We start from the raw sequence: 63,326 nt of genomic DNA on the forward strand, positions 1-63,326 counted from the left end.
TTCATCGCTGCCGCAACGCCTCCCGCCAAGCGCGTCCAGGCATGTTTCAGTGCCACGTGTCGTCGTGCGTGCGTGTGTGTGTGTGCTTGTTTTGCCCACGCTTGTCAAAGCGCGGCAGCCGGGGAGAGGAGCTCTCCAACTGGGAGGCGAGGAGGTCTGACCGGCGCCGGCCTGGCGGACGCGCCCGTCACGCCTGAACATGTTCAAGCGTCGCCGTATCGGATGACTCTTCCCAAGCCGTTCCCTCTTGCCCTCGACTCCGTGGGTATAAAGGGGGCTGCCCCGGACGCCAACGAGAGCCTTCGATTCCTTCCTTCGAGTAACGTGGTCGCCCTGACCGGCTGCTCTTTTGCGATGCCAGAATAAACTAGTTGTTCTGTTGCCAGTCGACTCTTCCTTTGCCGGGACCTTCGGATGTTTCCAGCTTTGCCCCAGGCCGCCAGGCCAACGCTACCCTTGGGGCTTGAAACCCAAATGCAACAACGCCCCAGACAAGATCGCACGGTCGAGTCCAGCAGCCGAAAGAAGTCGCTTCGTCATTTGCCATGCCTGCGAAGATTAGGGGACGACGACCGCCAGCTCGCTGCCGTATTCCGGGAATGAGGCCACATTGGTTCCCATAGCTTAGTCACGCGTCCATTGGGGATTAGCTGCCGCTCGATCCCTGCGGCGGCCCCTCCGCTTCGCCAAGAGTCAAAACAGTGCAGTCGCATTCGGTGCTGTCAGGTGATCGGCGCTCCCTGCGGCGGCTTTCCGCGGGCCTTCGCTCCCCTTACTTGGTTCCCGGAATCCACCTGGGCGACGCTCTCGGTACTCGAACATGGGAGCGATTCTTATCGCGTGGCTCGGAACCAGACCGAAGAAGCTTAGTGCTGGTTTCCAGCAGGTGAGCCTTGCTGACGACGCTGCCAGCACAGACGGGCGGGCGCCCGAATGTAACACTGCGTTCGCAAATGACAGTGCGGGCACACGAACTGCTTTCCACAGCTCGCGGACAATAACAAAGCGATTGCAGCCTCATAGGCACCGCTTTCGCAGTATGTTTCCCGCTCGCTGTGAAGCTTGTTTCAAGTGCTCCTCAAGTCTTGCTGCATATTCTGGCTGCGTGCTGAACCTAGCGCCGAGGTGTCGGTATTCCGTTGCCATCTCGATGACGTCACCGTTAGGTAAGTGGACTGGCTGCTCGGTGTCCGACGGAGCTGAGAAACACAACACTGCCGAATTCTTTGCGCTGAAGTTCAGTTCAAGTGGTGCCATGGCTTCAGCACATACGTTGATGAGTGCCTGGAGCTCCGCATTTGTCTCTATCATTAACACTACATCATCGGCAAAGACTAGGCCTGGCAAGATCCATCGGTCCTTCACACCACCGCTGATGTATATAGCTTAGCGTGAACCCCAACTGCGCATCCAAGAGCTTGCGCTCCACCACTGCAGCGTACAACATATACAGAAGAGGGGACAACGGGCAGCCCTGCCTCAACCCCTTCTCTACCACCACTGGCTCCGAGCTGACGCCGCACACTAGCTGCGGCCACTACTGTGCAGCGTGCATAAAGGCGACGAAGCACGCCGACCCAGGTGGGGGACATTTCCAATGACTCGAGGCGTTGCATTAGAGGCTCATGTGGTACGCTGTCATACGCCTTCGCGACGTCCATAAAACAGCACGTCAGTCCACGAGCTTCCTCAATACAATCTCAATACATTGGGAGAGGACAAAAATATTATCTTCCAGCCGCCGGTCTCGACGAAAACCATTTTGAAGCTCCATCAGATGCCAATTGTGCTCCGCCCAGCCACTAATCCAAACTTTTAACACCTGCGTAAACACTGCACATTACGCTTGTCACTGTCAGAGGCCGGTAGTCCCGCAGAAGGCCGCTGTCCCAACCCCTCTTGGGAATCAGTATCACTCTTGCACGGAGCCAGTCTGCTGGTACCGGTGCGCCTTCCAGAATGTCACCGAAGATACTCGCCATTTGTTTTCTTGAGTGGGGCTCCGAGGCTCTTGACGAGGCCAGCAGGGATGCCATCTAAACAGCAGGCTGTGCGCGCGCTGATTTTGACAGTGGCTCTGTCTATCGCTCCACTGGAAACCGTCCACTGTTTGTCACCCGGAGGTGTGAGGGTATTTCCACGCCTTCGAAGACGTATGGCAAGACGTCAGTTGCGTATAGTTACCTCATGTGGTCTGTCAGTACGCGGTAGAGATCGCCCGTCTTTCCTGTTTCTTCATCTCTGATCAGCGGGTCTGGTGTTCTGCTGTCCATAGACGCTACGTACGACCAAAATTAGACCGCTGCTTTTTTACCAGCGGACTTAATCTCTCCGAACGTCTGCCGATCTGCCTCGATAATCTTACGCTGCGTTATGGCTTGCATCTCGTGCTTGCGTTCGAGGTAAATGCCCCAGGCTGCAAGTGCCTCATCTGTGGTCAGCATCTTAAAAGCATAGCGGTGATGGCGGTTTGCGAGCCTTCGCTCTTTATAGGCAACTTTCACCTCATCATCCAACCACCTTTTTCTGGAACGTCCCCCTCTCGAACGGGCCAGAGCCCTATCCCTTGCCATGATGCTACGCACTTCAGCCACGTATTGGTCGTATGCCGCGTACTCTTCGCGGGCCAGGCTTGCTTCGAATTCTTCTACAACAGCCTCGCACGTCTTCATGTGCAGGAAGCGCTTGGGAGACCGACAGCGATCTTGTGGTGGACTGCGCCTCGCGGAGGTTGTAAAGTCAAGTCGTATGCCAGGCGCCTGCTAACAAGAGCATATAGTCTATGCTGGTGCGACTCCCCCGAGCACACCACGTGAACGCACCTTGGCAGTCCGCCCGCAGATTAGTGACCTCCAGTGAAAGGTCTTGAGCCAGCGTCTGCAGGAGCTCCCCACTGCGATCGGTGTACCTGTCCAGCTCTTGGATGTGTCCGTTGAAGTCGCCGAGCACAATCATTTCCTTGCCGAGAGCCCAGCGCTTTCTATCCGCTTTGATGCACTGAATGATACTCAAATTTGCTTGATATTGGCGTTAGTGGCGTCATCTGTTGTTTGCATAGGAAAGCGCCACGACGCGAACGGCGCCGAGGTCAGCATTACAAGCTGCGCAGGTCAGTTGATTGCGCCACTGCCGCCCTTTGCGACAGTCCGCCTCTGGCGGCTTTCAGTTCGTCGATCTCAGCGCAGACGATTACAGACTTGCATCATTCGCGGTTGAATCAAGTAAACATCGGGCCTCTTCGATTATCCGCCTCTGGCAGCCCGCGGGCTGCCAGAGCGCGCCGCCAGGCGCTCGATTTTCTCCGGCTGCTCCGCGCACTTCCGGTGGCTGCCCAGAACACGTTCGTTTTTCTCTGGCTGGGTGGTTTCGGGCAGCCAGCGGGCAGCCAGACTCGCCAGGATCGTTGTAAAACTTGCTACGAGACAAAGTTACCACAATGTGCAAGCTCTGGGCTCAGTTTTACTGCAAACAAGCTAAGGGTTGATGCGAGAAAAACTTTTGAAGTCTTCACGATAAAGATGCGCGATACTGTATGCGCTGAGAATTGCGGCGATTCTGTAGTGCTATGCCATGGATGAGGAAACAACGCTTAGTGCGAGCGCTTGCTACGCTCGTCTACAAGCCGAATCTATACACATCCTGCCGACGTCTCTTACTGTGAAGAAAGGACACGTAGTAAAAAAGGAAGCTGAGAGAGCTAAACGAGCGATGGAATAATAATAATTGGTTTTTTGGGGGGAAAGGAAATGGCGCAGTATCTGTATCATATATCATTGGACACCTGAACCGCGCCGTCAAGGAAGGGATAAAGGATAGCAAGGAAGGGATAAAGAAGGGATAGCGATGGAAACTCCCGAAATGCGAGAAGAGAGGCTTGAAAAGCGACGACGCAAGGCGGCGCGGAGAAGGTGCGACAAGAACAACAGGAGAAACGATTCGGTCTCATCCACGACTACTGCTTCGTCATCTGCGGAAACAGCTTTCGCTTTCTATATCCTGGCTTAGATGAGTTAAGCCACTGCCAATTTTTCTACAGATGTACCACACACTGCACATGTGCCATCATCTTGCTTAAATTTTTTGTAGCTTCGCGTTCTAGACACCCTGATCTAGCTTCAAACAGTAGGGCACTGCCGCTATAGTTATCATAGAACGATTCCTTCCTGATCTGCGTTTTAAATTTAGGCATATTTCTAGACTCTGCTTCTTTTACATTGAATAAATCCAGTTTTTACCTTCTGTGTTTTTACCTGTCATTTAAAGCTCTATTTCGCCGGATGGATGGATGAATACGGCTGAGCCCTTTAAATCGGGCGGTGGCTCAACCCACCTAGCCATGACTTGTGAAATTTTACTCCTGTCTTGCTTTTAGTCACCAATCGTATAACTTGTGCTTAGTTACTTTTACCCACTTAAAATCTACTTTCCCTTCACTATCCTTAAACCCCAATGCCTTGGGTAAATGCCGTTGTATCGTTGACAGCGCCCCTAGCGGCACGCTGAACATAAGCCGCGCTCTCCCGCTTCTGTCTTTGCAAGCCGTGGTAATAACGTTGGCGGCAGGCGGCGCGCGCGGCGCCAAAGGACAACGCGCGCTTCTCTCAGAGTTGGGGTCGGAGGAGGAGGAGGCGACACGCGAAGCAGTGACGGCAGTGAGTCGCTGCAGAGAGTGTTCGCTCGCGATATGTAATCTCAGTAGTGCTGCTGCTGTGTGATGTTTGTCAATACGGCATCATGTGCCCGTTGAAGACAGGATGAAGGCTACGCGGCTACGCTGCGCGTGGTCATTGCTGGCATGCGGCTACCTCATCGTCGGCGCCAGGCGTAAGTAAAGCTCAGTTTCTGCTTGCAGCGCTTTCTACTGCGGGTGGTAGGTAAAGGGGAGCAAGGCATTAGCACACTTCTCTCATTCGGTATTATTTCTTTTTTCATCGCGTTTTGTAACTCTCATGCCGAGTGCGCGCGGCATAAACAGCACAAAACCTTCGAGGGGCTGGTGTTGCAGAGGAGGAGAGGGGATCGCTACATTTGTATGTGTCTAGCGTGAGCTTTCCGTGGGTCCAGCCTTGCGACGTGTTTTGACTCCTGCGGCGTTCCTCGTCGCGCCGCGAGTGGAGCGGCGTTGTAATGCACAGTGCGCTCTGCAGGCACCAGCATGAGCCCGCCTCGATGGCACCACAGGCGACGGGGGAAAAAAAATGAAAAGAAAGCTATCGATTCCGAGCCGCACCGCCTCTACATCGCGTTTGACCTCCTCTTGGTCTCGCCGTTCAGATATGATGGCCCATTCCCCTCACGCTTTTCCACCACCGCCTGAATGAAAGTCTCGCCTCTGCCTTCCCGTCTATCTGCTGTTTTCTATGGGCAGCGCCTTTAATGTTCGCTTGTCTGGCCGAGGCCAGTGGCAGACAATGACTGCTCGTCCCTGCGTGTGGCATGCACGCGCTGACCGTGTATACTTATCGGCCACAGCGCGCAGCTGTTGTGTATACGCTAGTGGCCGATTCATGTGGCGAGGCTCCATTAACGATCGGGCTCGCGGCGGTGCGCTGGCCCGAGTCGATGACACCTGTTTTTCTGCGTAATTCTGCCGACGTCCCGTGCGGCACTACGGTGACGTGTGTGCATTCTCTTGCGATGAAAACACGGCCGCATAAAGAAGCCCGACGCGTTAATTTCGAGGTGGTTGCACCGTGTGTCCAAGCAGAGCGAATCATCCGACCGCAGTTTAGCACAGCGAGCCTGCCCGCTACAGTCGCGCATTAGTGCCGTAGACGGAAGCCCGGAAACCGCCGCGGCCGCCAGCGGCTTCGTTGGTTCGCGACACGCTCGGTCGTCACCGTAGCTTGTCGCGCTTCACGAGCGCTCGACGCCGGGCTGTCACGCTTGGCCAAGTGTTCCACAGCGTTTGTTCATCACCGTATCGGTTCAAGGCGGGATGTGACGCGTCTGTTTTCCCAGCGACGACTTGCAATAGTCAGGGCTGTATGCAAATTCTGCTGTGCGCACACATGCCGTTCTCGGCCTTCGAGAACTAACTGGCCGTCCACTCGAAAACCGCTCTGTGACTTCAGTGGCGGTATCAGAGCTTGCCATGTTGCATCCACCTCTGACTTGTTTGCATGGGAAAGCATTTGTGTTGCTCATTTGGCCTCGCACGTGCATTTAGCGACTGCTTCCTCCACGCCTGGGTTGGTACATTACGCAGTGTGGTACACGTACTACATAGAACATGACAGTTGTTTTCGGCTCACAGTTTTGCACCTTGTCGTTCCGTTGAAGCCTGTCTGCTGCCTCCCAAAACATTCATGCGGGTGGTAACTGTGGTCTAATGCATAGGCATGCACAGGTCTCTCCATAAGAGGGGACTGATGTTCATAGTAGTGCCTCTTCGAGTCTTCTGGGTAGTAGGGAACAACAGGGGACAAAATTTGCACCCTCCTTGCCTCCCTCTGTGCGTGCCGATGGTCTAGTTGAGATTTGAGGCACTGTATCCAGATGCTTCAGTGTGACCAGGCTTCATGATTGGTCTTAATTTTCAGACTTCAGTTGTGCAACAATTTTGGCTGTCTTGCTCTTTATCTTCTGCAGATGTGCCATTGTCAAAGAACCAGTTTGTGTACTTCATGTGGTGCTTCTGTGACCATCTAGCCGTAGCCACTCACTTGTTCTCTTGGTGCATAATGTCAGGTTGTCTGAAAGCAAGTCACTTCAGACATCCTTGCAATTGTGGCTTCAAATAAAGAGTTAGGTGGATTAATATGCTTCACAAATTTCTTCTGCAAGCTTTAGGCAAAACGTAGGAAAGGTTTGATTGTGGAGAGCAGTGCAGCCTTCTGACAGAAAAGTGTGGGGTAGATAGTTGGACCTTGATGCAGGTTATTTTTTCCTGTTGGTCTGTGACCTCAAAATTGTAATTGAAAAATGGTTTTTGCAGAAAAGAAATTGCGCAGTGTCTGTCTCACATATCGGCGACACCTGAAGGGTGCCATAAGGGAAGGGATAAAGGTGGGACTAAGAGAAGAAAGGAAGAAAGAGGTGCTGTGGTGGAGGTCTCGGGAATAATTTCGACCACCTGGGGATCTTTAACGGTGCACTGACATCGCACAACACATGGGTGTCTTTGCATTGTGCCGTTGTGGTGGCTCAGTGGTTAGAACGCTCGGCTACTGATCCGGGGTGCCTGGGTTCGAACCCGACCACGCCGGCAGCGTTTCAAAATATTAATTGTGGAGGTGTTTTGTGGCCACCAGAGCTACTTCACGGGAGGTCACGAAACGGACAGCTGATTATTGTTGACCGTGATGTGTGGCCGTTTCTTCTTGCTCAGAAAGAAAATACAAAAATTGCTGGTGACTAAAAGATATGCACTGTCGTTAGATGAGCACTGTTGTTTTTGGGAAGTTTTGATGCTGAACAACTTGAAAAAGCAAGTTATAATGCCTTTTAAAGTATATATATGGATATTTTAGACCACACCAAATTAATTCTATTTTTCTTCAAAGCTGTGAATCCTTTCTGAAGAAATCATCACACTTAGCCCACGGAATTGCCTGATGTGAACCTAGAGGGCCCCGGTTTTATGCTGTATTCGGCTCGTTAGTAGTCTATTTATCACAACAGATGAAATGCGCCAGGCAGTGTCTGTGAAGATGCTGATCTAGAAAACTTCCAATTCATGAGAAGAAAACATATCTTTAATATTTATTGCAGCTCTCTTCATGTGTTCCACCTACTATGGATGTTAGCCAGGCTTAAAACAATTGCCGTAATTTGAGTGGTGTGAGAAATACTGCACATTTCGAGAGAACACCTGGTGTTCCTTCCAGGAAACGTGCTATTTGTGAGCTGTGTCAAGTACCTAGGGTTTTTCCTTTTGGAAAGCTCATGGACACACGATATAGTTATCTTAATTACTCTTATATTGGTGTATACTTCATATAGGCCAACTCTTTAATTTCAGTAAGCAGAAAAGAGAGAAAAAATAGAATGTCATATTGGTTGCCCAACGGAAGCTCCAACCCAGCAATGGGTAAATAAAACAGCTGGAACAGCACACCACATACTGGAGCTGCAGCAGCACCACAATAAACTCATTACTGGAAAAGCGCTCCCACTGCTTTTGCCAGTATGCTTTTTTCCGAGGCATGGAAATCACATCCTGTCACTCAGTTTTTTTTTACATGACTGGGTGTAAGAGCGTGTCTCTCTTAAACGCTGCCAAATATGGTCACCCACATTCAGTAGGCACAACTCACCGGCAGCTGAGCGACACTGAAAATTTTCTTTTTTATGAGAGTACCTCAGAAGTGCGCAGTTGACGTGGTATGTCTTCGTCCTTATATTATATTGGCCTTATCTGAGAACCCTTTGTCTGGTGTGCTTAAAAGAGAAGGGGGTGTGCACAACCTTTGCATAGTAGCAGAGGCAGCAACTGTCGTAGTCTGTGAAGGCTCAAAGGCAGTCAGAATGCAAAGCTTTCCTCAGTAACATCACTGGCATCATTCTCTTCCTTTTCCAAGTTCATAGATTGGCTCGCACCTCACCTTGGCTGTGATTTGCATACTGGTCGACTGCAGAGATTGAAGAGCGCAATATTGAAAAGAAGTTCAACCTATACGCAAGTAGATACAGTGTGTAGGGAGATGTAAGCAGGCGTGTAAGCATGCAGCAGTGCATGAAAGCCCTCCCCTTTGTATCACATCAGGAATCACTCGCGTACTGTGGCTGGGCAGAAATAAGCATCCTTGCAACACTACCAAAGCTGCGATGAGTGCACAGGGGATATTATGACACTGCAATATGTAGTGCCAGTACAAAATAGGCATATGGGATTGTCTGATTTAAAGTGCGCATGTGCAAAATTTCTATTTTATATTGAGCCTTAATGTTTGCTTGCGTTACATACGTAATTTCCCAGATTGCTGTGCATGACTCTTTTGCATGCATTAAAACATTGCTTCCAAAATGGTGGTCCCCTTCCAAGCAGAACCCCTCGCCTCGGACTGAATTCGTCATTATATTGCCGTTTTAGTACGTTCACTAGCCGTAAATGGGCCACTGAGATTTCACTTCGTCCCATCAATAATAAAAGAGATGAGTGACAAGTATGCTTTATTTTTAAGAGTGTTAGCTCTTACTCATCACGTTTCGAGGTTTCATGGGGTCTGCTATCACCCTTGATCACAGCACCATCTGTGGCAGCAACTACTCATCACGTTTCGAGATTTCGTGAGGTGTCCTACCACCCTGAGATCAAAGCGCCATCTGTGGCGGCAACTAGAAAGCAGCGCATCTCTCATTGAGACTTGTAGTGCCATCTACAATAGAACTGTAGAAACAGCCACCTGCCGCATGCCAATGATGACGTCACGGTCCAATATGGTGGATAGAGGTGGAACTACGCGAGTACGACGTCAGGGGACGAAATGGCGGCATATTTTCGGTTTCTCGAATCCAAGATGGTGACCATTAAAATTGGTTGTGCCCTCTCATTCCTTTCTCCCCCCCCCCCCCCCCCCCCTCACCAAAAAAATATCTTAAACCGGGTAGGAAAACTGTCCTGTTACGTGACCGCTATAGATGTATACATTCGTTCCGCTATATATACTCCAACAGGTACCCATCCGGGGGCAGTTGTATACCGTATTTGGTAGGCAAATAAAACCCTATGGTTTGTGGTATAGAAATAAAGCCACAGTTAAATATTCGGTAAACATTGTATACATGCAATTACTAATTGAAGCGTTACCATATCGCACTGTGAGCCGAATTCTATGCCCATCTTGACCACCCAAACAAAGCAAATTTCGTTTGGTACGTATCTTGAGGGGGTGTAACTTGACAATCGGTAGACGTGTGCATGCGTCATAATTTCTCTGATAGATGACGCTAGGATCGCACCGCTAGGCGGGGTGCGTGCACGCGTAGCCGAGCTTTCTTCGTCTAGTAAACCAAACAGCTAACGCTCGTTACTTCAGCGTCTTCCAGAGGGTGGCGGCCTTTTTTTTTTATTTAGAGCGACGATTCTGCCAGGTTTAGTCCGAAGAGGAGCGTCGGTTTGTTGGCAAGAATGGTTCCCGTTCTAACAACCGGATGGCGGCATCGTGCAGAACTTAACGGTTCTTCGTTTGCATATGCTGAACTAAAAATGCAAATGTGACAAAACATGCAACATCCCACAAAATGCTTGTGTTTAGCATACATAAGCATGCATACATATGCCTGTGGTATGTAGAGAGTGTAGGTTTACACTCTTCTCTAACCTTATCTGTGTATGCCGCAAGCAGACGACAAGTCGCGGAGGAACACATTTGACACGGTCTCCTGATTGGCTGAGGAGGTCTCTACCTTCCATAGTGCTGCAAGGAACTTATGAGATGGAGTATGGTCAAGCACTTGCATCGCTGCTGTAATGGTTATGATTAGAAATGTGAGAGTGGCAGCAACTGTGACTCAGTAAAGGTTATTCCAGCTTATAGTTTTGGACCTATAGGCACAGGGTCTTGGGGGCGTGACACCCTCAGCTCAGACATTCTTAGCAACAAAGAAATGAGGCGGTGTGAATTGATGCCTGTATAAAGCAAGCGCGTTTGCTGTGAGAGTTGTAGTCAGAGGTGACAAGGCCACCACGAATCAAATCAGTACTGCAATAGCGATTATGTTACACTCAAAAAGCTCGGTGAAGGTGAGGAAATATTGTTTGCAACATGAATGTCGGTCGCTCTTTGAAAAAGGCTTCATTTTGCTACATTAAACGATATAAGAATGAGGTGGCTGTTAGTGAGAGTAGCTACTGGCATTGTGGAAGCTGGAATGATGATTGGCTCAAATATTTGGTGTCTGTTATGCTAGGCTATCGTATTAGAAGATAAAAATATAGTTTGTATAGGTGATTTGTATGTCAGTGGGAGTTCATTCTAAGCTTTACCACCTTTTGATACAGCCTTGCACTGGATCCCTGCTTGGTTGGATGAATTTTCTTCTTGTGTTGTTGGAGTTTTTTTCATAAAGTTATGCAGGTGACCTGGCGTGTGTTGATTCTCCAGAGAACATTTGTATTGCAGAGCAAATTGGTCTCACTAGCGCGCTCTTTCTGGCCTCTTCTATGTCTCGACAGGTGTCATATATAGTGGTGAACTCATTCATGGCCAGTACAACAGCCACAGGCTCAGATTGATGCCACGCAAGCTGCAGCCTGGCAGCGGCTTTCTAATGAGGCAACGGGCACCTGTGCATGACTCATGCATGAGCGTGGGCTACATTGCAGATGCACCCCATGGCACAAAGCCTGCTGAAAAGATGCTAGAGCACTGACTCACATGGCGTGCACCGTTGATGGAAGGGAGATTAAAGCCGAAGCAATTATTGCTGGTGCGCTGTTTGGTTTACGTGATTGCAGCCTGGCTTGAAAGTGGTGGAGAGGGAAAATGGATCTGAGTTGTCGCGCACACTGTAGATGACATTGCGTTGCATTGCTGTAGCTGCTGTTTGTCTCAGGACATGTGTGGGAGGAAAAAGTGCACGAAGTAAATTTAATGGTTTGACAGGTACAAAATGACTGATAATCACAAACATAAGAGGTCTGAATTTGACTCGTAAATTTATCATTAACTAAGCCATGTTATACCTTGCTGTGACTATTGTTCTGTGTTTTTTCCCTCTCGGAGGGAAAGGCAGAATATTGAAATAAGCATTTTGAGGTGACTGTGTTGTGCAGTGGTACCATTTATCTAAATTGAAATGTTAATATATGGCTACTACTAATTGGGACTGAAAGGGTTATTGGTTGCCACCTCTTCTGCAATGTAAGCAGTAAAATATATAGTGGAAAACGCAGTGGAAAAGGTTTAGAAAATTGGGCCGATGAGCATAGCTTACTTGACTTCATGCGGTGACTCCATATGCTTGCTAGATGTCGTAAATTTCATAGGAGTGACATGGCAGCTGTGAATGTGCATGAATATTGGTTCTTTGTCACAGGCTGCATATGATCATTGTTCAGAATGCATAGGGTATGGAACATGACTGTACGTAAATTAACCCCCTAGTGGACTTGGATGAGCCAGGCTCATCATAAGCCAACTGTCAGTTTTGGCTCATGACGAGTCCAGCTCCTCATGTGCTTTCTGGCATTCCGATTACGGTTTAAGACAACTAGGGCTCGTCCAAAGCATTTTTTGGGTTGCTGAGAGATGGCAGCAGGGGTACTGAAGGTCTGATTGCTTTTTGCTTGGCCTGGACGGTGAAACTTGACAGTGCACAAATGAACATGGCTGAGTACGAGAGCGGCGATGCGACCGACTCGAGCGATACTGATGATTACAGTTCGTTTCATTCCTTAAGTGAGGACGGCGATAGCGAGCACCTTCCTTGCAGTGAAACAGAAAGATAAAAAGGACACAGTGGCGAGCAGCCGTGAGTGGTGCAAAATTAATTTGATAAACTCCCTTCCCGCACCTCCTTGTGCGGGAAAGCTCATGCAAGAAAGCACTGTTTGCGATTCCATGCTTTGAGCGTTGGAACACTCGTGAAAGCCTGGAATAGGAAGATCCGAGTGATTTTGTAAATGTGACAAACATTTCGTCACTTTTAAAGTTATTATTTTGGAAGCTGTTCCTGTATGCTTTGTTGCACTTATATACCTGATTTCCACATTGGAAATATGCGTAATAAAGATTGCTACATTAAAGAAAAACAATTTTTACCATGTTTTTTATGCTTTACACCAACCAACTTACCAATTCCTTCAACAAAAAATTGATTGTTCTGGTATCATTTCTTGAAAAAAATGTGTTTGCAAGGGTGTTAAGACAATTTCATTGTCTCTATGTTTTTCATTCTTATCTTTTGTATGCTCAAAATAGAAATTTTTTGTTGAAGTATAAGACAAAAGATTAGCTTCATTAGAGTAATATTGAAGGAGTACCTTTTGCAACAGCTCCATATCATCAATTAAAGCAGTTTGTTTCACTTCTTTATAAATGAGCTTTGTGCCTGCCACAGACAAGTCTGATGAGGCTGGAAAGTCCCGGGACCTTTCTCTAGTTATCTGTGTCCCAGGGATTTGTGCAAGATTTCACTTTATCTGCAATGCATATATGAGATAAGATTGATGGAGTACTTGATGCAGGCTTTCTTTTCCCTGTTTCTTTTTCTCTCAGAGAACGATTGGCAGAAATCACAAAACTCCTGTGATTGCTTGGTTTTATGCTTGGCTATTTCTGGTCATTTTGTGAGTAATTTTGCTATTGGCTGCATAGCTTTTTGTTTTTTTGCTGAACCTCCACCACGAATTATCGAGCGTTTTGTTTCAGCTTGCACTGTGTTTATTTACCTTGTCCAAGATAATCAGCTGGCATGAGTCATGCTTCTGTTTATCACTGACACCTTGGTTCTCGTTGCTGTCGGGGCAACAAAGTGGCATGGGATGCTAAGAAGAAATGCAGCCCTTGTTGTTGCTCCGGTGTATCACAGCTGCATCCCTTTCTTGTGTAGCATTTCCTCATGGTGGTTGTGGGCATCAGGAAAGCATGGCTTCCTGTCCTGAAGGTGTGTTCTGTTGTGCCTGTGGGTGCAGTGTCTAAATGACTGCTTTTTGCACTTGGACCATTGGCCGCGTGCCATTGTCACTGTTGTCAGTCTGGACGTCGTGCGGTGGCCAGGTTCGATCTATTCTGTTTCAGCTGTCCATCAATTTTTGTGCACACAACTTCGAATTACCGATGAATGACTTGTGGTTTCTCTCATCATTTCTTTTTTTGTATTGCCGTGGCTCTGTGATCTTTAGAAAATAGTGGAGAGACATGGCGAATTCGTGGGAAGTCTTTCTGAAGTGGTGACGTCAATGATGTCAGTCCAGTCTTTTGTAGCAGTTATGATGAATGAGTCATAGTAGCTCTCATTACACGACATTGCTGACTGTGACCTTGTACTAATGACTGACAGCGATAAGCTGTTTCTTCAGAGCACTGTTGTTGCAAAACATTTTGTGGGAGAAACATTTCATGTCACTAATTTTATTGTCGCTGCCCACCATTTTATTTGTCCCTTTCAAGACTCTCTGGGCAAGTGTGAACGTGTTGGGAAATGGTATCGGAGTATTGACACATGGGTGGGGGGGTCCTGATTCGTATTGCATTCTCAAGTGGAAAGATTATTAAAATGCTCTGTGCTCACATGATCAACATACCACTATCAAAATCATCACTTTGCCATCACTGATGTAGCTTAAGAGTGGTGAATCGTTGTTTTTGAGCAGTTTTGTTTGCTTCACTGTCACTGAAGCTTTGTTGTTGTTGCACACTCATCACCAGTCGTCCTTTTGGTGCTTGGGCACTTTTTGAGCCTGGTTGTGCTCCTTGCTGCCACTTAAGAGAGTGGCACAGTTCTGTTTGCTATCCCTATTTTAGTGCAGGTGCTCAATTTTCAGTTATGCGCGGTGTTCGTGAGGCAGTAATATTTTTGAGCCCCCTTGTCCACTTGCTATGTATGCGTGTGTTCACACTAGCACGCAGTTGCATATTGCACCACAAAAATGCCAGTGCTAATTCATTTTTTTCCTGCAGTGGAATCTAGCAGCCAACTAAGTGGAATTTTGCACTGTTCTGTGTATTGTTTAGTCATTTAACTGCTTTTTTTACTATCTTGTTGAGTGAGTGTTTGTATTGTTTGTGTGCTTACTACAATCACTTTCTCGTCACTTAGCGCGCTAGCAGGTCGGGCAGTGTGCAGGCAATGATGTAAACAGTACTTGTCAGTAGTCTCCATGGCTCACCATGGCTCATTTTGTTAAGTAAAACTCTAGTTTGGGTGAGTTGGTTCATGTTGAAAGAAAAACTGGTAATGGCGCAAGAAACGGGGACACAGAAGGCACACAAAAGACAGGACTGACGCCAGTCCTGTCAGTCAGGCGTCAGTCCTGTCTTTTGTGTGCCTTCTGTGTCCCCGTTTCTTGCGCCATTACCAGTTTTTCTTTCATTTTGTTAGCCTCACATGAATGAAATTTAGTGCGTCATAGTGTGTAATGCCTACTTGAAGGCCTTATTTTTCTCTAGTTGGCATTGGACTGATTCACACGCATAATACTGTGTTCCTTATTTACTTATCCAGGCTGTGAAAAAATTCTGCTACGTAAATTACTGGCCTACTTGTACTCAACCACCGACCACAAAGTAGCTTATGACAGTCTGCGTTTTCTATATATAATGTAACATCAGAACTTGCCTGTATTTTCCGGAATCAACAAAAAACTGCAATTGGCTGCGGCAGAATTTTTGTCGCAGCAAGCGGAGCAGCCAATTTGAGAAGCTACACGCTTTGGCGAACTGCAAGGCAACCAATGCCCCTGCTTGGAGCTGGGGTGGATCTCTCATTTCCCCAGATGGGTCAGCCTCTCAAATCGGCTGCTCCGCTCGCTGTGATGAAAATTCTGTCACAGCCGACTGCAGTTTTTTGCAGATTCCAGACACTAGGCAAGCTCCATTGCTAAATTATTTATTGAAAAATATCATAAGCCAACTTATGGTCGGTGGTTGAGCCCAAATAGGCCAGTAGTTAGTGCAAGAGAATTTTGTACAACTCAGACAAATACAAAACACATGGTTATGTGTGTGCCATGAGGCCATTAGGCCTAATCACTGCCACAAAACAGCCAGCAGGCAGTGAGGCTTGATGCCTCTGTTGCGACACCACACACTGCAAAATGCAAATGCGAGTGGCATTGCTGACTTCATAAATGACAGCTGTGTGAACCCATATGCTCTCCTCCTTGCAGCTGCAGCAAGTGCAGGCATTGGCAAGAGTGCAGAAGGCCCCTGGCGGCAGAGGCTCCGAGTTGATAGCAACACATTATCCTCAACAACCTTGGATGGCCTTTTGGGGCCTGAGCATGCAGTAAATGTGGTGAGTGCTTTGTCTTCTCCGGGACCCCCCTTGAAGGAAGGGAGCTGTGAAGTTTAAAATCTTATCTATGGTTTATTAGGTATGGCTTTTTTTTTTCATTGTAAATGATGAGCACTTATGTTCTTCACCTTAACCCTTTGCTTCAATTTTTGTACTTATTTGTGTGTCCTTCCTGAAATAATCTCCCATGAGACTGGTAGTATTATTAAATAAATAATTAATAAAAATAAATAAGCACAGGGGCACTGAGGACCACTCTTGTCAAAATTTTTTTAACTTTTAGTAGAAGTTGACGCTCTTTCTTGGTATGTTGATGTTGGTTAAAAAATGTCATTAAAATTGGTTAGTTAAAATTTTAACGCAATAGCATTGAGGAGCTCGTGTCGCAGAAAATCCGGCGTTGCCGTCGTCGTTGTTAGCGTCATTGACCGTGATTGTCAAATCCACGAAAAATACTCGGGAAAGCAACCCGGGTGGGCCGTCTAGGTCACGTGACCTTGTGGTGTGATTGCAACCTGCCCACCGGATTGAGAGCAAACTTCACACCCTGGCAGGCGGCAGTTATATTAACAATTGGTCGAGAGAGGTTGCTGGAAAAGCAACTTGGACCATCGGTGGCAGCGCCTGCCATCCCAGGGCAGTGGTGCATCGCTTAACTGCTGCACCACTGCGTCATGAGTGGGATGAAGACTCCCAGGGATCAGTGAATGTTAAGTAGAGAATGACCAATTCTAAAGAGCATTCTGACCTCATCTTTTTACTCTGGGAACTCGATCTGCATGCTCCAAGCATTCTTAGAAACTTCGAATTATTGTCCTGTGTGGGCGATTTTCCTATTAAATCGAATTAAACATCCCGGCTCCCGCCTTTTTTTTTAACTCTCCTCCGAAACGAGGAGGAATCAGCCAGCCGCGTGGCGGCTTGCCGCTCTGCCATCGGCGGATTGAGGCTTAGTGATTGGCGAAAGCAAAGAGTCCGCGTGTATTTTTATTTCTTGGGGCCTAATTTGCGGCTATGTAGTGTGCAACTGAAACTATTTATTCATGGAAACCTAAAAAACAAAATAAAGGCGAAAGTGAAGCCGCCACACTACTGGCTGGAAGGAACTCCACACGTTGGCTGACTCCTCCTCTTTTTGGGGGCGAGTTAAAAAAAAAAAAGGCGGGAGCCGGTAGCCGGAACACAGGACAATAATTCGAGGTTTCTAAGAATGCTCGGAGAGTGTGGATCGAGCTCCCGCGGTAAAAAGACGATTTCAGATTGCTTTTTAGTAGGGGCGTGCGAATATTGAAATTTTCGAATACGAATTGAATACGGATATGAAGGAAAAAATGGCTTCGAATATCTGTTCAGTACAAAAATAAATTTCAGAAAATTAACTAGTAAATCTTGTCGCCCTTACTTTTTCCAAAATAGTGTATGGTTTTTGCAACTAAAATAAACAAAACTAGACTGCCTCAGTACCGTATAAGAAAACATGATGTGCACAGAAATCCATACTATTTGATTAGACAGCATAGCAGTACCTAAACTGTAATGAGGTCACGCAAAACAAAATCCATAAAGTGACAAGACTGGCAACAAAAAATAACATGATGACTAGTAAAACCTCATTCATTTGGAGTTGAAGGGACCGGAAGAAATGCCCGGTTTATCCGAAGGCCTCAATTTATAAAAAATATTTATAAACTTATAAATTATAATAGCGTACCTTAAATGTGCTAAAAGCCGCATGCTTTTTCATTGAATGATGCATGTGTCATGTTTCATGAGGTTGTACATGATAGCGAAGCTTGTTTGGAAAGAAGCAGCTGCAGGCGTGCTACTAATAGACACGTGGCGAGTTTGACAGGGGACGCGGCAATGAAAAGTGTTTTCGTTATCTATGCATGTGATATGTAACTAATTTTGGTGCAAATATGAAATTGCTAAGCTAGTTTCAGTAATGCGTTTTATTTTTAGCTATAGCTGGTGCAGTTCTTGGGTAATTATAATTAACACCCTCGTCAAGTCACCCCAAGGTCCTAAATAATTGAGTAGAAAGTGCACAGATTTTTTTATGCCAGCATGTTCACAACGCCCTGCTCTGTATGGAGACGCAATTAGTTCTTTTTTTAGATGATCAGTATTTATGCATGCATATTTACATAAAAACGTTTTTTACAAAAATAGCTAACATAGTACTGTGCATGTAGGAAAAAAAAATCGAGAGATTTATTAGACTCTTCAATGTCTCAGGAATCGTTTGCAACAAATAGAGTCATTCTATTTTAATGCGTTACGAAATTATGAAGGTATGAGTGATGCAAATCGCAGAAAATGTGAAAGGTCAGAAAACGAACCTTAACGTTTATTTCCTCGTTTTTGGCCTCTTCGCTTGCGCTTTGGTCAAAGAAATGCGGCACTGAACTCAAACAAAGCCTCAAAGAAATCAAAGAAATTACCTCAATTTTCGACGAGCACACATCTAGAAAGCGTAATTTATAAATTTCTACTGAATATTTTGCTATAATGTTTCATAACGAAACAGAAGACTCCAGGGCTAAGAAAGAAAATAATTCCAGAGATAAAAAATTTTCACCAAATCGACCAGTTTAACGAGGGGAGAGAGAAGTATGCCTGGCTGGTGCGTGATCCTGCATCTAAAAACAGCGCTTAAGTGAGACAGAGGAGAATGAGGGCACGACGCTGTCCCCACTTTTTGCATAGCGCGACACATACGTATGTATGTCAGCAGACGATTAGCTCACATCTGCTCCGCCAAAACAATGCCAGCACTTCCTCTCACTACTGTCCCGACGTAAAATCATTCTGGCTAGAGCAGAGTGTCAAAAACTTCCTATCTTATTTAATGCCTAGCGTAGAAATCAACGGGATAAACGCTTTCTGTTTACTACTAACCATACATACAATACACAGCGACAAACTATTTTTCTGAATACGTCGCACGTGGCCAACGCGAGCTCGTGTACTTCAAGAAATTACTAAGTTGAAAGCATCGACCATTGCAGTGATTCGCAGAAACTGAGAACAGGCCTACAAGCCTTGAAAACCAGCCCTCAACACCTCTCCGCGACGCCACCCCCTGGCCTTTTGCCTACCGCGAGCCCGCTAGCGACTGCAACGCCACCTCGTTTGTTTGCATACATGCAGGAGGTCTATACGATCGCTGGAGAGTATTCGGGAATTTTCGAATATTCGGAAATTCTCGAATACGAATCGAATATCCAACATATTCGATTCATATTCAATATTTCGAATATTTGCACACCCCTACTTTTTAGTGCACCTTTGAGGTGAAGCTTAAATGCTCTCTCCAATTTTTTCTGCCGCATTTTCTGCAATTATTATGCTTTGTGTATGGGGCTGTAACTGCAACGTATGAACAATTAGAACATTTAATACGTGGGGAATCTCCTTCATTTAAACGAGTGCTTCTTGTTTAGGCACAGGCTGAAGTCAGCAGCCTACCATTAAAAAAAATAGAAAATAGAGGACCACAGTTAGCCTTGCTATGTACAGTTGGGGACAAATATCTCTGGACCACATGAAAGTGCGTAGCTCTATTATTAGCCAGTGTGTCACATATGATAGGGAGTCTGAAATAAAAGTATGAACGAAAGAGGTTTGAAGAAGATGACGAGGATGGTGATAAGAATGACGTGGACTAACCGAAGAATAAAAAAGATGAAGAAGTATTTGGTGAGGTGGGAAGTGATGATTAGTGGAGAAGAGAAGAAGAAGAGGATGACAACAAGGATTACGTGGATTGACGCCAAGGCTATAAAAGTGGGAGGGAGAGCGAGGCACGGGGGGAAGAACAGAGAAGCGGAGGCTCCAGCAGGTCAGGGACGCTCCGGCTGGAAGAGGGCGACGCCGGCTACTGCTCTGGTGAGCTCGAGTTCTACGGCTTCACACCGTGGACTTCCTGCCGTTCCTGAGCCCGTTCCGGGGAGTCAATGGAGAACGCTACCACCTGCTACGGCCAAGGGTGTCTCCAGCACTGTTGCCACCCATCCGGGTGGTGCCCCCAACGCCAACATCACCGGCATCACCTCCACGGGAGCTTGGACCGGGAGCTCGTACGACGCAGCCAGCGACGCTGCCAGCGAAGCCAGCCTGAGCACGTCGAACGCCATCTCGACGCCGGCTACTGGACCCATACAACGCCGCAGCCACACCAAACCAACCATGAGCACAAACGCCGGCCGCTAACAGTAGGACGCTAGCAGTAGACACTAGTGGCAGTGTTTCCGGGTCGTGTGTCCGAGTGTTCTCCGGGAAGATCCGTGACAAAGTTAAGTAAGGCCCCCCTCTCTCAAGAGTTTTTCCATGAAAAACTGCTCACATCATACTCATCTTCAAGCCTTGCAGCCAACCGACCATCTTCTGTGGCGATTCTGGACCCAGCACACAACACACCGCAGACGTCAAGCACACACCAAAAGCACACCAAATTGCACTTACGGAACATTAACACACCACTGCCATTGTCCGTACGATGTCCTTAATACATATGTTAATGTCCACAACACACTCCGTTGTCAAAGCACACAACAACAACAAAAAGATACATCCCAGAGATAGCTAAAGCTGTTTAATTGGCTCTACTCATGGAGTCCGCTGCAACGTTATCTTCTGTCTTCATTGAAATTGGGGTTTATTAGTACCTTATCCCACCCCCACAATGTCAATAGCCACGCTTTGAAACCGTAGGTCGATGGCTGGCATCTTGCCCAGATGTACGGAACCAACTCTACCCTTCGGAACTGTGCGCTGGCACACGTCACATGAGCGAACAAAGCATTTAACATCACTCTGGACACCTGGCCAGAAGAACTCCTCGGTGGTCCTAGACAACGTTTCTTGAACACCCTGGTGTTCGGCCATAATGGTGTCATGTCCTAAGCGTTGCACTGTCTCTCTCATATCTTTCGGTAACACCAGCTGTTGGGCCCGCCTTCCTGGCTAGCTAAATATGCTCTCCCTGTGCAGAAGACTGTTTACCAATTGATATTCGAATGATGCACGACTCCTCTTTCTTCTCACTTTTTCCCCCCGACTCTTTCGAAGCAGGCTTTCAAGCTGTGGTCTTCTCTCTGCCTAATTGCAATTTCGTCCGGTGTTACGCTCAGACACATCATAATGGGAGTAGAGAGCGGACGCTACTTTGCTCGGGTTGTCTCTTGAGCTCTTGTCTCCACTGTCGACGAGAAACTGACTGCCTCATCACCTGTCTGAGCTGTCGTGGGCCTTTCCTTTGTGTGTTCTTCAACGTCAGTCATCCTCCACTCGGGGTCGGGGCCCTCGACACTTCTTGCACCCGTAATGTTTCCCAAGATGAGATCGTAGATGGGTTGCTCTATGCATTTTGCCACTACCCGTTCAGTATAATATGGCGTGGACACTAAAATCCTGGCTTCAGGAATGTACCTCACTGTGCTATCTACAAAAGTGACGGCCGACGCTTCCCGTGTCAGATCCTCGTCCTTCACCAGGCTTCTCCGAACCAAAACTGTGTTGGCTTCGCTGTCTCTAAGCACCAATATAGGACAATCCCCATTTGCCCAATCACCACTGGCATTGCTGCTTTCGACTTCGGTGTTCCGCACACCGCCTCATTTTCCAGCGGTGTTTGCTCTCCTTTTAGCTGTGGAACTTCAGGTGGTGTGACAAGTTCTACCCGAGAGTCGACAACGCATGCAGCTCGGTCCTGCGTTCTATATCGGCACTCATCCAGAGTATGACCCCTCCTCTTACAACCTTGACACACAACCTGTCTCTTTTGGGCAACGCTACTAGTTCGACAGTCAACTGCACGGTGACCCACCTTGCCACAGAGGAAACACCTTACTGGCACCTTAGATGCACCGCCATATGCTCTTGGTTTTGTTGCACCTGTCTTTAGGACCTTTTGTGTTTCCTCCTTTGCCTTACTCATATTTCTTAGCCCTTGAGCCTCAAAGAATTGGTCTGCAGTGTCGGCAAACTCTTCAAATGAGCACAACTATCTTTCAGGAATAGGGCCAGCTTTAGACTGCAACATGCTAAAAACTGCTCTGTCACCAGCTTGTCACGCACCCCTTTAAAACTCTTTTCTCTGTTTGACATATCAAGCCACCTGTCAAAATAGTTGGTCAGCCTGCAGGAAAACTGCTTAGCTGTTTTAGAATCCTCAAGTTTCTCGGTGCGAAATCTCTCGCGAAAACCCTCTGCCGTAAGCCTGAATCTTTGGAGGAGTGCCTTCTTGACTTTCTTGTAGTCCATGGAATCAGCGGCAGGCATCCTCCCAAACACATTCAGCGCCTCCCCGACTAAACACATGCTCAATGCCGTGGCCCATTCACTGCGCTCCCAGCCTTGCCCCAAAGCTATCCGCTCGAATCGTTGCAGATATGCGTTCAGATCATCTCTTTTGTCATCAAAAGGAGCCATCAGGTTTCTTGGACAAACTCTGGCTGGTCTGGGAGATTCTGTACCCGCTAAGGAACGCTGATCATTGTCCGTGATCTCCTCATATCTTCCTGCGACATGCGCCTGTTTCACAAAAAAAACTCCTTCTCCCGTTCTATCCCTCTTTTCTCCTGTTCTTCTGCCTCGCGAGCTCTTCTAGCCTCTCGCTCTTTTGCCTTGTGAGCTCTTTTATCTTCTCGCTATTCTGCCTCGCAAGCTCTTTTCTCCTCCCACTCTTCTGCTTCGCGAGTGTCTGCACGTGCTTGCGCCCTTTCCTCTCTCTGCCTTTTCGCCTCTTCCTCCTCCTCGTCACAGAGACACATCGCCTCTTCCTTGCTTAACCCTAGCTTGAGCGCCAGTTCTAACATTTTTGCCAAATCCATACTTTCTGTCGTCGAGAGATCAGAAAGATCCGAGACAAAGCAAAAAGAAACAAAGAAATGAATCCTGGCACAAGCTCGCCTCTTAACTTTGTCACGGATCTCCCCGGAGGACACTCGGACCGAAAGAATGGACTAGGCGACAGGTGTACCCACACAAATGCACATTTAATACACCCTACGTGACACACACTAGTACACAAAACTAACGAACAAAACTAACACAAAACACCAAGACTTTCAATACACACGACCCGGGAACGCTGCTTCTAGCGTCTACTACTAGCGTCTACTACTAGCGTCCTGCTGTTAGCGGTCGGCGTTTGTGCTCACGGTTGGTTCGGTATGGATGCGGCGTTGCATGGGTCCAGTAGCTGGCATCGAGGTGCCGGCCGACGTGCTCAGGCTGGCACCATTGGCTGCATCGTACAAGCTCCCGGTCCAAGCGCCCGTGGAGGTGATGCCAGTAATGTGTGCGTTGAGGGCACCACCCGGATGGGTGGCAACAGCACTGGAGACACCCCTGGCCGTAGCAGGTGGTAGCCTCCTCCGTTGGCTCCCCGAAATGGGCTCAGGAACGGCAGGAAGTCCACAATGCGAAGCCGTAGAACGCGAGCTCACCGGAGCAGTAGCCGGCATCGCTCTCTTCCAACCGGAGTGTCCCTGACCTGCCGGAGCCTCTGCTTCTCTGTTCTTCCCGCTGTGCCTCGCTCTCCCTCCCGCTTTTATAGCCTTGGCGTCAGTCCACGTAATCCTTGTCGTCATCCTCTTCTTCTTTTCTTCTCCACTAATCATCTCTTCCCACCTCACCGAATACTTCGTCTTCACCTTCTTTATTCTTCGGTTAATCCACGTCATTCTTATCGCCATCCTCGTCGTCTTCTTCAAACCTCTTTCGTTCATACTTTTATTTCAGACTCCCTATTATATGTGACATGGTGGCCAGAGGCCACACATGTGGAGGTTAAAGTCAAAATTCTATTCTTTCAGCTCCACAAGTGGGGTCTCCAGCCAGCAACTAATAATAGAGCTGTGGGCTTCGTTAGTGGGGCATGTGGTCCAGAGACTTTTGTCCCTGACTGCACTCAGTAGTGGTTTTGGTGGATGAATTTATTGGAGTCAGGCAAGCTTGGTACTAAGGAAAGGCTGGGTTCATTGATAATGTGGCTTTCGGCAAGAAGCCTTAACTGAAAGTTGGTTTGTATGGAACAGTTTTGTTCATGCTCAGAACGGCTTTTAGTCATTGCTGTGGGTGCATATAGCAACATGTTTTGCTAAGGGTAAACATAAGGGCCCTATCACTGATAACCAAGGCCAGCTGATAAGCTTTGGTTATCATTTCCTTTGTCACAGAGGCATGTGTACTGCTGCCAAGACATTTTACGCAGCAGTGACCTTTGCATTATCTAATCTGGAAGCTGTGGACTTTGTTGATGGAAGTGAGTGTGGGTTGTTCATTCTATTTTGAGTAGTGATAGTAATTTTGGCACTTTTTTCGTACATGCAATGTTTGCGTGCGTGCGTCATAAAATTGAAACAGATTGCTCACACAGGAAAACAATGAGACATGCTTGACTGTAATGTTCCTGTCTTGTTTCAGTTGCCTTTGCCTCATCTAACATCAGTGACGTACATTATAATTTTTACCTTTATCCTATAAGCCAGTACACCTCATTGAACCTTGGCAGGATGCTTTGGGACAGTGGTGGCCTAATCAGCTAGTCCTTTAGTTAGGCGCATAGCAAGGACTTGAGGAAAGCTGAGCGGTTGCTTATTCGATGAAAAATTCAACTCTGGAGCACAAGGCTGGCTTTCATTAAACTTTGGCCTGCAAACTGCACTCCAGTCCTCTTGGAACACTTTGTCTGAGTAAATTTAGAGCATCATCGCAGCATCTATCTGTGCTTTTGCAAAGTCTGTTTGCGGAGCACGAAGGTAGTGCATGGGGCTAAGATTTATTTTAACTCCGGGCACTGAAAAGGACGCCCGAGGCTTGGTAGTGCGGTGTTTATAACATAATTTAGCAACCATGCTGCACTCCTAAATGCCTTAACACATTCTGAAAGGAAGAGAGGGTAGAAAAAAATTGGAAAGGGCACCTAAGCTCTGCCTAAGGCTATGACGCGATAGCATTAATGAGTTAATGCCCATATATGCAGAATTGGTCATTCTCAGCTTTGCATTCATATGTCCCTGGGAATACACAAACCACTCTTGTCGCAGTGGTGCAGCAGTTAAGGGATGCGCCACTGCCCTGCGATGGCAGGTGCTGCCACCGGCGGGTCTTGTGTGGCCCAAGTTGCTCTTTCCGAGCAGGCTCTCACGATCAACCATTTATTTAACTGCCTCCTGCCAGTGTGGTTAATTTTCTCACAATCTGAAAAGTAGGTTGTGATGACCCCACAAGGTCACTTGACCTAGGTTGCTTCTTCGGGGTGGCTGCCTTGGCCACCTTATGCCACCCTATATATTGCTCACAACGCCAACGTCGGATTTTTTGGGTAACGAGGCCTTTAACGATATCGCATTAAAATGTCACCTTGCACTGACGCTTATGAATTAAATTCTCATTTTCAGTCTGTGCACATAATTTGTTTGGTATTGTTTTTTATGTTTTGTCACAAAGTAGCCTTCTGTGTAGAAGAAGTGGCTAGGAGCTATACCATACTGAATGAAAACTGCAGTGCTAGAAACACAAGGAAGGGGGAAAAAAAGGGACGACACGTGCTCCTGGTCTATGGTTATTGCAGTTTACTTCGTGAGAAACCAGCTTGCCCAAACAGCTGCCCTTTCAAGCTTGGTTTCATGGTTTTATGGTGTTTAACGTCCCAAAGTCACTGAGGCGACAAGCTGCCACACATAATTCGAAAAGTGTTAACTCAAAATCAGCCATTACATACTTAGCGTCCGACATGTAGGACACCCCTTTTTTGTGCAGTTACTCTAAATGTGTATTGTGTAAAAGCTTGCGCCTGCTAGCACAGGTTCAGGAGGGTTTAAACTTTTCTTGTGCAAGGGTTGTGTTGGTGTTTTATGCGTTCAGTTTTGTGCATTGTGTGCATTCAAAAGAACCGCCAGAGTTCTCTGGATGCCATTTTTGAAATTCAACCCCATCAACCACATTATAATTCTGCAAGAAAAACAATTTTGCACATTTTCGTAAGGAAACCACCAAGCATGATTTGAAATGTGATTTTAAAGTCTATGTCAAATGTTCGATGCTTTACCGCAAGTAACAGGTAGCAAGTTTGCCTAGTGTCCTACATTGCAGGACAGCTCAAAAGACAGTGTCGAGAAAAATATTTTCAAAGATAAAAGAATGATTCTGTATTGTGAAGTAAAATAAATATTTTATATTGAAAAACATTTAATTTGTTCAAATTCCTGAAGTGTCAGCATATACGAGTTGATGATGCATTTTTCTGTCACGACTGGTTTGGAGGAAGTGCTTATGCCAAGTTTGTTCTCACACTGGGGCTGTTGTGTGTGCGCCAGCCTGCAGCACTGCCAGACGATGGCTCGGATGGTGAGGTGGTGGCGGGGGCCCAGCGAGACATCCGGCCCACGCCCCCTTGGGACACTCCGGCTGGAGCCCACCCATCGGCTCGTACTGCCTGGCTGCTGGTGCTGGGACTGGCTGCTGTGTTGCTGCTCCTTTTTGCCGGACTCTGTCCTGTGAGTTAAGCCCTGGTTTCTGAGTAGGCGGGGGCCACGTTCAGGGACAATTAGTTCTAGTGCAGTGTTTCTTTTGGTGCAGGCTAAGTACCAGACCTGATGAGCTGTGTTGGCTGAAACCTTTCTTCGCGACATCGATTAGAATGGGCATTCATTGATTTCACTACGGTACCAAACTATGACGCCTGAGCTGTGGTCATTTTAGTGCCATGGCTCACGAGACATTGTGCTCAGACATCCGACTTTGTGTCAAAGTGCTCAGAGATAAGGGCGCTACCTTTGGGTGCAGTCGCACACCTCCCATCCATTCTAGGAGTAGCCGGCACTTTTCTGTTGGCTTGGCAGTGTATAGGAAGCCTTTCACACATTAGGGTCCATACAGACGTCTGAAAATAAGTTTCAAAGAGTGCATCTGACACTGAAGAAGCACTGCACTGGGGGATGTTCTGGGCGAACTGCTTCAGGATTGGTACGCAGGCATCGTGTGTTTCACCTGCGGCACATCACTTGCATTTGCCTGCAAAGTTCTGCTCCATCTGTGTTTCTAACATGGTCTCATGATGGAGCCAGTCTTAAAAGGCCAGTTTGGTTCAGCTGTGTGGCTGCAGTTAGATAGACGGCAGATTTTTCTGTTGGGGAAGATCACCTTTTTGTTTCTCCAGGACTAATTTGAGGGAATAAGCTGTATTCACTGGGTTCCTGCGGAATATGCTGTCATTTCATGTGTTGGCAATGGAGTATTGGTGTAGTTCCTAACTGTCGGTTTAACATTATGACCTGTTAGTTAGTTGTACCATAAGCACCGTTTGTACAGCCCGTTCTGTGCCGCTTGTTCAACAACAGTAAGAAACAGCACTTCAGATTTTTCTTTGTTATTCCTGGATTTAAATTGCTTTGCTCTCTCACATCTGTTTGCTGTTAATGTAACAGCAGCTTCTGAGCATGTGCTGATGCAGTCAAGCCCAATTTCTTGTAAATCATTGGAGCTGAAATGTACTATACTGCCTGTTTTCCCAGTAATGTGCAGCCCGTGAAAAAAAACTTCAGGCAGCACAAAAATTGAGCATTTGTGGCCTTCTAAGTTTCGTCTTCTCGCCTAGCTGGGGCATTGCTCCAGAACATGCCTTAATTATTAATTCTTATATTTGTGTTACCACTCTTTCCTTATGTTGTTGTTAATACTTTAAAAATGTTTTTTTTTTTTTTTTGTGGAGGTTACCGGCCTTGTGATGGGGCCTCTTGGCTTGGGCCTCCAAACAAAGATTGGTCCCCCCACCAAGGTGGGGCCTCTTGGTTGGGCCTTTCAGTGCTGCGCCTTCAGAAGAGCCTTAGAAGCAAAATGACCAGTTTCTGTCCTGCATTTATGTGCCTGGGTGAAAATGTTGTAATGCTATGGCACATTGCATGAGGTGCTGTCGTGTGAAGAGTGCAAGGAAAGAAACGCGCAAGAGGGGATTTGAAAGCAGCTGATGTAGTTCCTTCAGTCACTAATCTTCCAGTGGTTGTAGAATATTCAAATGTTTAGATTTTTATAAAGAACATTGCCAGATTGTACAGAAAAATTCTGCATCTTCCCCAGTGATTAATAATGCAATTTCTGTTGCGTCTTCACATGTCCATGTTGTGATTCAACATTGCTTTAAGGGTCTCAGTTATGCTTCCTTTGATTTATTCCTGTCATATGAAGTTGCTTTGTAAACACATTTTATGCACCGTAAAGCAGTCATGCTTGCTGTGGAAGAAGCAAGCCAAAACACGTACGTTGTAGCCATACCAGAGCTACTGTAAAACACGGAGGTGTCCAATTTAAAAATGATTTTCTGTGCTCATTTTTTGCGCCTGGGTTGGTCAATTTTATGACATGGTTATTGAGATTCCGACCCATTTCATTGCATCCGCATTTGTGTACATTGTGCTTAATATGCAAGAATTGTGTAGAAACAATGCCGGTGCGTGCACTCAGCCCCATAGCAGGCACACTGCCAAGAGGGGACCCAAAGGCTTCGTCCATCCTCTTGCAGAAAATTGCCTTGGGCACCCCTCGCAAAAAGAGAAAAGAGAAATCCTGGCTGCATGAGCATGCTTGCCAATCTCGTGCAGATTTCAGCATGAGTTTTAAGGCGAAAGGATTTCTTGGCTCATGACTGTGCACAGGAAACGTGTACAAGAAGTGCCCGCTTCACTTGAAAAATATAAATAAATCAATAAATAATAAATAAAAATAAAAAATGGAGGGAGAAACAGAGAACAGGGAAAGGCTTAAGCATTTCCGCTCATAAGCAGACAAGTGCAAATGAGTTTTTTGTCCCTTTGCTGTGGTTGCAGCTTCTTTGGTGGCTTCAACGTGGCAGTCGCGTCAAGTCTCCAGGGCTCTTCTTCCAACCATTGGAGCCCCTGCCATCGCATTGCTCACCAGCACTGGCACCGGAGCGGGTCATCTGCCAGCCGCTGCCCGAGCCAAACATTATTGCTGCCGAGCAGACGACAGTCGAGCAGGCAGTGCCGCCCTCTGCCGTTGAGCACACGGCTCCCATGCCTATCAGTGGCAGGTGGCCAACCTGTGAAGGCAGCACTGCTGAAATTGTGCCGGCAGCATCGTCGAGCGTGAACTGTGCAGGTGAGCTGGCTAGCTGTGCACCAGTGCTGCCATTGTGCCCAACGGAGACAGCTTCCAGTGCCCCTGCAACAACAACAGCGGCAGTGACGACAGCAGCAACTGCTGCACTGTGGAGCAACTCGTTGTCGGAGACGGACTCAGACCAGGGATTGAGCCCGACGCGCAGTCCACTGCGGCGCAAAACACGGCGTCTGCTGGAAAGGCAAGTATTTGAAGCACGATTTCTTTTAATTCTTACTTCACCTTGGTTTTTTTTCTTTCTGTTCTGAATGTCTTTGACTAATTAACACAAGTTGCCTGAGGCGTAGCACAGCGTGGCTGATTGGGCTGGTTGGTAATTCATGACAGCTAGAGCTAAAAAACACAGTGCAACTTTAGGACAGGGACGAAGAAAAGACTGACACCACAGCGCTGACTTCAAGCAGTTGATACTGCTGTCACACAGGCACTTGCTGTTCTGATCAAGTCCAAACCCAGTTGAAGTTTCCTCATACAAGGGTGCTACAGTAAAACCCGGTTATAACGAACAGCGTAATTCAATGCGATTTGTTCGTTATATGAAGTATTTCACTATAACCGAACCCGCTTTTAACGAACCTCAGTGCCAAATTTGTTATACACGATGTCCTGAATGGCAGAGTGAAAACGCACTAACGAAAGAAAAAATGGGTCTCTCACCATGAGTAAGCTACTCAAAGAAATTTATTGCAGAGGAATGCACACTTATTTGCAGTAGGCAGTGATTTTTGCCTGAACACTGCGTTTAGCCCCATCAGTGAGAATCGCATTTTCGACATGCGACATCATTTCCATGAACTCCAGTGCGCTTCCCTGTATTCCGGAGCAGTATCGGCGCAGTACATCAGTAGAAGCGAGGGCTTAGTGCAACATCAGGCGGGGGCGATCGTCTTCCTGCGGCGGCTCCTCGGTCTCCTCGCTGGGACCAGGCGCCAGCAAGTCGGCAACAATTTCAGAGTCCAACAGGCTCGCTGTCACTGCTACGTTGTCGTCAGCAGCCAAAAAATCCTCGAGGTCAACTTTTTTAGACACCGCATTCAGAACATCGGCAAGTTCTCCCCACAGCGTGGCAATGCCACTGTCGTCTTGCACAGCGTGCACTGCACTGGCAGCTTCTGCATCCTCTCGACACAGTCCAGCATGGTGGAAGCAGTTGCGGATTGTGGATTGCATCATGTCTTGCCAGACACGACTGATCATTTCTATTGCGGCCAGCAAATTAATCTTGAGTTCTTCGTAAACCCACAATTTCACCAACAGCCGCTCAACGGCGCGCTTTCTTATAGCCCAGCTTGAAAGCGCGGATGATCCCTTGATCGAGCGGCTGCAAAACAGCTGTCGCGTTGGGTGGCAGGAAACAAAGCTCGATGTTCTTGAGCGAGACGCCGCTGTGGTGTGCGGAACAGTTATCGAGGAGGAAACAAATTTTGCGCCCGCTCGTTGCAAGTTCCTCATCCCAGTCACGCAGCCAGGCCTCAAACAATGCCCTAGTCATCCAGGCCTTGTAGTTGGAGTTGTACGTGACTGGGAGCGAGGCGCACCCTCGCAGGCACATAGGAGATATGAACTTGCCAATGACAAGCGGTCGGAGCTTCGGTGATCCATCCATGTTTGTCGTGAGAAGAACGGTGACACGGGCCTTGTTCAATTTACCGCCATGACACTTCTCATTTTTTAGCGCCAAGGTTCTGCTCGGCAGCAGCTGCCAAAACAAGGCAGTCTCGTCAGTGTTAAAAATGTTGCACGGCTCGTATTTCTCTGTCATAGCACGCCACACTTCTTGCATCCACTTAGTGCTTTTTGCGTCCACTGCTTGGCTCTCACCTGCAACCACCTTTCCGGTGATGGAGTCACAGTCCTTAAAGTGCTGAAACCAACCACTGTCTGCCGTAAACCCCTCGACATCCAGGATGCAGGTGAAATCTTTTGCCTTCTTTTTGCAGCATGGGGCTAGAGACAGGCACATTTCACGCGCGAACGTCCAAGAACCACTGGTACAGCGCCTTCTATACTTTGTCGTAAGCCGGCTTGCGGAGGCGACAGCCGTCAGCGTTTGGGCTCTCCAGCGCATTGCCTCTGATGGCCGACTTGTTTTTCAAAACGGTGCTTAACATGCTCCTAGGAATCTTGAAATGCGTGGCAACATCAACCTTTTTTTTTTGCCGCATTGGGCGCGGCGAATTATCTCAAGTTTGGTGGCAGGCCACGCCGCTGCTTCGTCGTCATCTCGCAGGATGTAGTAGGTCGGAAAGTAAGTCAACAGCAACTTAGGGGCGTCCGGAATCGAGCAGCACGAATTGCAAATGCGAACAAAGAAAGCAGAGAAGACGCGGGAAGCGTCGCGGGGCCGCGCATGTGCAGTGGAGGGAGCCGCCCCCCCCCCCCCCCCCCTTGAAGCTACTGCAGAAAGAGTCTCCCCATTGCTCCTGCATTTCACGGAAGTGTGGCGCGGGGACAGGCAGCGTGGCGCCTGAAGACAACCTGGAAAGATCATGACCTGGAACCGGTGCAGTAGCGCGTTGGCGGTCGTTTGACGACCGATTGCACGCGCTATGAGTATTGCGGCCCGGCAATGGCTACCCAGAGATACTGGGTGCGGGCACAAAGGCACGTTGGCGGTCGTTTGGCGAGCGATCGCGCGAGCTGAGAGTTCGCTGTATCCAATGTGTAGTTCGTTATAAAAAATACATTTTACATGGATAATGATATCATAACTTCGAGTGCTCGATATAAGAAATAATTCACTCTATCCGAGTTCGTTATAATTGGGTTTGACTGTACATGTTCCTACTCGATGCTGACCAGCAAGTTGGCCTCTTAAACAACAGGTGGCGCTGCATGCCCACCTGGTTGTGTAAATGGAGGCTAACAAATACCGTAAAAACCGGAATATAGGTCGGACCGGAATATAGGTCGACCCCCTAACTAACCAATTCTAAAAATGAAAAAGATATTTTTCAATGGGAAAAGTACCGAAAGACATCCTTACTTTGAAACAAATGCGACTCGAGAGGTTGCACAATGGTGACAGTATTTAATTTCATTTAAATGCTGCTTGTATGTACACCCGGCAAATTTTTTAACAATATCGCGCACCAATCGGCCCGCGTGTTTGTTTCTGGCATAGGCAAGTACGGCGCCGTAGAGCAAAGCCCTCCTCTTCATGAATCGCCGCAACCAGGATAGCGAACCTTTGAATTGCGCCCTCGTGAGTCTAGAGGCACGCGCGATCTCTGCCGCTTTCACGCGGATGCATTCGGCAGTCACAGGCAGCGATCTTGCTCGCAGCTCAACGTTTCCTTCCTATTCTCGATACACTACGGTCTGCCCACGAAATGATGTTTTCTTCTGGTTGCTGCAAGTTGTAATACGCAGCTTCTGCCTCCGCCAGTACTGAATGCTCTTTTCGGATACTCCAAATTCGCGCTGTGCCGCCAGGTTCCCGTGAGCTTCCTCGTACTCAGTCGTGTTTTTCTTGAAGGCGACGGTAAATTGCCGTTAGCTTCCGCTTTGCATCTACTGAAACGCAAAATGGCGGCACTGCTGCTGATGGCGATGGTGATGGAGGCTGTTGACTTCAGCCACCTATTGTTGCAAGACTTCCGTATTTTTTCCGCCAATGACCGGTATATAAGACGGGGGTCGACTTTTCACCATGGTTTTTTGAAAAAAAGTTCGACCTATATTCCGGTTTTTACGGTAGGTTCGTAAGGCGGAAAAGTAAAAAAAAAACTATTCTGATAAAAAGATCCCGTGGTTTTGACATAGCTACAGGGGGTTTCATCACAAATGCACACCAGGCCCCATACCACTGGCCTGTGCATGTGAATGCTCTGTTTGTTCACCACCCAGGCATGTGAGCAGCATTGAGAGTGTGAACGCAGTTTTGGAAATAGAGTCAAACCTCGTTAATTCGGCACCCGTTATTTCGGAAAATTCGTCCTCTCTGCTCCGTCCCGTCAAAAATGTACATAAGTCAATGGCACCATGCACTCGTTAATCCGGAGTGAAATCGCACGCCCACCGGTTAATTTGGACTGAAGACATGCCAGGAACGGTGCTGAAATCAGTTTTCGAGACATGCATTGCTACTCTGATCAGCCACAAACCAGTGCTGGGCTGGAAACCACCCTCTATTCTGAACGAAGCCGAAAACATACAAGTGGCAACGCTGCTGCAGTAAAATCTGGTTTATTCGGCTCCTGTTGATTCAGAAATTCAGACCGCCACCGAAGTCCCGCCAACACCCATGCAAGTCTATGGCTTCCGAAGTTCGTTTATTTGCATGCCGCAGGGCTTACATCGGTCAATTCGGATAGGCCCCCGAAGGGGAGCCATGTCAAGATATGACACGCTCGACTGGCGACCGTCCAAATATTCGTCCATATGCCTGAATTGCATTCTACATTTTCTCCTGTGCCCCTCTGATCTGTGTGCAAAGGCAGGCGGTTTAATGATTGGCAGGTTCCCGTCAATACACCAAGAGAGAGTCCGGCCGCATAGCTTTGTTGAAGAAGCTTCAGCGCTACCGGTGTGAACACTGAAACAAGCCGCGGAGAACCTTAACGCTTTCGAGCAGTTCTGCTTTTGCCACTCCCGAGAGTGCGCACGAATTAAAACATTTGATAGAACTGCCAGAAATCGTTCTCACGCAGTTTACTTCATAAAAAGAGAGAACAATGGCCCAGGTTCCCACAGAATAAGTTTCGCTTTCACGCGAACGTTTTTTGGTAGTTTTGGGGGCCATTCGAACCTTATTTTCTACTCCCTTGAAGGTCAAATTAACGAGGTTTTACTGTGGTTTCACTGAATGAGATCAGATGTTTTAAAATTTCATAGCATTTTTTAATACCTTTCTGCACGTTTCATATGTGTTTTGCATTTACTGTATTTACTCGCGTAGTTTGTGCACCCCTAATTTATCACCTGGATTTATAAAAAAAACTTTTACTCTCATATTTTCTACTCCACTGTGGTTTCACTGAATGAGATCAGATGTTTTAAAATTTCATAGCATTTTTTAATACCTTTCTGCACGTTTCATATGTGTTTTGCATTTACTGTATTTACTCGCGTAGTTTGTGCACCCCTAATTTATCACCTGGATTTATAAAAAAAACTTTTACTCTCATATTTTCTACTCCCTGCTGCGCAAGCACTTTAGCATGCACGCGGGTGCATGCAGGGCAGCCTTCAGAAGATCGACGCAGCTGCGTCGCCACGTGTCATTGCAAAAGATGAGCGAATGGTGTCAAAAAAACATGTTGGTAATTCGTTTCACTTTTCATTACCGAAACAAATTTATAATTGTGCACCGTGGCTCACTCGCGCTGGCAGTCGCTTTCCTATACTAACGGTTGCAGCAGCTGTGTTCAGTAACCTCCGGAGCATGCATCGTGCCAAAATCAAAATATTGAGCCATTGGCTATTCTGTTTGCCGCTACTCAGCCAGGCCGCATGCGAGGGCTCCGTTTTATTGCCTTGTATCTCCGTTTGCCTCTGACTGTTGGCTTTGAGACTGTATCGCTTTGCGTTTATTGCTTTGAGCAGCACCCATGCCGTCATGCCATCACGAGGGGAACTACATAACGTGGGTCTGGGGCAGGGGATAGGGGATTTATATTTAGGGTAAATTTTCTTTTGGCCAGCATGTGGTGCAAGTTGAGAGGTACATAGCAATATATCATACACATTGTGTGTTATGACCTTTGTAAGGTTTTAGTATGTGCTTGCAAAATCTCTGCATAATTTGCGCACCCCCTTTTTGAAGCCTTATTTTAGGAAAAAAATGGCATACGATTACAATAGCCAGTAATGTGAAATTTGAGCACCGCTCTTCACGTATTTTCGGTCTCGCTCTGCTAATACCTGTCGGGTGACCTGTGACCTCTCAGGTGGCGTGACACACCACGCTGACGACTACGACACGGAACGTAAGAATGGGCGCCTAAGAGCTGTCCAAAGGTAGAGTTATTGAATGCCGCAGCTAAAAAAATATTGCCGAAAATTTGGTAACCAGGTGAAACCCTTGTGAGTAGACTTCATCGCACAAAGAGCAAAAAAGCTTGTGACGAGCACGTAGTTTTGGCATGCTGGGAGAACAGTGCAGGCTTAAGCAAGGGGAACACACATTGGCGGGCTGGCAGCAAAATTCAGACTAAAACTACGTGCCCAGGCCATTTTTTTACCTAACGACAGGTGCCTCCCCGGCATCGTCATGACTGCCATTATGCGCACATCAGAAGTTTTTTACTGAATCACTTTGCCTGCCGGTGACACCCTGATTTGGCTCACTTGGCCCCCTGCTCTCTGTTCAGGAACCTCTTGTGAATTTTTGCATGTGGACTGTCCTGCATATCATAGACGACCAAAACGAGTTGCTGGAGCGCTAGAAGAGTTGTGAAGGCGACAGTACAACTGGCATGGGCGTGGGCGACCAAGCCTAACAACATTCGAATGTGACCAGCCCGCACAATAAACGATGGAGAAAAAGGCGAAGATTTTACCATTGGACTGTTTTTCTGGCATTTTAAACGCAATCTTCTATAATTCGCCCAGATGTTATGGTTTTTCCTTGCTTGTGTTCATGCAAGTTACGCAGTATTTGATCAATGCCGAACATTCGGAAATTTTCTAACATTTTGGAATATCAATTTCTCAAATCAGATAGAAACCGAATAACAACCTTATTCAATTCGTGTTCGAAATTTCAAATATTCAACCCTGCCTGGAAGTGCTTTCACCACATTGCACGAAACTAGGAGCGTCCTACCACAGGTTGCATGCGCGAAACATTGTTTAGAACCAGCAGCCTAATTGTCATTGCAGACAGTGGAATGCTGCATCACATCGCTACATACATGCCTCCTTTTTATTCTGATTTGGAATCATTTGAAGCCTTGTTCTGTACAGTTTAGAACCAGACAAGCTGTTAATATAATAATGCGCCAAATCATTCAGACTTTTCTGCATCACCTCTATGAAGGGTTCATTAGGCCAATGTTAATTTATCATAAATATTGGTCGCTGCATAAACGGGGGTTGCATAAATGGTGATCCACTGTGGTCTGCAAAACTGAACAGAAAAATGCTGCTTCCGCCTAATGGCCACACCCCAAAATTGTGAAAAAAAAAAAAAGGTGTAGCTCCTGCATGAGGACATGCAGTGTAACCACTGTAACTTGCCAGTGCTCACCCATGGGGTTTTACTTTGAGGTTAACCAAAAGGCTTGAAATTAATTTGAGGACAGTGCAGTTAGGTATGGGAAAAAGAATTGACAGGTAACATGAAGAGCTGGAGAAAGAGCAGTGCAAATTAGCTAAGAAACTTGCATTGATTATGTCTTAATAGAAATTAAGAAAATAAGATTGGTTTGGGCAGGGCACTTAATACAGAACATAGATAACCAGTGTGGTCTCTGAGGGGGTAACAGTAGATTCCAAGGGAAGGGAAATGTAGTTATGTGGGTAGATAAGACAAGGAAATTTGCTGGGATAGTGTGGTCAAGGTTGGTACAAGGGAGGGATGATTGGAGAGCTGCAGCAGATGCAACCAGTCCTGATGATGATGACGAATTCCCCAGCTGTGTAGTTGCTGTGGCTCATGCAGAAGGTTCTGATAGCGTGTCCTTTCTGTCGGGAAGTCATGCCATAGCAGTTGGCGAGAGCTTTCAAGTTCATCACTGTCACCACTGGTGAAGCCAGACAAGATTTAGGCTTTCGTACCACTGCCTTTGTGGCAACAGTTTGTCACTGTAGAGGAGACAGATCGAGTAAGGCAAGCAGCCTTGGCTGCTTTCAGAACTGGGGAATGGTAGGCAAGTGCTCGAGGTCCGCAATTTCTGTCTGCAGAGTCACATATGAAAACTTGTAAATTGTCTGCAAACCTTATTTTTTCCCAAAAGCCCGAGCACCGGAGAATGCATTTCAGCCACGCATATACTCTGCTTAGCTTAAATGTGATGAATGTTCAAAGTACAGCCTGGGCTTTGAAATAACCAGTGTGGTCTAAAGTGTCGCCTTTTTAGTAGGTAATACAGAAAGAAACATACGGAGAGTGAGAAGCACTGAGTGGCCCAGAGACCCAGTCCTTTTCTGGAGATGCTGCAGAAAAACTCTCCCAGTTTCCGTCTCTCTTAGCCGACCAAACAGTTTTAGTGGGTGCTGTGAAACGGGGAGGGAGAACCAATCACAGCAACCTGTCATACACCATGTGCTTTCCTTGGGCTTGTATCAGGACATCAGCTTGGGGTCAGCATAATTTACTTGACGGGGGAAATTAATGGAAAACTGGAAATAAATGGTGGCCCTGATGATGAGCTCATTAGCAGGCCTGCATGTAGTTTACACATTGAGGATTGATTTTCCATATTATTGGATCATTTCAGGCGTGGCTCAAACGCTTCCCTAACACTGGATCTCAATAAGGCGACCCAGAATGGCCGCATCAGCCCCACCAGTGGCAAGGACAGGTGAGTTGTGCTAAGAAACGCTGCTCTCTTAGTATCTTTGGTTGACCTGAACAAGACGGGGCTAGGTGATGCTAAAAGTTTTCGCTAACACATTGTCTGATGTGTGCAGTCGAGTTGAATCATAAGTAATTAGGCATTATTTACCTACTCTCTCTTTGCACACCTCATGTAAGACCTCTCTAGTCTCTAGTGGTATTAAAGGTATTAATAAATAATAATTCAGGGGGGAATAGCCTCAAGTGTTCTGCTTCCAATGCCTAGATGTGGGCAAATTTTTGTACAGCTGCTTTTTTGTATGTAGTTTAGTTACCTTCTGACCGAGAAGGAGTCACTGCATTACATGTCCAATCTTGGAGCTGAAACAGAAAAACGTTCGTGTTTGAAATGAAAAGCAAAAATGCCTGCATACTGTGCAATGCCACTGCACATGAGAGACCATGCAGACGGTCAGCGTTAATTCGGCGCCATTCACTACGGTATCTCTCATTGCCCATGCGCATCTCCGGAACATTAGTAGACCCCACATAATGAACATGACTGATGCTTGGTTTCCACCAGGTGCCTGGACCCATACCTGCGGCGAGCAAGTCGACGCCTGACCCGCACCCAGCTGCGGGCCTGCCTCTCCAATGCGGCTGCCCTCCACTCAGAATTCTGGGTGCGTACCTGCCTGAGCAACCTTGAGTCCTGTCACTTAACTTCATTCTTTTTCTTCCCCTTTGGCACATTACGTGAGGGAGATTTTAGGTGGCCAAGGTTGAAAAGCAGCACGTACATTACCGTAAAAAGCTGCGTATAATACGAACCCGAATATAATACGAGGTGAAGTTTTAGACGTGAAATGGGGAAAAAAAGTTTTGCCCACGTATAATACGAGTGACGAAAGTTCAGAGAAGGCAGTTATTCAAATCGCATCTCGCAGTTCACTTAATCACTTTCATCTTCAGCAGCACTTTCTTCGGACATTTCTTAGTCCAAAAATCATCCCAAATGTACTCATCTTCCATGCCATCGAGGGCGCTCGAGATGCCACACTTCTTAAAACAACGATGCACAAGATCTTCTGGGATTGCTGCCCACGCGTCCACTATCCATTTGCACAATTTGGCTGACGAAGCCCGCTTCAGCGGCCAGGTTGGCATCACTGCAGGCTCACCTGAGCGCATCCACTCTGCATACCACCGCTTGACTGTGTCCTTGAAGGGTTTATTTATGCAAACATCGAGGGGCTTAAGTTGTGACAGGCACACGGCACACCACGACTCCCCGGCACACCCAACGGATCAACAACAAAGAAACGACATCGTGACGTCGTTTGTCAAGAGTAACGAAGCCAAGCCATAGCCACACGGCAGTAGCAAAGCCAAGCCATAGCCACGCCGCAATAACTAAACCAAAACTTCGAGCAACTGCGAAAATTTTTGTTCGGATCCGCAAATAGTATGAGGCGGAAATTTAGGACGCTAATTATGGGAAAAAAAACCTCATATTATATGGGTTTTTTTACGGTAATCTGAGTAACACATTCACAAAGTGTGCTTGGTACTAACAACTATGCTGCTAATGGTAGTGAAAACATGCAATTTTAGAGCAGTTCCAGTCTGCCCCAAAGGTGTGATTGTGTCTTGGTTCATTTTTCATCAGTGTACAGTGAGCTGATCTTATCTTGACATTTTCCAGGAATTACGATGCTGTTGCACGTAAGGCTGCGTATAAAAAATAAGTAGCACATAGGCAGTGTCATTCGGGTTGCATAATTACAGGTCAAGCTTACCAGTGCCAAGCTGGCTGCCAACATGTGCTGCAAGAAGCAAAGCAAATAGGAGGGTGGTTAAATAAAAGCTACAGTGAAGGTACTTGAAAGCTGTCTTTGGTTCGTGTCAGGACACAGTACCTGATACTGGGACTGAAACTTTAAATTAATTGGCACTAGGTAAGTTGTGCTGACTTCGTCACGGAGTTGGAACATTGGAATGGTTTCTTTAGCTAGAAAGAGGGAACGTGCATGCTTTTTCTTATTATTGATAGCAAGAACACAAAATCACATACAGGAGGTAATGTGCCTCACAACACAGTATGTTTGGCAGTAAATATAATAGTTAGCCAGTTTTTTTTTCAAATTTTTTAGTGTTCGTTGGTTCATTCATCTGTGCTTGTGGCATATAGTCACTTTGGTTCACATGCTTAAACAGTCAGTGTGGCACCTGGGGTCACATAATGATGGAAGTCACATTTGGAAATGTGCCTGGAACCATGGGCACCATCTGTGTGGTGTGATTTGCTACTGTATTCGTTTTCATTTTTTTTTAATCATTGGAGCATACCGTAAAAACCGGAATATAGGTCGAACTTTTTTTCAAAAAACCATGGTGAAAAGTCGACCCCCGTCTTATATACCGGTCATTGGCGGAAAAAATACGGAAGTCTTGCAACAATGGGTGGCTGAAGTCAACAGCCTCCATCACCATCGCCATCAGCAGCAGTGCCGCCATTTTGCGTTTCAGTAGATGCAAAGCGGAAGCTAACGGCAATTTACCGTCGCCTCCAAGAAAAACACGATTGAGTACGAGGAAGCTCACGGGAACCTGGCGGCACAGCGCGAATTTGGAGTATCCGAAAAGAGCATTCAGTACTGGCGGAGGCAGAAGCTGCGTATTACAACTTGCAGCAACCAGAAAAAAACATCATTTCGTGGGCAGACCGTAGTGTATCGAGAATAGGAAGGAAACGTTGCGCTGCGAGAAAGATCGCTGCCTGTGACTGCCGAATGCATCCGCGTGAAAGCGGCAGAGATCGCGCGTGCCTCTAGACTCACGAGGGCGCAATTCAAAGGCTCGCCATCCTGGTTGCGGCGATTCATGAAGAGGAGGGCTTTGCTCTACGGCGCCGTACTTGCCTGTGCCAGAAACAAACACGCGGGCCGATTGGTGCGCGATATTGTTAAAAAATTTGCCGGGTGTACATACAAGCAGCATTTAAATGAAATTAAATACTGTCACCATTGTGCAACCTCTCGAGTCGCATTTGTTTCAAAGTAAGGATGTCTTTCGGTACTTTTCCCATTGAAAAAAGATCTTTTTCATTTTTAGAATTGGTTAGTTAGGGGGTCGACCTATATTCCGGTCCGACCTATAGTCCGGTTTTTACGGTATTTCTTGCAAGTAATTGCGCAATTTCTGGCTGACTTTTTCTTATTCTGTTAAGGAAAAATTTTCCACTGTCATCCTGTCTTCACTCTTGGCTACATTTGTGCAATCACTGTAGTGGGGGGAGAAAGCAAAAATTAGCCACATCTTTGATTTTATGGCTGGTTGGAACTTCATGCATTTTTGATGGTATGGAGATAGTCACCAGAGTCAAACCTTATTAATTCGGAAATGCGGATAATTCGGCCTCCCTGCTCCCTCCCATCAAAAATGCACACAAGTCAATGACACCACATACTCGTTAATTTGGAGTGAAACTGCACGCGCACCAGTTAATTCAGACTAAAGACATGCCAGGAATGGTGCTCGAGTCAGTTTTCGAGACGCATTGCTACTCTTATCATCCGGAAAGTAGTGCCGGGAATGGAAGCCACCCTTCATTCAAAAACTGAAAATGTACGAGGGGCAGTGCTTCTACAGTATAACCTCATTTATTCGGCTCCCGTTAATTCAGAAATTTGGACTGCCGCCGGAGTCGCACCAAATGCCCATGCAAGTTTATGGTATTGGAAGCTCATTTATTTGGATGCCGCAGGGCTCACATCGGTCCATTCGGATGGGCTGCCGAAGGGGGGCCGTGTCGAGATATGACGTGCTCGTCAGGCGACCATTCAGATATTCATCCACAGGCCTGAATTGCATTTTATATTTCTCCCCCGTGCCCTTCTAATGTGCGCACAAAGGCAGGCGTGTTAATGGTCAACGGGTTCCTGTCGATAGGCCGAGAATCCAGCTGCATAGTTTCGTTTTTGAAGCTTCATCGCCAGTTGTCACTAGCCCATGGCGACAGCAACTATCAGCTGCACCTATCAGCAAGCCAGACAAGGCGCACACTGATTGGTATGGCGATTGCCTTGTTGCTGTTCTTTTTTGTTTGTTTTTCAAAGGCGCCTTGCCACTCCGGTGGCAATGCGCACTTCCCTCGCTTCGATCCACGTGATGTTTCCGTTTTTCCAGTGTGCCAAAACTCCACGCTTGTCATGTGCTGTTCGCCGTTTGGGAGATGAAACCTCCTCACATGTGACGCCACATGCAAAGAAGCTCTAGCGCTACCTTTTTATACACTGAAAGAAGCTGCGGAGATCCTTACCATTGTAGAATAGTCCTGCTTCCGCCACGCCCTATAGCGTGCACAAATTTAAAAAAAATTGGATGGAACTACCAGAAATCGCTGTTTTCACACAGTTTTCATCTTCGCCTTTCATGCGAACAGTTTTTTGCAGTTTTGGAGGGCTATTTGATAATTCGTCATTCGAATGATTTGGGAATTTTTTCCACTCCTTTGAAGTCCAAATTAACGAGGTTTTACTGTACAGTTGAACCCGGATACACTGAACATGAACACGAAGGGGAAACGCGAAATAGTTTGATATATCGATAATTCGATATACAAAACACAGTAGTAGGTAGGCTTATTTGTAACTTGCTAGCAAGAATACATTGCACCCACGCTGATGAAGTGCTTCTTGCCACGACATGCTGCCTACACGTGTGCTAGGAGCCCACCACTCTCTGGGTGCTGGTTGGCTAACCTGCTTCGCATTGAAGCTGCAGGCAGATGGTGCTTTGGAACTAGCCACTGCCTATCGTAAAATGTTTAATCTTGTTGCGAGTGCTCTACAAATAGAAAAATTCTGATGGCACTTAAGTCTGCTTACGTAGAGGAATGCGAAAGCATGGAACTTTATATAATGTGGGTTTTTTCCACGACGCCAGTACACATTCTTGTTTTTTTCTTGACGTCCAGGTGCTATGCCGACATCTGTGGCTGTTTGGACATCCAGGTGCTATGTCGACATCCCTGGCTGTTGTGACGTCCAAGTGCAATTTTAGCGTTTAATTAATTTAAATTCATCAACCAAATTTTTCCCACAGCAAGATCTCGTCATGCCCTATGTAACACAATCAAACTTTTTCATATTTATCTTTATGGGACAACACAATCGTGTGGAGAAGGTTTTGCTGATACGACATAGGCAAAGTGTAATTTTCGCGGTTATTTAATTAAGTAATTTCAATTCATCAACCAAATTTTTCCCACAAGAAAATCTCATCATCACTAACACTGTCAAACTTTTTCTCCTTTATCTTTTTGAGATGACACAGTTTTGCAGAGGTTTTGCTAATGTGACATAGCCATATAGTGCTTTCACATTAATAATTGCTCGTTAAGATTAAGGTACACTTGGTTTTGCAAGGCCCTTGGCAATGAAGCACGCCAGGCAAGAGCCACCACATGAGGCAATGTCATGTGGAAAATGGGTTCATGATATCGAAGGCAACACTCAAGCACACCCCATGTTCACTTTGTCAGATTGTTTAATAACACTAGCGCTGCCAGCCGATTCCCAAGGCCATGCAGCCGGTTCAGTCTTCGCGCATGAATTGTGATCAGAGCGCGTCGTTAGGAGAGAAGTGCCACTTATATCAAATGCCCGGTGAAAGTGGTGTTTGATATAATATGGGACTTTCCTAAATTTTTGCGCAGGATTGCCAAGGGATAATTAGTGCGTTCAGTATAACGAATAGTTCACAATATCTGGGTCCAGTATACCCTAGCTCAACTGTATTTAGTTTTTTGTTTTGTTAGCAGTTCAGTATATTTACATGTCATCACCTAGAACTTGTAAACAGGGAGCACCTGGCTTTCTCTACCTGTATGCATGAGGCACAGTTTATGTCGTCATGTTCTTGTGGCTAAAATAAGATGGCGTCCTCTCTTTCATCATGAAGATTAGATATAATAACATGAAGAGGTCGTACATTGCTTTGTTACCCTTTCATTCCTGCGCGCACTGACGCTGTCTGCCCCGCCTGTGTGCAGGACATTCCCATGAACCACCCCGAGCGTGCTGAAATTGCTGGCTGTGGGGCCAAGAACCGCTACAGGAGCATATTGCCAAGTGAGTTTGGTTCGTGCTTGCATGGAGCATAGCCAGTGCTGTCATGCGGTGAAGTGTGGCAGGTGTGCTCAAAGCAGCACACCAAAACGGGCTCTAGCAACGTAATCGCCTCTGTGCTGTGTCTTCTGTCACCACAACCCATATCAGCTTCAGCGCTGAGGAAACGGGACTAAATTTGCTGGATAGGTCTCATCCTGTCCTCTGCGCCAAAATCTATCCTAGAGTCGTTCTGAAGCAAAGCAGAAGTTTGGGATAACTGGTGAATATTCATGGTGGAAAGCAGCGCAAACTAGACGGAGCACACAAGAGAAAGAAGACACCACACGCACTATTTTTTTTTTTTTCTTGACAACCTTCTCGTGTGGCCTCTGGATAGAATGGATGGAACGAGCAACCTGCAGGTTACCTGGACGTCCACAGGGCACAATCCACGTTTAACATGCCAAAACAACATGTGTGCCTTGCATACACACATGGTGATTAGTGACACAGCTACAGTTGGGTTGTTTACATCATAGTTATTACAAAAAGAAGAGCTCACTGTAGAAGAAATTAACTGTAGCAAAGCAGCAGTCCGGGCTCAAGGTGTCGCGGAAAAATACTCTGCACGCATTGGCGAGGCTGACATCATCAATTGATGCATACACATTTGGTCACTTGGTGCATGTGTTGAAGGCTCCCTCAACCAAGATAGGCGGCAGACTAAACAGCAGCTATGTTGTCCTTGGTGTGCTTGGGGACAGGAATACCGCAGAGATGCAACAAATGGAGCCAAGTTCACCTGTGGCTTCAACGAAGCAAGGGCTGTAACCAAGAAAATGCAGACCCCATAAGGGGGTCTGCATTCAACCTTGTCATAACAAAGTAAAGGTTGAACTGAATTTTATTCTCCTCAGTGGAATAGGGTGTGCCAAAACTTTAAAAACCTTCCTGCATTTATTTGGATCTTTTCTTGATTGTGTTCTTGTTAGAGACCTTTCCCTTTTCTTTTTTTTTCAAACTGTTTGATATTGGATGCAGTGCCCGGTTTCTTAAAGGGACATTTAAAAGGAAGTTTTAACGGAAACAAGTTACTCCAAACTGGTATATTACCTTGGTGTCTCCATACTGTTCATCACCCTTTGTGCTATGAACTCGTCCTCTTAACATCATGGCCCCACCATTCGGAAAGAGCATTCGGAAAGAGACACCTTGTGCATGGCTTGCACTTCTGAAGTTGCTGCATATGGCAGCTTCACACGATTTGACTTGGAAGCCTGCAAAACAAGTGGCACTTAACATGCTGCATCCAGTGAAGGGCATTGCTACACATCTTTCACTTTTATCTGTTTTCTTGAGTATCAAAACTCTTTTGTTAGTAAAAATGGCACATTTGCAATCTTGGAACTCTAGACATAAACCTGGGCGTTCTCTGCTTCGTTGCCACCGCAGACGAGCACAGCAGGGTGCGCCTCCTGCGTGGCACAGAGGAGGAGTACATCAACGCCAATTACCTGAGGGGCTATGGAGGTGCGCCACGTGCCTACATTGCCACCCAGGGGCCCCTGGCCCACACGGTGGCAGACTTCTGGGCCATGGTGTGGCAGGAGCGGGCCCCGGCCATCGTCATGATCACCAACCTCGTTGAAGATGCCAAGGTTAGGGCCCAGGAAGCCTTGTGCATTCGTGACGCTTTTTCCTAGTGGAGTTGCACTGGTGCATATGCGGAGAGAATAAAAGAGTGAGCTGTCCTTGCACACGATAAAGAGAGTGACGCGGCACATCAAGGGCCACCTTCGTTCGCTCTGCCGCTTAGTGGGGAAACAACATGCTAACGACGGCGACATGTGCAACATGCACGGCATGCTCCGGGGGTGATGTGCCTACATTCAGTGCCTGCGCACTCCAGCTTAGTCAACACTCCTGTAATCTGTCACTTCGGTCTGCTTGCAAGTGAGCATGAGCGGCACGAGTTATTCAGCACCTAACACTGAAGTGCAGCGGCTCTAGGGGTTAAGTGTCCAAACCTGGCTCGACACGTGTCTGCTCCTAACATTACTAGTCTCTGTTACCAACAAGCAGATTATTTTCTTTATTTAAATTTTGCAGTCTTCCTCACAGCCTCAGCAAGAGGAATATTTTTTCTGTGGCCTATAATTCGACATTCAGATAATGCAGACGTTTTCTCCATTCTCATGAAGTACAGACTAACTAGGTTATACTGTGTAAGCTCGGGATCTTATGTCATAAGTATGCCGGCATTCCTTTGTGGTACATCGTGATTGTCACTGCACTCCGTGGGGCTTTACTCCATGCTGGCACTTTGGCAGCAAGGTGCTGGAAGTGGTAAAGGTCTACTTAGGGCAGGTAGTGACAGCTGATCCGGATCAGAGGGAAGTAACAAAGGATAAGGATGGGGTGGAGCGCATATGGCAGGTTATCTCAGATCATGAATAGCAGGTTACCAATAACCGTCAAGAGAAAAGTGTACAGCAGCTGTATCTTACCGGGCCAGAAACGTGGAGGCTAACGAAAAGGGTTCAGCTTAAGTTAAGGACAACGCAGTGAGCCATGGAAAGAAAAATGATAGGTGTAACGTAAGGAGTCCGGAAGCGAGAAGAGTGGGTGAGGGAACAAACGCAGGTTAATGACATCCTAGTCGAAATCAAGATGAAGAAATGTGCTTGGGCAGTGCATGTAATGCGAAGTCAAAATAACCACTGGTCCTTAAGGGCAACGGAGTGGATTCCAAGAGAAGGCAAGCGTAGCAGGGGGCGGCAGAAGGTTAGGTGGGCGGATGAGATTACGAAGTTTGCAGGCATAGGGTGGGCACAGCTGGCAAACGACAGGGTTAATTGGAGATACGTGGGAGAGGTCTTTGCCCTGCAGTGGGTGCAGTCGGGCTAATGAAGGTAATGATGGCACTTTGGCAGGCTACATTTAGCATGCGTGGCACAACTATGGCATGCTGGCCATGGCGGGACGGTCTGCACCCCATCGGTGTTTGGTGGCTTCTAGCGCACTGCTCCGTACACTGACATTCCGCACGCTTACAGGCCCCGTGAATTTTGTTGCAGCCATGGCTGGAGCTCCATTGCCTCTGTGAAGCGAGCATGATCCACCAAAGGCGCACAAACAAAACTTTGCCGCAGGAGACAGCGTGCAGGCAGTGGTGTGTGAAATGCGGGTGTCTGGGCGGGTGCCAGGGCATTTGTTTCTCTGTTGTCTACTATTCTTGACCTCTGCCAGTTCAAAACTCATTTTCTAGATTCCAGTAAGGGATTTTATAGGTTTAAAGCAGCTGCCACAAATAAAGCACAGAAGCACACGTGTGCCACAGCTTTGTCCACTCTACTTGTTTTCCGTCCTCGCTGTTGCCTCTCTTTCATCAACAGCTGCTTATGCTCAGGCAGGCAGATGGAGATCCACCACAAGGCACTGAAGATGTTCTGTGCATGCAGTATGATAGCAAGAGCCATGAATTCCTGCAAATTCTAAAGAAGCGTAATACACTTGTGGAAAATATTTTTTAAGTGCAGCAGAGAGCATTGTAGAATTTTTTCGCATGCTTTATTCAATTGCCATCTTTTTTCTTTTTCCCATGGACCTATGAAAAGTGTAACATCAGGATTCTGCTCTGTTTCACATTCAAAAGGGATTTGCTGCAGTTTGATATGTTGAAGTTTAAAACATAGCAGTTTGCTGACATAGGACACACTGTAACCTTTGGCCATCACAACAAATAGTATACTGTTAAAGGTTATTGCAACCAAGGTCTATCTTGAGTGGTGGAGTAAACCTTATAACAATGCCACGTTTTTCTTGCATGCTTTAACTATGCAAGGCCCATAAGGCACACAAACGACACCGTAACTAAACTATAAGTGTGTGCGCGTGTGTGTGTGTGTGTGCGTGCGCGTGCGTGCGTGCACCATTGCCCAGACTCGAGGCTATTGTTCAGTGCTAGTTTCTGCCAGCACAGCAGCAGTGCACAGCATGCCAATGTGCAAACGTCGCCCTGTGGTGTTCTCCCCAAAGAATCCAAACTTGAATCCTTGATATACCATATAAACGCGTGTAAGGGCCGCACTTTTTTTGCACATTTGAGGGCCAGTTTTCGGGATGCGGCCCATACACGCAATTTGCTAAAAAAAAAATTTTTTTTAAGTAAAAACATGCCAATCAGGAAGTCAGCGGCATTTATTCTATGTTCAATCCCCACTCGCGGTGTATTACGACTCCGAGCTGGTGCTGTGCTTCGGTGCGCGCTCATCCCACAAGAAGTCGCGCAGCATGTCTGCTGTCAACGCGTAGCCGTTGTTCCGTGCTTCCATCACTTAACAGAGCAGCTCTTCTTCCAGTTCGGGAAACTTGCACGGCTTGCCTAGGAAGGTGCGCTTTTTGCAGCTTGTGTTCCTCAATGCATCCTTTTGGTTGCACCATCGTCAGATGCACTTCTCGGCCACGTCGAATTTCCTGCCCGCCGCGCGCTTGCCGTATTCGACAGCAAACTCCCAGCCGTGTAGCTATTAAGATGCTTGCCGATCGTGCTAAAACTACAATACTCGACGGCAGCATGCGAAAGCCACAACTGCGGTGGACCATACCTCCTGTGCCTTTGACAGCCACAAAACGCCGGAGCTGGTGATACTGGTGCAGATGTGGATAGCGGGAGCCGGCGGGAGCTCGCAGCGGAGGGAAAAGTTGACGATGATGATCATGAGCAGCGGCCTCTGGCGCCATCCATGGGTGGCACCTGGAAGCTCCTGTGCACATGCATCGCCTCCGCGATCAAGCGCGCAGTTGCTCCCAGCCGGTACTGATCGCGGAGGCCACGGCGCCGCGTGCATTTCGAAGGCTATTCCCGTGTGGAAAGTTTGTGTGCGGCCCTTACAGGGATATTATTTTTTGCTAATATTTCCTTCTGGAAAACGGTGCAGCCCTTACACGCGTTTATACGGTATTCAGCATTTCCTGCATGCAAAAGCATGTTGTACCGCATGCAGCGTCTGTGGTGACTTGATGTGTGCCAGTTGACACTGAAAAAAGTGCAGAGCCCCAGGACACATCGTCAGACCCTGTGTTCTAAATGAAACCTTCTGAGTTCTGACTGCCAAGCAAGGTGATATGGTTCATGCATGGAACAGGGCATTGCTTGGCTTGTTGGTCTGAGCTGCCAAGAGTGTCCCAAGGTTTATGTGCTCCAGTTTCAGAATCGTGCCTTTTGGACACTTTTTTCCTGCATATTGCATAATTTGTGAAGCACTTGAGGAGGTTAGAAGCCTGAGACACACTCCTTTCTTTCCGCAGGTGAAGTGCGAGAGGTACCTGCCGGAAGTACGAGGCACATATGGGCCCTTTGTGGTTGAGGTGGTTCGGACGTCGGCACGTGATGGCTACACCATGCGAGAGTTGACTTTGCAGGTGTGTTGTTTTTTGACCTCAATGGCTCAGGGGCCATGAGGACAGTAGTGAGACAGTGCATTCAGTTATGAGTCAGCCACTCTTGTTTGCAGACTCATTTTGTCACTCATCCAAGTGTGGCCACGGGGCGACTCAAGAGCACATGCCAGCCATTAGTTATAGCACTTGCATTGTTCAACACACAGCACATAAGCAATCATCTCTTAAGAAGTGCGAGACGTGGTAAAGCGGAAAGACTGGCGACGCTGCAGAAGTACTTTCTCCCAGCTAAACATTAAAGTTTTCTTTTATTGCCATCCAACTCGCCCTGCTCTCCACCTTAGTGCAGCTAAGCAATACTGTTTTGCCGCATTGAACATGGCAGCCACAGTTTTCTCTGCCCCCAATATGGCACCTTCGGTGCATGTTACTGCAGGAGTCGCAAATAATTACTACCTTGTGGCTGTCTGCCGGTTGCAGCGGGGAGGCCTGGCAATTGCTTCTGGGCTGTGCACACTGTGGCACTGGAAAATTCTTCCAGTTTGTATTTCGCTTCGAATGCTGAAATGCATGTGATTCATATGTAAAATATGAGCAGTGACTCTTCTCATCCATGTTCAGCATAAATGAGTGAAGGTGCACTACTGCCATGGAAGTGTGGCATGTATGGCATGTTTGCCTTATGGTTGCTCACAATCTTCTGAGCACTCATGCTGTCCTCCAGAGCCAAGGAAGCATGACAAAAGTGCACAGCACAATGCCGTCATGGAGAGTGATAATGGAGTGTGGTGCAGTTGTATTGCCCTAAACATATTGGACTAATTCTGTTGTACAGCATGCGCTAGCGGATGGTGCAGGCATGTGGCACTGAGAGTATACTGGCATGTCATACAACGTACATGACAGCATACCTCCACCACATCAACCTGAGCTGATCCAACAGAGATGCTGGCAGATTTGTTGCACAAATGGCAACGAAACGGAACTTCAGAATGTCACATGGCCAGCAACTGCGGGGTCTGAGGTATCAATGAGTCTTGTAATGCGTGGCCTAAGTTTGGGGCTCAAAAAGGGACTTCTTGTCAGTGCTGAGCATGTGGATATAGGATGTGCTGGGAGACATGAAGCCCGCACAGTGTTTGACTTAGCTTCCTTGAGCACTGTCACGAAGGCAGTGTGTCCGAGCTGTAGGTGTGAAAAAGTGACTGTGGCAGCAGCTGCTGTGTTTGGAGGAGCGGCCGGTTTTTCACTTTCTCTCTTCCTCTCTGCCTTGCAGAAGAGTGGGGAGGAGCGGGTGCGGCACATGCAGCACCTGTGGTACACGACGTGGCCTGACCACCGGGCACCGGAGTCTCCCAACCAGCTGCTGTCACTGGCCCTCGAGGTGGAGCGCCTGCAGGCCCGCTCCCAGGGACCGGTCGTCGTCCACTGCAGGCAAGTCTCTCTGCCATCCGAGGGAACGGGCAAAAGCATGTTTGGATGGTGTGGCGGCAAAGGATCTAGTTTCAGGTGCCATCACAGGAGGACGCTAGTTGGTTGCCAAGGGCAGGCGTGTCGGGAAGACATGAGCAGTGTAATAAAGGTTGGCGTTGGAGCCCCTGTGTTTTGGAGTTGTGCAAGTGTGTCACTGCCGACGCATGACAAGCATGAGTCGCAGTAGAGCTGACACAGGAGAGCACTTGCATTTTTCTTCCCAAAGAGACAGCTCGGTGAACAGTGACATGAGAGGCGCAGCATCACCAAGGAGCTCATTCTTCTGTCACCAGAGTTCTGGATGATGCCCTTGGACAGCTTGTTTCAGCCACCACAGAGCATCACAGCAATATGCAGAGTCGACAGTATTGCCCACATAAGCATGTCCTTCATGCGTAATTTCTTTGGTGGAAAACAAAGCAATGGGCATGCATTGGAACTGGCAATTCACCTATCTCGCCTCCTTTGGTGTGTTCATTGGAGGAGGTGGTCACTTTGTCTCTGAGCTGTAATCGCAGCACCAGCTTTCATTGCCGGTATGGCTGCAGACCAAGAGGTTGTATGTTTTGATCTAGACTGACAGTTTCATCAAAACACCTGGGCCCACTTGCATGAAGCATTTAAGACAGCCTAGTTCCCAGTCTGATCTTATTTGCGGTCTCAACGTTGTTTTGCTTTTGAGGAAAAGAAAGGCACATCACCACCTCACTTTGTAGGTGGACACCATCAACAAAGTGCAGCTGAGGTGTCCACCAACAAAGTGAGCCAGTTATGTGCCTTTTCTTTCCTAGATTGTGTCATTTTCTTCGTGCAAGCGGTCCCTGGTCAAAAAGTAGGATTGAAGAGATAAGTCTGATGGTAACATGACATGTCTGCAAGCTCATAGAATGTGTTGGTATGCCCCATAACCTACCTCCACCTCATCAGCCGTGTCTTGAACTGCTCAGCACTGATCTCTACCTCATGATCTCGAATCATGAATAGCAGGTTACCAATATCCCTCAAGAGAAAAGTGTACAACAGCTGTATCCTACCAGTACTCACCTAAGGGGCAGAAACGTGGGGGCTAACGAAAAGGGTTCAGCTCAAGTTAAGGACAACGCAGCGAGCCATGGAAAGAAAAATGATAGGTGTAACGTTAAGAGACCGGAAGCGGGCAGAGTGGTTGAGAGAACAAACGCGGATTAATGACATCTTATAGTCGAAATCAAGAGGAAGAAACGGGCTTGGGCAGGGCATGTACTGCGAAGACAAGATAACCGCTGGTCCTTAAGGGTAGTGGAGTGGATTGCAAGAGAAGGCAAGCGTAGCAGGGGGCAGCAGAAGGTTAATTGGGCGGATGAGATTAAGAAGTTCGCAGGCATAGGGTGGGCACAGCTGGCAAAGGACAGAGTTAATTGGAGAGACACGGGAGAGGCCTTTGCCCTGTAGTGGGTGTGGTCAGGCTTATGATGATGATGATCTCTACCAACCATCTGTTGAATTTAGGCAATAATTTCGAGTGTCATGAGGCCAAAGAGCCTTCCTGTGTGTCAGTTGTACTCAGTGAAATCCTGCCCGGCCTTAAATGGAACAAAGTACTGTATACAGCACTTGTTTTCTTTATCTCATCCTTGTGCATTGCGTGCTTCACATTAGTGACCATTGCTGCATGTTCACATTGTTGCGCCTGCACTGTGCAGTGCTGGCATTGGACGCACAGGCTGCTTCGTGGCCAGCAGCATCGGCATCCGGCAGCTGCGCGAGGAGGACAGTGTTGATGTGTTGGCCATCGTGTGCGCCCTCCGCAGGGACAGGTGAGAAAGGACCGTTGCACCTGCGTCACATTGCATTTTCACCTGTGGTCTGCAGCGATCAAATCTTTGGTTACGGAACAAGTTTGCCCCTTGGAGATGGCGAAAAGTCTTTTTTATTATTATTATTGGCGTTCCCCACAAAAAAAAACATGACACTGACAGCCAGTGAAATAAGCAGCCGGAGTGGCTTGCTGCAAAGCCAACATTCTGCACCAGCTAGTAGTCAGTTGTATAATCCTAGGTTACAGATTTTATTATAGATTAAATCAAAATGAAAAATTACTCCTGGTTGCACTAGGTGATTGTCACTTCAGTTTCATCCTTGTAACATGCATGCACCCTTTGCTTTCTACAGCCGCCGCGGTGGCTCAGTGGTTGTGATGATCAGCTGTTGACCCAAAAGATTCCAGCCATGGCAGAGGCATTTCTATGGAGGCGAAATGCTAGAGACCCGTGTATTGTGCAATGTCAGTGCACATTAAGGAACCCCAGGTGGTCGAAATTATCCGGAGTCCTCCACTAAGCGTCCACATAGCCCGAGTCAATTTGGGACATTAGTCCCCATAAACATAAACCAAGCCTTTTGCTTTCTAATTCCTTTCTCATGTCACATTTGATGGCTTGTAAACGTAGTTTTCATATCCCTTTGCTGTTTGTGCTTGCATGCATGACCTTTCTCACCTCATCACTCTGATGCCGTTGTAGGATTGTAGCAATTCTTGCACTGACTATAATTAAGGGTATAAAAGAACTGTGGCTGGTTCATGGGAAAATTTAAGAGGGAGCAAAAGGACAACCATGTCAACTCCCGTGTTGACAAAAAACTTACCAAATTTATGAAATGGCTGTTCTTAAAAAAAAAAAGCATTCCTTGTGTGCGTACTTGCGTGCTGGCAAGAGAAGGAGAGAAGAGACAGTCTCCTTTTACTACCCCATCTCATAGTTTGCTATTAATCTTCTGCTGTCTGATTTATGGTTGTTGTTAAAAGTCTATAGCTCTGGCCACTGTGAAGTCCTGCATGTGAAACAGCTGTCAGGTGCAGAAGCCAGCACATGGCACGAAATGCTTGCTTATCTTCCTCGCAGGGGAGGCATGGTGCAGACGGCAGAGCAGTACGAGTTTGTCCACAGGACACTTTGCCTCTTTGAGCGCGAACTGCCGCCTAAAGATGCTCGCTGAGCAGCCCTCAAGATCAGGTGCCATTTCCAGCTGGGCTGCAGCTCTTCCCATAAGCGCATTGCTCGAGAGGTGGCACTGGGTGATGCAGGTGGGATGCAAACCTCATCCTCATTCGACAGCCGATGCATTTTCCGCTCAGCAGTGCGACACCAAGATCTCGTTCGGCTAATGTGTAGGAGAGGGAGCACGGTTGGAGAGGTGCCATGTTGCCCCCTTGAGTGGAGCTGTGCTGTGAACCCTGCTGCGTGGACTTGGACCTTCTCCTGCTCTCTCCGCTCGGAGTGTGCTGCAAGTGCTCAGCTTCATTTTTGAGCACGCGCCTTTTAACCATTTCAGCCACATCCATTGTTGTGCTTTTATATTTTCTTGTCTCACAAGCATTTTTTTATGGTGTTCATAGAATTGTTGGAGCAAGCGGCCATCGGGCTGTGTTCATGATCTTGGGTTCAACAAAGTTGGAAGAGATTGATGGGTCATTGTGAGCCGAATATTGTCTGGTAATTATATCAGGGAAGCTCTTTTTTTTCTGTATATTTGAGGTATGTGGTGTGTCAAACTAGATGTGTTGTTCTTTTTGTTCTTCATGACATTCAGTGTCCTGGGTCATTTTCTTGTCCTTCTTGCCTCGTAAGGTCCCCCTGTGGAGAAGACTCAACTCACTTCTGTGAGCGAGGTTGCTCTCTGTGTAAATAGGTTTCATATTGATCATGGTCCTTCTGCATCCCTGACAAGCTTTCTCAGTGGAGCAGCATCTGCTTTCACTTGCACACACCACTCTGTTAGACCACGTCATTTGGTTGAAGGGGGTTGGGGGACCAAACAGGCGGGGTCTGCTTTCCCTCTGGTTCACGCTAGCACCACTGGTGTGCATTGTTTTCTCCCTTTGTGTACAAATTACACCTCAATATCTTCTTCCATTTGAGTGTGGTAACCGACTGCTGCCTGCATAATGCTAGATTACAAAGCAATATACTGTCAAATTGTAGCTCACAAAGCATCATTACCCATGGCTGACCGTCAACTAAAGCCAACCTTTTAAAGAGCGTAGTGCATTGCAAGTACAGCTCTGTCGCAAGGCGTTCTGCATTGGAACCTAAAGGTTTGAAGAGGAACCTAGTGCTTCAAAGTGTGGCCAATTGGCAGCCCGTTTTCATGGTGGGCGTTCCTTCATGGACCGCACAGCTGGCTGGTAGCGTATGATTGAAATGTGCTATGAGCTGGAATGTGCTGTGCAAGTTGGCACTTGAAGCATCAAGTAGAAACTCTTGGAAACAGTGCACCAAAAAGTCAATGAAATCAACAAAAACTGTTGTTCACACTCCTGCAAAGCGCTTCACTAGAGATAAGCTTTCTCTTTTTTTTTTTTAAACTTTCGTTCGCATTGACCTTACATGTAACCAGATGTAGATTAAGCAATGGGAAACTCTTAGTCTTGATGCATTGCAGTCATAGTGCCTGTTGTGGCCAAGGAAAAGAAAAGGGGAAAATGCGGGTGAAGGAAGGGAATAATTGCACTCAAGGTCTGACAGAGAATCTCCATCCCTAAAGCACAAAAGAGGAACGCTATTGCTAGCAAAGCCTTGTTAGGCATGCAAAGCCCTTTTTTGGCTCCCTTCATGACCTACTAAGTAAGGCTTGTTGGTGCTTTCAATCACGGTTGCTTCATTGTTTCACTATCAGCCTGCCACTGTTTACTTTTCCGTGTGTCTGACGCATGTTTTTTTCTTTGTTCTTATTATATTACACGACATTGGCCATGTGTCACCTTGCAGATTTTTCGCAAATTCTCGGAACACTGTCTTATTTTGTCTTAGCGAAGTTCAGTTCAGGCACAATTGATGTGCTGCTGTGTGCTGCAGCTGCCTTTTTACTGTGGGCTATATTTACGTCATCGCCTTCTTTCATAAATTGGCTTCTTCGAGCGCACATTTTGTTCCTCTTGACTCATCTCAAGATGTATTTCATGGCCAGCTGAAGCGGTTTTGGAGGTTCACGAAGAGTATTGGGGACAGGGTTGGTCAGGTTCTGCGTAGATTTTCTGTGCTGGTTATTGTTCTTCCCTCACATTATATTTTAGGCGGCGAACCATATGCCGTACCTGCTGCCATCATCATTTCTATGGCAAACCGCTTTGGTTTTTTTGCTATGAGTATCTGTTGTGTGCACGTGCCATTGTTTTGGGTGGAACAGTTGCAGATGGTGCATGAGATGTCGTGCACCTCTGTTGGTGGTAACGAATATTTTGCCTTTTGCTAGGTGCCAGAGTAGTTTTCCATCTTGAGTTATTGTGTCTTATCAAAATGTGCTGTCTGGAACAAAAGCAACTTGGGGAGGGGTCAGTTGCTTTCATTCTCAGGCTTTCTTTCTTTGTGCGAATATCGAAGCAAGCAACCGGTTCCTTTGCGGTTTAGTGGGAATAGTTCACATTTAATTTGACATCTCATATTATGCCTCAGTATATTGTTTTATACTTTAGTAAGGATCCTTTATATTTTTTTCTCTGTTGTAGTTTCACCAGAAAGTTGTATGTGTTTCTTAATCTTTGAGTGTTATGTGGGTATTTAACTGTCGCGAAATGATGCAATGTAAGGAAGGAAGTTACAGGGTCTGTTTCTGGCAAAGGTTTGGTAAGTAAGCAGGGTACAACAGGAACATTGGGAGTTGGGCCTATTCATCTGAAGTGTAAGGTTGTTGTGCAGTTTTTAGTATGTATTTTATTTTACACACATCTGTCTAGCTTACGATGTTCCCTCCTATTGCCCTCCAAGTGTCTGTGTAGTATTATGGGGGAATTCCGCAGGTCTCCTAGCACCCATACTATTAGGCTTGCTTTAGGTGTGACTTGCTTCTTGCTCATGCTGTGGAGTAGAAACTTATGGCTGGCTAGAGTTGCCTGCAGATTTTTTTTTTTTTTACCGGCACACTGCTCAAATTGGCAGTCGGGACACGAGACCTGCTTGCAGTTCTCGTTTATATATATATATATATTATTTTTATTTGTTTTACTGTTTGGCATATGTAATGTTTCATCCAGAAGGCAACTGAATGCCTCATGCAACAACTGTGGCACACATTGTTCGCCAGGAAAATCAAATTTTTCCAGTAAAGACACCTACGCACCTCTTTTCCATCTGACTGTTTCAGCTGCGCACTTTTTTTTAAAGTGTGACATGGGTCTATTCCACAGAAACTATTTGTTCATCAAGCCTAGAAGCTAAACGCATCCCTGAAGCCTTCTTGCATTGTAATATGAAGTTTGTCATTTTACACATGCATAACATTGAGCAAGAACTACTTTGTAAGAAAAAAAAAAACGTTGTCTGTGGATCCTTTTCAAGTGTACCAAATTTTTGTATTTAGCATGAATGAGCATTGTAAATTATGGCCATTTCTATAGGCCTTGATGAAGTTTTCTTGTATTTGTGTTGTGTTCCATCTTGAGATATAAGGGACAGTGTATTTCTTCTTCAAGGTCTTGACTTCAGGATCGCTGCATTGAAAGTGTTTGCTTGCTTGGTGGAGAAATTGAGTTGCATGGCATGGGTGGACATGGGAGAGATTAATGAGAGGATATGTTGCCAGTGCGAACTCGGGCACCGAAGTTTTCACCTGTGCGAGGCCACTTGAGACCAGCCTCACGTTGATATTTTGCATGGCTGCAGCAAGTTTGTGCACTGTTTCAGACTTAGCAGTGTGTGTGTGTCATTTTCTTTCTGAACTTTGTTGTTGCCACACAGTGCAAATGTGCTATGTGCATGTGATTGTATGTTGGTGGTTGTCTGTGCAGGTGCATCAAAAGTGCTGTTGTTTAAACCATTCCTTTCGTTTTCGCTCTCTGTCTCGTCATCTGTTCCCGACGTTGCATCTATCAGCTGTGTTATTGAAATTGCACTGCCTTTGTGCATTCAGGGAGCAGTGTGATTTTCGGGATAGGGGAGAGGAGCCCATGGTGCATGTTTTGTGGCATTTGCTGCCACACAATACTTAAAGGAAATAGCTGCATCTGTGTGTCAGAAGGAACAGTGCTTATGCAGGTTATGCGATAACTGTTTTGCGTTCATGGCATTCTACTGTTGCCATGGTAAGGAGAGCATTGTTGTTCGTTAATATATTAACAATGCACTTTCCAGTACTTTCCTCAACTGGAATGAACATCTGTCATCATCGTCCGCTGTCTTGTGTTGCAAAGTTTGTGACAGCAATTTAAGAAATTGGCTTTGGCAAGCCAATTGTCGACATCACTATTGAGAAGTTTTGTTGCAGGTGCGAAGAAACAACTTTCTAAGTCTTTGCGATATTTGTGATGTGATGGATGCACGGGAAACTTATGGTGATGCACTCATCTTTGAAACCTTACAAGTACAAACCCTGCCCTGTTGACAAAATGGAAAGGTTTAATAGACACTGTTTTTCAAACATGCCAGTTTCAATATGTCATGGTGGTTTCAGCTGCTGGTCATATGCTTATTTTTATCTATTCAGAGGAGTGGTTGTGCAGGAGGTAGACCAACTTTATGGCATGGCATTCATGTTTTCCCCAAACCTCAGTCATGAGCTCTTCACACCCTGGGATTAATTCGTAAAGTAGTGGACCACTAGGCCTATTCTAAATTGCATGAGGCAAGTTACACTCTTGTAGATGTGCTAATTTGGGTGTGCACACTAATGTGCTCACTTGATGACCAGTGTACCATTTGAAAGACCATTTTTCTGTCTTCAGGGAAGTTCAGTGGGAATCGGCAATCTGGTGCTACTTTGCCTCAAACTCAAAAACAAGCACGATATCTTGTTTTTTTTTTTTTTTTTTTTTACTGAGGGTGGTTCCAAAGAGAAAATTGTTCATTAAAAATGACCAACATGTTTGCACTCGGGTGTCATGAAGATTGTATCTTAAGCTCTGCTTTGTTTCCTAGCGTAGGTATTTATTAATGCCAGGCTCATTTGAAGAAAAAATTATAGGAGCTTGAGGCACCTCAGGTGACCTATGAAGCATCTCCTCCCATCAAGCAAACCGTGTGCTTCATCATTCGGGCTGTTACTCTCTGCATAGAGGCCAGGTGGGAGCACTGTGCAAACTTGGTGTTAGGCGTAGTGGGCTGCGAGATCATGCATTTCTAGTAATTTTCATTTCATGTGAGACTGGGTGAGCGTGGGGCTTAAAATTCTTTGTCCGAGCTGTTTCCAGTAGGTGTATCTGTGCGCCACAAATGGTCATGCTAAGGAATGTTTTGCACACCTCTGCTTAGATTTAGGTTTTTGTTTCTCAGTATGAAATAACATGCAGTGTATGTAGCTTGAGCATATGCTGAAATCTTTCTTTGTGACAGTTCACTTTGCCTTGCCATGCTGTTGAGTAGCCACCCCTGCACACTACAAGGGATTGAAATGTTCTGAGGCCAGACAAAATTGTGCATTCTGCATGCCTTTTCTGACACTTCTGTCAGAATGTGCCATAGCATCTTTTTAGTATGCACTAATGGGAGAAAGCACAAGGTCTCTGTCAATCGGAACAGAAATGACTAAGTTTGTCGTTTGCATGAGTATGTGTCGCATTTCAGGAACGTGGGGTTGTGTGAGTAAAACGAGGTATCGTGGGACTTTGCAGGCGTGGCTATGGTGCCTGGTCAGCCCACATTCATTGTTAGTATGGATAGTGATTGCCATTATCCGCAACCGGTGCAACTTGTCATGTTCTTGTGGGTGGAAGGTTTGCTTACTTTCAGAGGTGACTGTCGTCTTCTAAGATCTGCCCCTTGAGGAAAATTTTCTGAGCATTAATGTAGCAAGGTTGCTGATCTTTAGTCCTTCCTTTTGAAATGTGGAAAACGAATTCAATTTGAAGACACCAGCCTGACCCAGACATGTGTAGTGCCAGTGAGAACAGTTTCTCAGCGGCGCAATGTTGTGGCTTTCTGCAATTGTGCCATCACAGTCTGAAGTGCATGGATGTGTGTGTGTGTTGTTTGGTTGTCTGAGTGAGAGTGCACGAGTGAGAAGATTTTATGCTAGTCAGGAGGTTGAGACATCCTTGCTTTTACATGAATCACTGCCCCCCTTTCCCTCTTTGTCCTGTGTTGTCGTCATCAAGGCATTGTTGGCAAAGCACAGCAGTTTTTGCACAGTGAAAGACAGTTGCTCAAGAAAATAAAATACAATGTGTTCGAAACAAACTGAACAATGTCTCTTTAGTTGTTGCACCATGTTCCAACATGCTTGCGCAAACTTTGTTGACAAACATGTCGGCTGAAGTCATTCCACTCTTCCTGCTTCCAAGGGTCAGCAGATGTGTGCAGTCTCGTACAACTACTGCTGGCCTTTATAAACAGGGTTGCTTAATCTTACATTACTAAATGTGAGTTTGAAATTCAACCATGACCTCTCTTCTGAGCTTATCGATAAATGGTCTACAATGTTCTGGTCTTTCATTAGCCACTCATAATATCCAACAGGCTCTGCAGTTTTCCTAGCATGGCATGATAGCTGACATGATAATTAGTGGATGTATTACAAATTTAACACGCTGTTTTTAAGCATGTAATTTCATTGGCTGCATCAACAATTCGCTCCATGTGAAATGCCTCCTCACGTTTTGTATGTAGTAGATGTGAACAAACCTTCAGAGGTGAAGTCATTGGAAAGGACAGGACCTTTGGAGTCTACTGCAGTTGGTTCTGTATTAACTGGATGTCCTTAGCCCAAACACTTAACTTATGCACGTTGTTACAAGGTGTGCACTGTAGCATCTGTGAAAGAGGATGTTATAAAGCATGTAATGTATAGCTGGAGTGGAGTGACGACTGTGGCTGCAAATTGCACGCACTTTGTGTACATGCATGTATTCTCTCGCATTTTACCGCTTGGCTTCGTCGCAGGACACTGTACAGCCAATCATTCAATGCCGGGCGTCATAGGCGTGCGCAGGGTTCTTCATTAGCGGGAGCCAAGTTTCACCGCAGTGCCCAACCCCTTCCCACAGAGGCCCCTGCAGTCAAAACGCAGCGCAAAGATGAATGATTATAAAACATATATTAAACATATATTTCATTGCGATTGAATTGCAGAATGTACAAAATATTATTGAGCAGTAGTTGTTGCTTTCATGTGCAACATTGGCAGAGGAAAGAATTTCCATTCTCTTTAAACCATAAAAAATATACGACACAACATTTGTTGTTTGTTAACTGCAAAAAAACCTTGACTCAACATGACAAGACAAGTGAACAGTTCTTGCAGAGGAACGCCACATGTCACGGGTCCTCGGCTTCCAGTACCGTCAAAAAACCTGCATGGCCATTACACTTCACTATAAACAATAACAGGACAGGTCCGACAGACTTGGCGTCCCCCTTAGATGATTACCCCTTCCTCCCCCCCTGTGCACACCTGCCTGTGCCGGGCGTGGTACTGTTAAAGGGACACAAAGGACAGCTCCATGGAATTATTGATTTCACTAAAATTGATTATTTGGCCCTTTCCGGCTACGCTGACGTTTGTCCAGCAGCAAAAGACACAGTCACCACCAAAAAAAATTGGATTTATAAATCTTCCCACCGGTCGATTCAAACTCATGACATCCTTACCAAAAAGGATGGGTTGCCACCTTTTTCAAGAGAATGGCAAAGTAGCCTAGCCTCGGGGATCCACACCAAAAAATCGATGTTGACGAATGCATTTTACTTACGAAGTTTGCCTGTGATGGCGACGCCAGTGTTTCATTTTTAGGTCTTTTCTAGACAATAAAAGCTCCGTTTTTGGTGTGAGTGGTCCCTGTGATTATAACGTGGAACCCCGTTGACACAGGTCAGCTTCTGTTTGTCCTTAGTGTCAGTTGTAAACATTTGGTGCTGGGGTAGCCAGCAAATGGCAGGATGCCAGCTGACATCAGTGGCTGGCTCTGCCTCACCAGCTGCATGATGTGGAACCATTTATATTGTTGCTGCTCTTGTCCACAGATGACGGCACATTAAGGCATACATGCCACATTTTTAAATCTGAAGCCTATGAGAAGTTCTGGCGTTAGAAGCACGTGCTGTACAGCCACATAGCTTTTGCTGCAGGCATTTGGCAAGTTAGCAGCAACAGAATGTGCTTAAGGTTCCTCGGCAGAGTTCATGCATCTTACTGCTGCAAGCCTGGGAATATTTTGGATGCGACTGCGAAGTGCTGATTTGTACTGATTGTAGCAGGTTTTATGATGTTCATAACCTACGGTTGCAGTGCTTCTTACTTGTTTCAATATCTTGTTTCGTGGCTCTTGCAGAAATGTGATTCACTTTGTCACTGCTGCTTTGTTGAAGAGGCTTGCAACTCATGCAAACCTCAAGGCAAGATCACTTGAGACTGGACTGTGTGAGGAACAGCTTTAATGTCAAGAAAATGGGCATGGGCATTACAATAACGCCAGTGTGCATTTTTGTTTACAGGCTTCTTTGTTTCGGGTCATGCTATGGCTATCACAGTGCACATGTGAAAAAGAAACTGACAGTAGTTGGAGATTTATTTTTTCAGTGTTCTCGGATGTAGCTTCCTTCTGAAAAGACCAGCCAAGTTGCAAAGAGGCAAGTACTATCTGATGACGCCTCTGGAGAAAAAAACACAGAACAGAGAAGCCATTTCTAACACTTTGCAGTTCATGAGCACGAAATCTTTTACGTGCAGGAAGCTAGGTAATGTAGCTGCTTCCCCCTTCATGTCACTTCTCACCAGGTGTTTGTATGCGGTTCCAAGTGAAACTCTGCATTGTCTTGCGACCCACATTCTCCAACACACACAGTGCAGTTTAGAATATGATGATTGCGCTTGAGCACTAGGGTTAAGTGCACACCTAGAGAGTCGGCTGTGGTTTGATTTATGGAGTTGCACCCACAGATGTAGAAATGTTGGCACATTGTCAAGGGAACATGCGTGCTCAGTCCTTGAACCACAGTGTATAGGCAGTGATATCTTTTTTATACTGGCCTCTAATTTCTTGTTGCTTGGGCATTGTTGACAAATATAGTCTGCTGTTTGTCAAACTTGACCAGAATCTACAAGGTACATATTTTTTTGTATCTATGAGGATGTTTTTTTATTTTATGGAGGTTTAACGTCCCAAAGAAGCTCAGGCTATGAGGGACACCATAGAGAAGGGCTCCGGAAATTTTGACCACCTGGGGTTCTTTAACGTACAATGACATTTGCGCAGAACACGGGCCTCTAGAATTTTGCCTCCATTGAAATTCGACTGCCGCAGCCAGGATTGAACCCACATCTTTTGGGTCAGCAGCCGAGTGTCATGAACACTGAGCCACCGTGGCGTCTCTATGAGGATGTGGATGTTTCAGTAAACTCTCAGTTCCCATCAGCTGCAGAGCAATTAACCTTTGGAGCAGCTGAGGGTGCCAAGAAATTAGAGTACCTAACATTAAAGGCCAACTCTGGCGTTTTTTCTACCTCCTCTGATTTTACTGAAAACTCTCACTGTACGTTCTCTGCAGTCTTTTGGTCCTTAGTGCCAAATGCCACAGCGATGCAGTGTTTTGTTGCAGCGAAAAATTTTAAAATGTCTCGTTTCGTGGCCTGAATTGAGCCGCAGGTGGTCGAAATTTCTGGAACCCTTCACTACGGCGTCCCTCATAGCCTGAGTCGCATTGGGACATTAAACCCACATCTATCATCAACCATCATTTGGGATTTGTATGGGCAACCTTGCAAGTGCGACGTCACTGGACACATGGCCATGGATATTCGCTCTGCGTTTGCTGAAGGAAAAATTTCATGCTGGCTTTTGGCCAAATTCAAACATTTCCAAATATTTCAGACAAATAATGACCAAAGTTTTCACAGTTGCCAATTTAGCAAATCAGCATGTATTTGACAGGCTCTGTGAC

At 46.6% G+C, this 63,326-nt stretch overlaps 1 protein-coding gene across 1 annotated transcript; it reads left to right on the top strand.

The window, feature by feature from the left end:
• The first annotated feature begins 4,534 nt into the window (after positions 1–4,534).
• On the top strand, positions 4,535–59,627 carry LOC144128090 (tyrosine-protein phosphatase non-receptor type 7-like). The gene is made up of 12 exons (XM_077661164.1): positions 4,535–4,824; positions 15,776–15,903; positions 26,232–26,411; positions 28,737–29,230; positions 37,434–37,517; positions 38,076–38,175; positions 43,548–43,626; positions 45,058–45,263; positions 48,916–49,029; positions 50,285–50,442; positions 52,164–52,277; positions 53,364–59,627. The coding sequence occupies exons 1-12, from the start codon at positions 4,755–4,757 to the stop codon at positions 53,455–53,457; spliced, it is 1,821 nt and encodes a 606-aa protein (XP_077517290.1). The 5' UTR covers positions 4,535–4,754; the 3' UTR covers positions 53,458–59,627.
• Positions 59,628–63,326: the final 3,699 nt, after the last annotated feature.

This window comes from Amblyomma americanum, chromosome 4 (genome assembly GCF_052857255.1).
Source record: "Amblyomma americanum isolate KBUSLIRL-KWMA chromosome 4, ASM5285725v1, whole genome shotgun sequence".
In the NCBI taxonomy this organism is placed as follows: domain Eukaryota; kingdom Metazoa; phylum Arthropoda; class Arachnida; order Ixodida; family Ixodidae; genus Amblyomma; species Amblyomma americanum.

Bases quoted from the DNA above. Each gene is read 5' to 3' on its own strand.
- LOC144128090 (XM_077661164.1), top strand. From the start codon at position 4,755: ATGAAGGCTACGCGGCTACGCTGCGCGTGGTCATTGCTGGCATGCGGC. The intron at 26,412-28,736 runs GTGAGTTAAGCC...CTGTGGTTGCAG, and splicing joins TTTTTGCCGGACTCTGTCCT to CTTCTTTGGTGGCTTCAACG. The intron at 37,518-38,075 runs GTGAGTTGTGCT...GGTTTCCACCAG, and splicing joins CCCACCAGTGGCAAGGACAG to GTGCCTGGACCCATACCTGC.